The 72,089-nt window shown below is 40.0% G+C and overlaps 3 protein-coding genes and 1 long non-coding RNA gene across 4 annotated transcripts; 1 reads left to right on the top strand and 3 right to left on the bottom strand.

Moving 5' to 3' along the window:
- Positions 1-3,694: 3,694 nt before the first annotated feature.
- LOC145451501 (ficolin-1-like) lies at positions 3,695-15,116 on the bottom strand. Its single transcript, XM_080329716.1, has 8 exons — positions 14,075-15,116; positions 12,589-12,651; positions 9,275-9,337; positions 7,069-7,131; positions 6,340-6,485; positions 6,185-6,281; positions 4,442-4,538; positions 3,695-4,260 (listed from the first exon to the last, which is right to left on the bottom strand). Exons 4-8 carry the CDS (start codon positions 7,118-7,120, stop codon positions 3,948-3,950), a joined length of 705 nt encoding a protein of 234 aa, XP_080185842.1. The 5' UTR covers positions 7,121-7,131; positions 9,275-9,337; positions 12,589-12,651; positions 14,075-15,116; the 3' UTR covers positions 3,695-3,947.
- Positions 15,117-21,448: 6,332 nt separating this feature from the next.
- Positions 21,449-46,048, bottom strand: LOC145451500 (dual specificity testis-specific protein kinase 2-like). Its single transcript, XM_080329715.1, has 8 exons — positions 42,821-46,048; positions 42,079-42,212; positions 38,948-39,078; positions 36,672-36,720; positions 36,463-36,612; positions 35,814-35,984; positions 34,398-34,568; positions 21,449-23,238 (listed from the first exon to the last, which is right to left on the bottom strand). The coding sequence occupies exons 1-8, from the start codon at positions 42,831-42,833 to the stop codon at positions 22,984-22,986; spliced, it is 1,074 nt and encodes a 357-aa protein (XP_080185841.1). The 5' UTR covers positions 42,834-46,048; the 3' UTR covers positions 21,449-22,983.
- Positions 46,049-55,371: 9,323 nt separating this feature from the next.
- LOC145452413 (uncharacterized) lies at positions 55,372-58,690 on the top strand. Its single transcript, XR_013919349.1, has 2 exons — positions 55,372-57,153; positions 57,521-58,690. It is a non-coding gene; the product is annotated as an uncharacterized LOC145452413 (long non-coding RNA).
- A 3,902-nt stretch (positions 58,691-62,592) lies between these two features.
- Positions 62,593-71,876, bottom strand: LOC145452640 (microfibril-associated glycoprotein 4-like). Its single transcript, XM_080330822.1, has 7 exons — positions 71,276-71,876; positions 70,048-70,110; positions 68,687-68,749; positions 68,262-68,416; positions 68,105-68,201; positions 65,613-65,709; positions 62,593-64,503 (listed from the first exon to the last, which is right to left on the bottom strand). Exons 1-7 carry the CDS (start codon positions 71,517-71,519, stop codon positions 64,194-64,196), a joined length of 1,029 nt encoding a protein of 342 aa, XP_080186948.1. The 5' UTR covers positions 71,520-71,876; the 3' UTR covers positions 62,593-64,193.
- Positions 71,877-72,089: the final 213 nt, after the last annotated feature.

Below are 72,089 nucleotides of genomic sequence, written 5' to 3'. Positions count from 1 at the left end.
CTCAAATTGTTCAAGTCCGCTCCACCCATCCCCTTGGCCTTGACTATGACCAGCATTTCAACAATCTGATGATCAATCTTTTACACACTGTCAGAATTGGCCCATGTCATTATGGAATCAAAAATATTCGTATGAATTATTGGCTCTACTCCCTTTTTGCTTGATTTTCTTGCACTCTATGCCCGTATAATTCCTTATCATGGAGGCCCCTCAGTAAGATGACTCCATACATTACTGGTATTTTTCGCTTTGTTGGTACCGAGCCTTGGCTTGTGAGCTTCCCACACAGACACCAACAGCACTATCTACAGGTAAATGTTTACACGTGACCTTTTTCTTTGTCATCACGACGGTCAGTCCAGCTTGAATGAAGTTTTCATTTCTCAAGTGAATCGATTGAAATCTTCTGCATATAACTTTCCATTCACTCGATGTCTGCTCTCTGTCTCTAGTGTTCGATCACCGCAGGGGGATTCCCACTGAAGTCACTGGGGCATAACGGTGAAAGTATATTTTTCACATAGGGCTACTTGGCCTGTGTGCATTGCAGCTTGGCCATTTATCTTTATAATTTACTGACATTCAGTGAAGACTTCGCGTCTTCTCTGACTCCCTACGACCATGTTGTGACGTCACGAAAATGGCCGATATTTTTTTACCTCCGGTGGCCGATACCGATATTTATTTCCAAGTGTGATATCGACTCGATATTATCGGCGAGCTGATAATCGGTCGGGCTCCAATCACAATCATTTGATCAATTATGATTATCGAGAAACAGACAAAACCTGAGTAATCTGAAAAATGCTGTAAAGTTTTGGAAATGAGCCGTCAGCTGGACATTAGGGTGGTCCTTAAAAAACGAATTTTGGAAAGTTGTTGGTCTGACCTTACCAAAATGTGACGTTTGGTTAAAAAACACCGTGTGTAAAATTTTATTGATATTTGTTTATGTTTGGAGGTGGCTCAATGGATCCGATATTTTGCCCATAGCGGGTAGGCCTATAGGACACATTTTGTAGTCACTTCGATAGTTGGTATTGGACAAACGCTAAAAAGCCTGGGATACCTCGTCTGGTTATTAGCTGATAATCCCAGAAAAATTAAATATTAGTTTCCACGCATTGTGCCCGGTGATGGCAAACTAATCCCAGATGTCACTGGAATCGACAATATTGACGGACTTCCTGTGGTAGTGACATCGTGGCATGTAATGGCCAATCACAGCTACTTGCAGTCCCAAAGTTACCATCTGGGAAATGAAAACACAAACTGAGGTTTTATTTTCTAATCTGAATACTGGGATTTAAGGGAAAAGTTCCGGGGGCTGTGCTTCGATCTGGCCGGCACTAAGGAACCGCCTTTTTTCATAGCAGATGCTTGGCCGGAATCGGTGTTTTTTGAAGCCATGGTGACTTCATCTGCTCCTTATGTTCTTAAGTTCAAGAGCTGCAGAAAGATGGCATCAAATTGACCACACTACATTTGTGGACTCGTCAACTGATCCTTATGCATCCAATGCTGTAGCTGACATGACAAATGAGATCCCGATGGGATTGGAGACAGCTGTGAAAGTCACTCAGCAAAGAGATGATTACAGAGAACTACTGCGGAGCTGACCTTTACTTTCCTTGGATCTGTACCCAGTGTTGGGATCAAGTCACTCCCTTCGAGTCACGAGTCATTTCGAGTCATTGCACATTTTGACTCGAGTCAAGTCAAGTCAATCGATTTTCGAAAGTGACTCGAGTCAAGTCAAGGCACTAGATTTTTGGAGATGACTCGAGTCAAGTCAAGTCAAGTCACGAGTCAAGTCACAATTCAAGTCAAGTTGCCTTTTCGAAGTATGAGGCATGATTAAGTCATTGCATTTGAAATACAGATTGGGTGGTCATTGATTCTGAACCTATGAACGAATATAGAGTTAAATATACACGCAAGAAGGTGCTTTATCGCTCACAGAACTGGGAAACTACGTAAGTAATTGTATAGACCTAGTTTATAGTTACCAGCCAAAATATAGAGAATAGAAAAACGAATTGATAAGATGCAATACATTAACCAATGCCATATTGATATTATACAATTCGAGCCTGCGCCAATGGTTGAGAAGTATATAAACTATATTCGAATGCAATTTCAATGAACAAAAAAGGTTTAGCCAACGTAAGAACAGAGAACATAAAGAGATATTCTGCTATTAAATTACTTTACTACTACTTTACGACAGAGTTCGTGGCAATTTAATTTTGAGAAAACAATGGGGGCTAAGTAAAGCACGATCATTGAATGGTAGGTCGCTCTCACGGATTAAACCAGCGTTTCGCGAACATATGCAAGATACATTGATTTTCATCGACACCGATTACTTGATGACTTTAAATTGACTCGTGAATTTAGCTCCGAGTCAGGAGTCAATCCACATTTTTGATACGCCGAGTCAAGTCAAGTCATTTTAGCAAAGTGACTCGAGTCAAGTCAAGTCATACGAAAAAGGTGACTCGAGTCTGACTCGAGTCAATTCATGACTCGAGTCATCCCAACACTGCCTGTACCTCGTCGAGACATCCACTTTGTAACTCCCGGAGCCATGCACCAAGGCCTATAGATGGCGAAAATAATATCAACTTTAAAGGTATGGATGTTTCGTTCAGAGTTTGAATAGGTATCGAGCTAGCATCGAGGATTGCGGGAACTCTACATATTCTATTCCCGTATCCACGTTGAAGCATGGGCAATAGCCAATAATACTGTAAAGGCTTTAAGCTGCTGAAGCAACTTCAGCAGTAGCCTATCATGCGAATAATGTCGACATATCTAAAGCTACAGTGAGGAAGATGACAGGGCAATTGTATGTCCGTCTGAGGGGCTTGGCATTGTTTGATGACGAACCGGACAAGAGCACTAAGGACAAGATAGTTGTGACAATAAAAGAACGGGAGAATAACCATTGAAGCATGTAATTATTAACTTGAAACTCATTACAGGGGAGACTTTTATCGACAAAGGATACAACAATTATTTTAAAAAGAACTTGCGTCATTCCGATGGTTTTGTTGAATATCCCGCAGCTCAGTGGGAAGAGAAGTCTAGTTTTACAGCTAAAAAAAAGCTAAAGCTCCTACTCACATTGTATGTCTCCAACGACCACACAGAACGTTCCACTGCAATGATTGAGGATATTTATGCCTATCTATGCCTATAGCTACATGCAGTAGTTCGTATTTGGAGTTTTCGATGGCTTACGCAAAAATGTGCCCTAACACCGTCAAGCAGGCATTAGTTGGCAACATAAAATGCTATTAGTCATCATGACACCCCTGCCAATGATCAGGTAATAGCCAGACGAGGTAACCAAGGCTTTCTAGCGTTGGCCCAATAGCAACACTTGAAATGGCTATATGTATCCCATACCAAGTATGGGCAATATTTCGGATCCATTGAACCACCTTCAAACATTAATGAATATCAATAAAATTTTACACCGAGTGTAAAACGTCACATTTCGACAGGGTCAAGCCGACAACTTTCCAAAATTCACTTTTTTTGAGGACCACCCTACTGGAATGCTATATTTTTCAATTGGCTGAATATATCTGATTTATAGGTGAAAGTTCTTGATATCGGTTTTATCGGAATCGGCTCAACTCTCCGGTATCGGTCAGGTTCTATTCAGCATACCAGATCCAGTAAATTTTCATTCCACCCGGCATGTCTCGGCGTGCATTTATCTACAAGAAAATTTGTAATAATTTGCAAAAGATGCGACCTACTCAAAATAGTAATTCACAGGGATGAACGTCATCTTGGGAAAGATAAATTGACTGGTAATACTGATGCATGAAAGCAACGTTTTCATTGCAATGTCGCTTTCACTGACTTTCGGGCACCGCATCAATCAATCTTTGAGTTATATCTTTCGTCGTATGCTTCGAACTTCATCTTTCTTATTGGAGTCTTCTGCGAAACTTCATCTCAGTGTAGCGTAGGTAAGCACGAGGGCCATAATACGAACGCCACCAAACTCCTTTGACGTCCGCTTTCTTGAAATTTCCATTTAGATTGCTGTCGGCGCAGTTGTCATACCACCATCCTCCTTCGAAGGGTAATGCGCAATTAAACGACGCAGCATCGTGATCCGCGTCCTTCGTCGTGAATTGTCGATTGTCGTGTCTGATGAATGAATCGCGTTTTGCACTTTCAGAGAATCCGGATAAACGCAGTCTGTATTTTTCAGAGCCTGATCCGACTTTAAAAGAGCTGAATGAATAAAATTGCAATAAATGTAGTCAATCGTGATGTGAATATAGGTTTCAGAAATTTCCCCTATGCGCTGTTGTTGGTTGGTATTCATGATTCTTGTGACGTAAATAAATCATTATATATTAGCCTATATAATTTTCAAAACATACAAAAATGCAAATATACATTCATTACGCACCTGTACTTCGCGAAATAACGATCCCCGTTCAACAGAGTCATGATAATTTTCAGCTCATAGTTTCCTCCCCTAGTCATTCGATGCAATGCTTCTAGTCCTGAACGGAAGTATGTTGGAATTCATCACAACCTAACGTGAGATAGAGCAGGGCTAACCAACGCGGTGCCCGCGGATCGGAGCTCGAGTCGAAGTGGTGACCTTCTTCTAGTCAGCACCACAGACGTATGGTAAAAAGCGGGTAGTTCCGGACTCGGGTCAAAGTAATGACCTTTTTTAGTCAACATAAGTACTATTGATCGAAAACTTTTAAAATTAACCATTTTCTTTCCTGGTATCACAGCTGTCAGGGTTTTTAAAAAGGAGCCTCTTTTTCAGATCTCAAGAAATGGTACCACGAATTAACGGTTATCTGCACTAGGGGGGTGGGTGGGTATTTGTGTTGTATGGTGCTTAGCTGCACTAGGTAATGAAGAGCATAAATCACTTATACAAATGTGTCATTGGTGAGCAGTGGTTCCAGGTTTTCTTTGGAAGTGAAGGAAATACAAAGATCAGTTGAACGCAAAAAGGGGCTGTAATTTTGTTAAGGGGACTAGCAACCCAAAAAAATCAAAATTTTTGATTTTTTTTTGTAGTAAGAAATATTGACATGGTATCTCTGCTGTCACCTCATGGCCATTTTCACCCAAACAATAACTAAAAACTGCAAAATTTCGATTTTATTTTTCTTTGATAATTGGGGGGGGGGGGTGTTTTTTTCAAGTTCCAACCAAAAGATCGCATGTTTTGTCCGATGACTTTATAAAATGTATGGTTTGACAGTTATAAAATATACCTATCTATATTATCTCAGGGTACAAATTTGTTAGATTGTTGTCAGTTGGCATTCTAGCATTCTGGCACTCATTCTTATCATTACATCGGTAATACTTGTTCATTGACTTTTTACGGTTCAAGTGTTTGGTAGTCGTTTTCTCAATTGTAAAATTTTGTTACGTTGCATCACGGCAAACCAAAAATTTGTTTGAAATATTTGTCGTAAATGCGTCACTCAAGGTTTTTTGAAACGCCGAGATTCAGACCTGTGCTATGCTAAAAGATTTTAGTCATAGGTCTACCATGTCAAGAGGTACAGAACGTCACAGAAAACTTACAGCAAATTTATGACAAAAATTGGGATTTTTTTGAATTTTTGAATTTCGAAATAAAATTTCTCCGAGGTGGGTTGCATGTAATCCTTGAAATTTTAGCATAGCTCAGCACTGCCTTAGTACTTCCTAAAGAAGGCCTTAGATCGGAAAAAGGGCTTCACAATATCGAGATTTTGCATTCCGCGTGTCGGTGCACTTTCTGCCCTTGGAATAGAAAAAACAATCCACAATCTGCAGGGTAGAACGATAATTTTTGGTTTTTTGTTTACAGCATCTAGCAACTGTGCAAATTTCATGGTGATGGGGGTAGCCATCCGAAATTTAGGTTTTGGGGTTGCTAGTCCATTAAAATACGCATCAGAATGGCATGTCCCAAGTGAGAAAAAAGCAAGGAAGGAGATAAATTGAAATTATCGATATTACGAAAAAATAATTTGATTTTGGAACTTAGCGCCCTATTTAAAATGGACAAGTGGCAGAGAATGAGTAAAATACGCAATGTAGTATGCGCAATTCATGAGAAGGAACAGACATGAAAGTGGTTGAATGGCAGCGAACAATGTCGTATTCATACAGTATAGCCGTTTAATACCCAACCAGAAATCTCCTTGCAAATCGCCAAATCCTTTCACGTAATCATCCCAACCTCTGAAGAAATCAATATCTCCATTGACTCTTCGCTGGAAAACCTATTATCGAACCGTAAGTTAGTCTTATTCAACTACAAATATCGCGATTTCAACTTACGGTCCAGTTCCCACCTTCGTCAGTGACGTCACAGAAAACACCTCTGATACCAATTGTCGGTATGCACAAGTCGAAGACCCCACCAGAATCATTTCGTGCTAATGCTGATTCTAATTTGGCGCCATGACAACTTCTCCCGAAGAACGCTTGAGAGTTTAAAAAAAAACATAATAAGTGTTTATATGAAAGTCACTCGAAGAATCGGCAACTGGTATTGATAGGAAATGACACCAATTTAATTTTTTCTATTGAACACTTACGACAAAATGTTCCTTATTCTCAAGTTTGTTCTTGACTGAATTGTGATTTGAGGATTACTTCCAATACAATAGCCATTGCGGTAATACATTATTATAACTCAAAGACTTTTCGGGGTCTCTGTCAATATGGCACAGTACGATGAAACAGTGAAATTCGCATTGAGACAACGACAACAACAAACCGTACTACATTCGCAACGCAAAATGTAAACTTTTTGAGTGGCTCGCCTGACGCGGTGACAGTCGCCTGCTTTGTTTGGTCCTGGTTGATTTTGTTCATTTATTGCATATTATATCCTTTTTGTATATCTTTAACACGAGATTACCGCCGAATTTTCAACGGTAGTTATAAAACAAGACATCTATTCGGTCATTTGGAAAAGAATATTCGGAGTCAACCAACTTCAATCAACTCGCTTGCTTGTGGTTCTTGGAGATGATACCTATTCAGATAATATTTAGTGCTTACCTCTTGATAACTCGTTGCTTATGTTTCTCAATTCAGATGCTTCACTTTTCATAAGTTTGTTCTCTGAAATCAATCAACAAATGATGGAAGACGTTACAAAATGTGGATCGTGATAGAATAGTTATATTGCTCTGGCGTCGCAGTTGTGTACCGACACACTCTTCATCTTTGTCGTCATGCTGATGTCCACATTGTATTTCAATCCCAAACTTTCATCCTGACCCTTACAAGCCTAATCAATCCGTAATATCATTCGTGTATTGATTCCAACAAATCTATACATACACTCGAAAAAACATTTGGCTGATGACTTTATCAGAACGTAGGCATAATATGTAGCGAATGTCTGAGTAGGTATATGACCACGACAATACATGATTACGGTGGATTTGGTACCATAGGCCAGTGCTTTTCAACCAGTGGCCTTCAACCTTAGGATAATAAAAATGCACTGCAGATGACAGACGTGGTGCGGATAAGTGTGGATGAAAATCCGGATCGGTGCTTTTCTTTTTCTAACGTGGTACATTTCTAATAAACCAAATAGGAAGTTCGAATGCAGTGGCATGTACAACGAGGATGATAAAGTTTTAATTTCATATCGTACCAAAACGAAGTAAGATGATTTGGCGGGGAAATTGCCTTTTGCAAATGTTTCCATAATTGCGTCTGTTCCAGAGTCCGTGGAAAATGGGACTCTTACATATCGCACATAACGAATATCGGGATGCCAAAAAAGTCACGCGACAATGTAAGGACTTTTCAATGAACCGAACAAATCGGAGTAGGAGAGGGTTAGTGGCGTTCGATATCTGGTTTGCGGCAAATTGGGCGTTATATAACAAAAGCTTGGGAAACACGAATTAATGACACATAACTTTTATCCGATTATCCTGATTCAAATACATGTCGCCATCTGATTTTAGTCAAAGGACGAATCGTGCTTCCTATAAGGCTTCAAAATCCGAAACTGTTGAGAGTTGTTGTTTGTCGTATTTAATGTGTTTTTCGGCCGCAATAGTCATTTGCACCAGGCCTTTATCATTATTCAGTATGACTTTATCATTATTCAGTATCTGCCGACTCGTAGCATACTTATGCGCTAACAGTTGTTAGTTTCTTCTACGATCGATTACCAACTGTATATAACTTACCTATCACCTGATTCAGCAAATATAAAGCTACGAGTCACTGGTTTTCAAACTAATTGTAATTTCTTTCGACGAGGAACCAGTCATCAGTGACGCATCTTCCCACTATGGCTGCGCTACATATTTATTGAATGATTTTCAGTCTGGGTGTATTGCATTTATGCCTTCGGCTGTTCCTCAAGACAATGTTAAGCTGCAACGTCCCGAGATCGGACACGAATCGAAACCCATTTTTGATATTGCCATCGATTTGGACGGAACTACGAAGCTACTGCTCACGAAACTTCATCTAATGCGGAGGTAAAACGACTTCATTTCGAATTACATTTTGCAACCGGAACCCAATCGTAATCATTTCAATACATTGCATAAGACATAGCATCGTCTTCCAATAGCCAGAAATCGCAGTCAGACTAACTATAAGTCATCTCAGAAATAATGAAAAACATAATATCTTTCTGCTGTAAAATGACAATGTGGTCAAAATTCCGTGATTTCTTTGACCACGAACCCTCATAAGCGTTTGAAGTATGCTAATGTGAGATGAGAATCAAGAACTAACGTCAAACGTGATTAATTCCCCAATATCCTGACGCGTTGCCCGACAGGGGTCTTAAACTAAAATGTGCTCTCGGGTCAATCTACTAGTTGTAATGAAGCCGCGGGCCGCAGCATCAATAAAATCGGTATCTAATATCTTTCGAGGTCGGCAAGTAGACCATATTTGACGCGACCTTGGAGGTTGACTTTCAACGCCCATCGAGAAAATGTCATTTGCAATTCTACCGATTTATGCCTGGCAGGAAGGAAATGATATTTTGAAATATTTGAATAAAATCGTTGCTGCACTTGACAGAGAATACAGGCACAATTTGTCGAAATTGTGGGAAATAGACACCGTTTCAGAGAACGAATTACATTATAAACGCTGTCGAGTTTTAATTACGCAGCTTGTGGACATTTCACGCGAGACAAAGTATTTAAAATTTAACAAATATTGATCTGATATCACAGCATTTGAGCAATGAATTCCTATCTGGGTATTTAGTTCTTACCTATTGATAACTCGCTGATCTTCTTCCTCCATTCCTATGCTTCACTTCTTATGATCTTATTTTCTGGAATCAATCAGCAAAAAACGGTAGACATCACAAGAAATGTGAATCGTGAGGGAGGATTAAATGGTAGAATTCTATTTCTCGTATTATTTACCAGACTAACAACTTTTCAGGTCTTACGTCATAGCTATGTAGGCTATCAGACACACTTTATTTTGGTGTCATGCTAATTTTGGCATTCTATTCCAATTCCATTCGAAAAATGCATTAAAGGTAACAGATTACTTATAACGCGAACGTACGAAATAATTTGTAACGCATATCAACGTAGATTACTATGAAAAAGTAGTTTCTGTACCTATGGGAATCGTGGTAACAGGTATAGGCTATTCGACACGCAGGGCATGTTATGGTATGGTATGGAAGTATGGAATGGCATGGAACGAAATTGTGGTATGGCGTATACAAATTTGTAGGTATGGTAGGCTATGGTATGGAATTTTCCAATACTTCCATACTTAAGCAGTTTCGCAAGAACCATGACGACGATACTTTCAATTGGTCAAATCGATTGCATACAGCAGAAATTTGTTCACTGACATGTCTATATTCATATCTCAAATTTCCACTCTGGCCCCACCCAGGTCAAGATCTATTTGAAGAGAAAAAAGTTATGCAATGGGCATATTGGAGAAAATAGGATTATTGCTAAATGTGTATTTCAATCTGAATATTATAAAAACGAATGGTATTCGACGACTGCCGCCTTATAGCTTACATTTTGCTTGTCGTAACTGCCCCTCCGTAAACTACGAAGAGGAGTATTTAATCGTAGACTCTGAGAACGTAGCAGTTAAATAAATATTTATATCAATTTGTTAATCTTGGAAATCATTTACTGCGCTTTGCTCGTATGATCGTCACGCACTCACGCACTATCTATTTGAGATAAGCATCAATGTAATTCGAAGATATGTAGCTTGTCTCGAAGCGTCGTTACGTCATGCCGTCCGCTAACACGCATTGTAACTTTGCTTGACCTGGTTATCTCTGATAAAAGAATGGACACATTTGTGTTTGATAATTAAGCTAATGAGTAGGGTATATGACCCACACATTGGCGGGAGATCGGACATTTGATGTGCTGTCGCAAAATCCCCATTGATTGTAGCGATGTAGAATTATATACTAATTTATATTGTAGTGAGACAATACCTTTGTTTCATGTTATTTTGTACATTGTATTATTGCTACAAGTGCGTTACCACACTAGTTTTACATAGCATGAGCTTATGTTGTGATTCCTAAATAACCGTGCGCATGTTTTTCGTCCCGTCTTCGATCATTAGGAAACCTATATCGCTGTTGTATGACGGAAATAAATTTGGCAGAGAATTGGTGCATGAGGGCTCTTTAAATGGATAACACTGGGCAACAATTTTAAACGAAAAATTTGTGGACTTTGATTTTGCACTTGACTTGGGCTACTTTTGGCGTGCTGATTCCGAAAAGTCCGCTGGTTTTCTTCTATCACGTCAACTTTTTGCTCTACGACATATTCCCAAAATATGCGAATTTTCACGAATTTAGCCATATTACTTTTCCATATCATATATAGAAATCCATACTTTTACCATATAATAAGTTATATACTCAAGAGCTCGATTGAATTATGCAGAAAAAGGGTACTGGTATCGATTTAGGCCGATGCTTTCACCAATTTTAGGTTAGAGGATAACATCATCCGAGGATATTCCCCAATGATATTTGATGCAAACTGCAGGATATGGCAAGAAAATTGAACATGACATTTACTATCAGCTATAGGTCCAACGCCCCATTCGGCTGATCCAGTGCAACCTGAAACTCCTATACGCTCGATATTTTGGATCAATATGAAGATCTTAGGGATAGCAGGCCTAATGATGAAGATTTTAAAATCGAAGTTGATTCAGAACGTAAAGTATCAACACGAAATATAGATCTGACATTAGCTTTGGGACTTGGATTAGAAATCTTCGGAACTTTTAACGTCATTATGAAGTGGGTAAAGATTACTTGTCAAGGTAGAGTAACAACTTTTTCTTAGTAGGCCTTAGTTCGATAGCTTTGTGTATTTCCGTGATACTGGCATAGGCATGATACCGTTACCATGGATTACTGGAGGAGTTAGGAATCCCGATGTACAAGTGAAGTGAATGGCAAAAGCCTATAGGTAGCTCAAAAAAGATTCTAAAGTGTGCCATTCTCCAAAATGGCAAAGCTTTAGGTGTAGTAACAATTGCACGCTCTGTTAGTCTTCGTGAATAATACAGAAACATTGAGAATAATGCAGAAAAATTGGATTGTTGCAATATCACGAGCACGACTGGATCATATGTGTCAGCTTTGAAATATTGTGTTTCTGTAGTGGTCAGACAATAGGGATGCACATGTAACACTGATACACACATGTCACTGCCAAATGTTTCTAAAATAATCCAAATTATCTAAATAATTTCCCTAAAAACCTTGACATAGTCAGAGATGAGCAAGGAGAAAATGTGTAAGATACCGGAGTAGATTGTTGCTTATATATGTTAGCTGACTATTGCTCAAGCATCAAACTAGACATTAGACAACCTACAGAATTGTAGGTTATTAGCGTAAATTTGGAACCTGAAACTCGCACTTTATGCGTCATGTAGAAGCAATATCAGTTGAAATCAACCAAATAAAGCAGTGCAAATGTTTATTTGAAGTGTATTGATTTACTGTCGACTGCTTGTGGTTTTTGAAACGTTTTATACCATAAATACAAAATATTAAAAATAGTGCTATTAGGTGGGTTATGAGACAATATGGTGGGTGCCTAACTCAGAAACTTGACGTGATAGAGAAAATCATTTTTGAATTCAGCGCCCAAAAGTTAGTCAAAATCAATTGTCTGATCAAATTCAACAAAAAATGTGTTAACCAGTGAAATTTCATCGAAAATAAATAAAATATAAACGCGGGAAAATTTCCACACATCTAAAATAGAATATTATCTCACAGATTGGACAACTTCAAAAGTATGGAAATTTTATCAAGTATGGTATGAAAGAATGTTGCTATGGTATGGAAAATTGTAAGTATGGTAAGGAGCGATTAAGTTGGGTATGGAGTATGGAAATTTACTATATCATACCATACCATTCCCTGCGTGACAGTATGAACTATATGTCAAATCAATACGTTTTACATATTTTCGTAAGTTGCAGGTTGAAATAAAAGATATCACTCCCTTGATATTAACATGCGAAGAAAAATGCCGAATTTATTCAGCGTACCTTCCACTAATTCCGCGTTGCTTTTCTGGAGCTTGCTTATTTCGGACTTGTGAACATCCATATCTGAATAGGGACGTTATTTCACTATTGTTGATGACAAGTCTTCACCAAGTACAAATAACTTCGTTCCAGCTATCCTGATTCAAATGCAGGCCACCCATGTTAAATTTAGTTATAGGTCAAATCTTCGTCATGCTGATCTACAAGGAAGACCATGGTATGAGTATGCGAACGACACACGTGAGAAACGAGGCAATACACAGCATCTTGACTCCATCAGCCCCCCAACGGAGGTCAGGCTGAAAAGGGGGAAACATCAACAATACTATTAGTGTATTGGAAGGGTTATATTCAACTTTGTGCGATTTAATGTCAATCGATTTCTAGACTCAAATGTAAGATCCCGTTCCTGTGAATAATTTAAAAAATAATACGGCGTAACTTAGGCTACAGATATAAGTTCGGTGGCGATGCTCAAGTTTAGGGGCGTTAAACATGCAGTTGCGGGACAATTGATAACCAACATCCCGGCGACAGTGATTGCAGGACAGACCAGGAAGAATAAAGTGCGCAACCAAAAAGTTCTGCGGCGATAGGCCCGTAGCGCGAAATGGCCGCCGCAGGTTCAGATCTTCGATACTGCTATGCAAAGGCGCCGAACCGACCTTGCAATCTGAGCATCGCAGGACAAAATGTGACGAGCCGAAGAAAATATGTCACCCAGTAAAGATGTGCATATTATGTATCGCAATTCCTGAATCATATTTTTCTATTAGTCAGATTAGGATGTGAACGATTTCGGTAAGTGTTTGCTCGCTAGCGGATTTCAGGAAATAACAATCTCCTTCAACTATATATTCAATAACGATAGGAGCCTGGAGCTAACATGCGAGTACCCCACGGATAGTTTTAACCTTGCAACATTAGCATTGAAAGGACTAAAGTTGAATAAATAAATTAATAATTAGGGACCCTACGTTATAGAAAATTTACTGAAACAGCGTAATCTCCATCAATTCTTCCGATAATTCTGAACGCGAGGGCTAAGAGAGAATCAAACATGGATATTAATATATGCGATTACTGACATTATTTAAAAAAATCGTTCATGGATTTGGATTGTTTTCGCGCTTGTCGCCACTACGCAGTGAATCCAGACTGACTTGTCAAACTATGAATACTCACTATCTCGTTGCGCAGTAGCCTGCACAGATATCAATAAATAGATAAGTAGCGTTCGCCGTTGGCTATTTCTAATCAATTGTGAATCGCGTAATAGAGAACGTATTCAGTTTGCTACTGATAGGTTGAGTGAGTCTGTGCAAGCAATAGAAGCGATGATAGTAGGAAGTAGTTTATGGGGCGAAACATTCCATATATTGGATTGATCTCCCGGAGAGGGGCACTACCAGTGATTTGGGGAGTTGATATAATATGTTCCTGTCCTGGATGCCATCACATTGAATACTAATAAATCGTAGCTTACCCGTCCGTAAACGTTCTAGCTGCCTTTTTAATTTATCGTATTCTGCTTTTACTGCTTGATCTTGAACCGATGTACCGAAGCAAGTAAGCGGGTACTCATTGGTGTTCAAAGTTTCCAAAGAGTTTGTCGGATCGCATTTAGTTAATAGGCATCCCGGTCTCGCTTTGCATAACATTTCTTTGCGTTGATTTGCTGAGACCAGAAAAACTATCGATGTCGCAAATACTACACGCTTCATATCCATTCCTCCGAAATGATTTCACTTTAATTGTTGTTATACGGAGAGCAGCGCTGGATCTACAATAGAAATGCAGCTGCAACATGGATTGGTGAATCAAATTTAGGTCATTCCATGAAATAAGCTGAATATGAACTATAGTCACAATACGAGACCATAAAAGTAAAAGGCGAACACAAAACTTTCAATTTTAATTTGACCAATGCTGAATTATTTTTTAAACGTCTGGAGGGACCGCAGCCGATCTCACTCTATACAGGGGTCACCAACCTTTTTGCAACCAAGAGCTACTTCTTAGGGTACTGATTTAAACGACGAGCTACGATTTACTCCCGCCGTTTACCCGTATCAGACTAAATTACCGCTTTGATATTCATGGCACTGGGTAGTCAAAACATCTCATTTCAACTTGCAAGCCACTAAGATTTTTCAAGAAATCATGGATTACTTCGCACCATGTATGCATAAATTTACAACAACAGTCAACTCAAATTGGAAGCATATCATGTCACACTTTAGACTGTACATCATGTTGTCTGTTGATAGCCTATATCAGTTAGTCATCAGGGGCGGGCAACATACGGCCCGCGACAGGATTTTGTGCGGCCCGCCGACAGTTTTCGGTCTTGCGTGATGACGAGGCCCGCGTCGCCGTCTACAGGCATTTAGGCGCAAACATTTTCGAGCATGAACATCAGCAAGACAAAGCGACGTTATGTTCACCGCATTGACGTAGCCAGGGGCGAATGGAGTCATGCCATTCACGAGTTTTTAGAGAATATTCGTAATATATATATAAATAGTGGAATGTTTTCGGGCAGATGGATTCAAACTCGAAATATTTCGCGCGATTTAGTGTCTACGTATGTGTCTTGATTATGAGAGAGAGATATGAAATTCTTTTTCGCCTGCACCATCGAGATGCTTTGACGACGGAGTTGCGATACGGCCGTGAGGTCATCTAGTCTGCGCCCCCGTTTTTTTTCTCGTCCATGCTATCCGTGATTGCTGAGCGCCTAGCGGGATAGCTGCAGATACCAATTTTTGAGTCTTTGGAGTCTTTGGCCGGACGCATGACCACTACACTATCTCGCGCAGTACTTAGATACACTAGAATAGCCCGAGGCCGTGGCATTGCAGGTGTTTTCAACAAAGTAACTAATAAAAATGAACCTGCCCGAAGTGAATAATCTGCGATAAGCTCATGATTGTATATTCTTATGCCATGATCAATGTTCAAAATTTTAATTATACGTGCTGTAAATTTTCGAAGAAACCACTTGCTCATACACTCACCAATATCATTGATCAATTTTATTTATTTATGGAAAAAATTTTCCCGCTTCGCGTTACTAGAAGCCAAATATACTCTGATTTTTTATCACATTCATATCACCGATTTGGGCTCGCCCGTGAATCGGTCGCCCAATCCCAACATAGTTCGCAACTGCAGGAATGTGTACGTCTCTGAATTGTATGTACAAAGGGTAGTGCAGGGTAGGATGGACGGATCTGTGGCGCGTTCCCCGGGGGACTTCCCCTAAACACATAAAAAATTTCAGGAATCCGGCCCGTCTCATGTTCATGTTAACTAATCCGGCCAGCCGGATGGAGAAGTTGCCCGCCCCTGAGTTAGTGGGAAGCCTGGCATTGCATGCTATGAACCAGTGCGCTGTACTGTGCTATGTAACGTGACACTGCAACTCTTAGTCAGTGTTCCAGATGTGCATTGGTGAGGCGTGTTCTGTGTTTGTTTCTGATGAAGCTCATGTCCGACAATGCTGACTCACAACGATAAGTTGAACCAAACACGCTTGGAACCTTCATAGCTGCTGCGCATACACCACTGTACCTTTTCGAGTCAAACTTTTGCTGCAGCTGGGCGGGCATTGAGGTGGTCATTTTGCAGGGGTAAAAATTTAATATTCAACTGTTTAGCATCCAGACATGACAGCTGTCATTATACCGGAGAGCAGCAACGACTACAGAAAGTCAGAAACATGGTACCAAACTGCGTTGAGTGTAAGAGAAACAAGCAGTATCAAAAGATGCAATACGTAATGGGCATGCAAATATTGAAAATCTGCTAGTACTTCGCGGCTATCTGCTACCGAATAGCGATGTAGTTTACTACGTTGGCATTGTCCTGGGCTTCAAGCTTCCATAACGGACCCTCCTCCCCACCATTTCAATGGGACCGTTGATGACATTCCGTCATGTGGCCAGTATAGGCAGTGCGCCGTATCCTACGTCTTCGATATCTTGTGCTTCTATGACATGTTGGTATATTACTGTTTGTAATTGAGGATATTTGATCATTTTAGGTGTTTATATATAGCCCCATTTATTGTCATTTGAAAATTACATGTTGGTGTGATTTAAACAAGAAAAGCTAAATCAATCAATCTATATATTTAAAATCTCACTGGTAATAATATGGCGAATATTGGTAAATGCTGCTTTTCGATCTATTTTTGGAACAGGCTCGCGGGCTACTCATTTGATCCTCGCGGGATACTTGGGACCCGCAGGCACAGCGTTGGTGACCCCTGCACTATAGGAATGAGCATGGTTTCGCACTGTGATATTGCGCACAGTTTTCCGCCAACCCAGGAAATAGGGTTACTATGTGGTATACATAGAAGCGCATCTCAGTTTGCATCCAAGTTTCTTTTTTCTCTACACTTGGTGCATCCAGCTGGCATAATAAGGCTTTGAGGGGGCGTCGGCGGCCACCGGTCACCTTGATTATGCTGGGATGAACTGATTCTTGCCAGCAATCCCGTGATTGCAGGAATGCTAGTGCAAGATAGGAATACCGCCATCCCTTGCTAGGACAATCTTTCGAAAGTCAAGGTGCAAGAGATTTTTTTTTAGGGGTAACCTGGAGGAACCGCAGTAAACCTCCACCTCGTTACGCTTGCGGCAGCCCATGTGGCACTACACCACCGGACTATTGCCACAAGCGCCTTAATAGGTCACTCTTGGGTCGAAAGGACCCAAGAGCTCCCAAAAGGTTGCTTCCTGTTTGCTTCTTTTTTTTCTCCAATAAGTTTCGTCACTTGTTGGTGCAAACAGTTGTCACAAGCAGGCTTTGGCTGGGGGCGTCTGCGGAGGCTTGTCCCGCCGCCACCATACTTGTGACTGGGATACTGCCCCGTCAAGCGGTTTCAGATCCCGGGTTCAGGAATATGAAGGCCAAGGGCCATACTCTTCCTGGGTGTGAGAGTGATTGGAAGTATCGGTTGGACCACGAGGGTTTCGCATCGGCCAGCGTCCAATACAACCAAGTACTTCAATCAATGTTCACCGGTACACGCTTTGACAACTAACACACAGAGGTAATCCCCGCGTCCGATATTCACAACATTGCCGGAGGCTCGATCATTGTCTTATAGTGGACTGGGTAGAGAAGCCAGTACGCCGTGCAACTTAAAACTGAATATCCGCTAGACTAGAGGCCCGTAACGGCATCAACGTATGTAATTAGAGCCAGTACCCAAACGGAAAAATAAATATACGGGCAATACATTTCAGGAAAAACCCATGCCATTGTCATGTTTCGTTACCAAGCGTGAGCATATACATCATTTACCTTCAACCATACAAGAAATGTTCGGATATAAGTGCAAGTATGTAACTGAAACTCGTTCCAATGTCGCATGAAAATTCTGAGTTATTATAGATTTCAAGTCAAGTCTTGCAAGTAGTAGGCCTACATTCATGCTCAGCCTAAATTTTCCAATCCGATTTTATTTCAAGTTAGAATTCGAGCTCTTCTCAGATTCAAATGAAGCGAGTGCGTTGAGGCTTTAAGTAGGCTCCCTTCAAGAACAACGAAACTACTTATGAAGAGAGCGACACAATTTTTTCAGTCTGGTTTGTAGATTCTCCGAGCCCCATTTATTGCTTCTGAACTAACTGTATAATAATAGGACATCGTCTTACTCGTCGGTCGTCCTGTCGATATTTTAAATATGTCGGTAGCTATACGCTCATTAGGCGATCTCATGTTTGTGGTCACATATCAAATGTTTCCCACATACTTTGACTGGCAATAGTGGTTGAACATACGGATCCCTCAAATATCAGCATGGATATTGCGTGGTAAGATATACGCTCGGAAAACGATTTTATTGACTCTTCACATTTTGCATCATGTCTTCGTAGAATGATCCTGCAACCCATATCAACATCAACTTGAAAGTATACGCGCCACTAAATATATGCTGTACAAAAAACTAAATTATGCGGCATTTTTTCAAGGGTTACATGATGATTTTATAGCCTCGGGTATATCAATGCCAGTGCAGTGCTAGCTAGAGCTCTTTGTCTCCAAATATAACGTGACGTAGTTAAATTCCGTGGTAGAGTTTTGCATTTGACGTAAATGCCCCTTTATTTGTGAGCCATGAAAGAACATTGTTTGTGGCTTTATTCATTGTACAATAAAGTTTTATTATGTTAATTGGTGCAACCCACAACCGGACGTATACATAATATAATATTGGTTGTTTCATTTGCAGTAGTGGACATTCCAAACCTGGACAACAAAAGTTGGAACCATCACATCCCCAAATCTTCTGCAATTTGGTACATGAATAGATGATTTAATTTTGAACACAATAAACTTCATTTGAGGAAAATTGAACTCCTTAGTAAAAAGTTACGTCATTTTAAAAATTGAACATTTTCTGCTCATCAAACTCTGCAGTTTCAGTTTGATCGATTTAATATTCGAAAAGGACTGGACTGGTCGATTTTTCGAAATTTTGAAATCTTTTCTGATGATCATCCACGGCTTTCTGTTTTCGTTCATCCAGTATGTAAGCTGCTTAATCGATATCTGATTTGATCATGAACTCTGCTGCGTAATTATCTAGGCTACTACACGAATTCCAGAGCAGTCATGAAATACAGATCACCATGCCATTCCGAAACTGCAAGACTTCGCCATTGGTGTTTTACATCAATAAGAACCACGATTCGGTCCCAATAAGTGAATAAATCAATGATCGAAACGGACTGTCGCTGATTAGGTGTATAGGTAGGGTTGAGTTAAAAACAAAATTCAATTTAAAAAAAGAATGTTTAAACCAAGCACTTGTTTCAACGTGTTTTTTACTGTTTTTTGTTCAAGACATGACATCACGCATATTCAATTGTGACGTCATATTGGATTTATATGCATTTTGCACCATTGAAAATATAGCGTAACTATAGCTCCTTTGACGAAATAAGCTTTCAACCCAGCGATTTCTGGAAATCCCTGTACCAACCCCTGTCATATACGGACCAAAAATATATTTTACCAGAACTACATAGTCTTGCAGCATTTTTTACGGTCGGCGGTCGTCATCATCATAACATTCAGTCCGCACCAATGATTTATATCTACGTACTATAGCTGTTGCATTTCAAGGGTTCAAATCATCCCATATGGTATACGTCGGCTATATCCAGGACCGTAACAGCACTTCGCCAGCCCTCCCAAAAAAACATTGGTATTGGGCCCCCATATGTTGATTAAGCGAACTTCTGGGGGGCTTCTCCCGCCAAACCACCCTCAGGATATTCGCTAATTACCGCTACTTACTTATCCTCTACATTGTTGGCCGTTTAGTGGGTCAGCTTTTCTCGCCTAAACGCGCGAAAATGTTCTATAGTTTATGATGCAATCAGTCAATATGATCGGAAATTGCATATATGTTGCTACCAATTTTCACCCTCTCTCTGCTCACGTAATCGGATTTACTGGTAGAGCTGAGTTAGGTGTATTTGGAAAGGTAGGACCCCTCAATATTGTAGTTAAACATATTCGGGCGTATACCCGTTGGCAGGAACGAAACAGCACTACGTCAGGCCCCGCAAAAATATTGGATCTTGGGCCCCCATAGGGTGACAAACCTACCCCATCACCTTGTTCGGTTTTGCCACGAAACGAGTTGTACTGCTTAGTGAGTCCGCGCGATGCGCGAAAATTATCGAAAATTCATGATAAAATCCGTCAATGAGATCGAGAATTGCATATATATTGCGATCAACTGCTTGTCGTCCCTGCTCAGCTAATCAACTAATCAGATTTACCGGTAGAGCTGAGTGAGGTGTCTTGGAAACTGTAGGGCCCGTTGGTATGACTCCTTAACAAGTTAACATGATGTTATTTCGTGACCTCCGTCTGCTATATAAAAAAATATAGAATCGCCATAACGTAGGCTACGAAACTAAAAGACGCACACGATTTCAAATTGGTATTTCTTCACTGGCATGTAATTTTTCCCTACAGGATGGTATCTGTCTTGTGAGGTTCAGATTGCCAAGACAGCATTTTGTATATATAATGAAGTTTTCGGTCAGCATTAGTGCGTCGTGGCGCGGTAATGCCCAACGCCGATATGCCCAGTTCTATAAATCTTGCGGATTTTTTCTTGGGGGAAGAGTACTCAAAAATCAAGATAATTGGCCACATTGGAATCGCACTCAACGCGGATTTTTTTTTTAAAGTTGCATAAATTTTCAAAAAATACTCTATAATTTATGCTAATTCACGAAATACTTTCGGGCCCCCTTCGAGCTCGGAACTGGAGGGTTTGGGTGCGGCAGTTACGGGCCTGTCTATATCGTGTGGTAATCGTCGTCTGTAAGCTCATACAACATGTTTTTGGAAAGTATTTACACAATTATGGTATAATTATACCACGAAAAAAATATATTTATTTCAAAGAAGATTTTGTTAAAAATGCAACCCTATTCACAGGAGCTTTTAGAGACACGAAATGAGATGAATAGGCTATGCATAATGAGATTGCGCCACTTCAAATCCATCACCGACGAAGCCGCGATATATTTTGGGAGCCTGAGATCGTCAGCCGGGTAAATATATTAATGCCCTTCAAATAACATCAGTCTTCGTTGACGTTTGTAGCTACGGAATTTATGTTGAATAGCAATATCCAGATTATGAATATTGTTAGTATATAAATCTCAAGTCGTCTGTTCACCCCGACTATTCGAATTATTCATGCTTCTGACGTCATATTAGTTGATACCACTGTCTTTTAAATTCTCAACTTGATGCTGACGGTTTACCCGTGTCCGCCGGAAATATTCCCGTTTAACTCAATATGAATATATGATTTAACTGTAGGCATATATATCTGGTTTTGTATTGTTTATGCGATGATGACGTCATGGAAGCAATAAAACGCGAAGAAACCCTGAAGTTCCATTTCTCATCAATTCGATTCAATACTCGCCGGGTTATCATCGGCGACAAGCTGAGAAATTGAATGCACTAACGCACAATGTCCTAAGAGTGATATCATTGATATCAGTGATGTTGCCTTGTACTCGTCAAAATATCAGACGGTATGATCATAGAGGGATCTTTCTCTCATACGTCCGTCCACGTCAGGGGTTACCAACGCGGTTCCCGCTAGTGTCAGTTCGCCCACCATGACCAAATGAGTCGCCCGCGGCTGCAATCGCAAATATTCAAATGAGAGCTTAAAAGGTCGAAGTGGAGAATGGCTCACTATGAACATTGAACATGGGTCAGGCAAACATGAATGCAGTTTTCGGTCGAGGCGTTGCTCGTCTTCGCCCTCGTGGAAGTTCCCGGCAGTCTAGGTAATATACCAGAGCGTTGGGATGGAGATTGGCGCTTCGACGCGAAGTACGGCAACACAACTGAACTTGGAGACTCATGTGTGAGTCCCGGAGAGCGTTATCCGTTCTTGGCAAGGAGCGGAAGCCATGCCCATTGCTACGAATGTCCAAGTGACGAAATCAAACATCGGACGGATTAACGGCGGGAGTAACTGCTAGGTGATAGCCATTCGCATTAATCAGTACCCAAGAAGTGGCCCTTGGTTTCAGAAAGGTTGGTGACCCCTGTTCCACGTATTTTCATGTCACGATAAGATAGCTGACTTCCTCAAAATTACAGCAAATTTATAGTAAAGTAGAAAATTACTAATGCAATTGATAAGACACATTCAGAGGTATTCAGCAACGAAGTAGGCTACTTCTACTTTTTTCGAGTTCTGAAATAAATTTTGTCAAAGTGCAATTCTAACTCTAATGGTTATGCTTTTTTATTGCATCCACATCTACTTTAAGCATTTTTCGGCAAGATAATTTACTTTCTACACTTTGGAGTGTAAAGTGGATATTAGTTTTAGGATTTATCTTGGATCAGATTCACTATTATATGCGAAGTTCCCTTGGCAGCTTATCAAAAGATCCCTGTATCAATGCCATTGGTCAATTTTCACTAGTAGAACCGATGATGCATCTTACGAGTAGTGTGAATGTAACCTCCTCAGGTTAATTGCGAGAAGACTAGTTACTTCATGTCTTCGAGTTTTACTTCTATTTGAAGAAATGATGATGAGACTTTCAAGTCGCTACTTCTACTTGTAATTGAGCAGAAATTTAGCGCGTTACTTCGACCTCTACTTGAGTGGCAACGCTGAATGCTTTGACACCACTTCAAATCCTACAGGTTTGAAACGTTCCGGATCCGAAGTCTTCCATATTTCAAGATTTCTGTCAGAATTATCCAGCATTCCCAGTCTTCTAGAGACCGCAATCTTGAGATCGTGATCCGGCGCCGATTACTATCCGTTCTCATTTCCACTCGGTTACGATTTCGAGGCATCCGGATCGATCAATGATTATTCGGTTCGAGGCAGCATTTTCCTTCCAAACCCGGCAAACTGTTGTTCCTTTTTAAAGACGCGACACTGGCCGGCAGGCATTTTCGACCACGACTCTTTTGTAGCGACGCCTGTGACACAATGGATGACGGAGGTATTTCGTTGACGGGATGACGTTCGTTCATGCATTTTCTGACGTCACAACCGAGGTTTTGAATCTTCTCCAATATGTCACCGAAAGATGGTCGTGAAAGAGGATTGTTCACCTGCGAATGAGTGTAGTTCAAGTGCAGAGCTGGTCAGTTACCGAGTACTTCTGATTTTACGGACTACTCAAGTCGGTTTCGCCAACTTTCGCTACGAAGGTAAGGTAAGTTGACTTTAAACTACTTTTACTTCTTCTTCTACTTTGACTCATCAGCTTTCAGTTTTTTTCTTTATCAAAACTAGACTTGTTAGGCTACTGTTCTACATTTCAGTAAATTACATACTTCGGATTTTATGCGAGTAGAAATCAGCGTTACCTCTACTTCACCCCTTTGGTCCCATGTACACCAGGGTTTTAATGACTCGAGTCCCACTCGAGTCGTGATTTTTGTATTGACCCGACTTGTACTCGAGTCATTGTGCATGATCCGAACCAAGTCATATGACTCGAGACTAGGACGGCCAAGACAAACCTTTCCTTTTAGCTTCGAAGAATAGTGGTTACCATATGATTGGTAGGCTACTTCGTCTATCAGTCCTGATACTTGGAAAATACGGCCAGAAGCTATTAGGACTGAGGAAAATTCCTATATTATTTATACGAGTCATTCTATAATCTATATCACTGGAGCAGGGTTGGAAAAAGTGGGTTGAACCAGATTGAACTATAAAACTGAACAGTAACTCAAATAAGTTTCACTTTACCTTTACAATTTACGCAACGACTTATGTTTTAAGACAATTTACACTTCTACATGAACTTAACATATTTCAGTTTTTGAGGCAAAAGAGGGCCTAGAACGCTAACGTAATTAAGACGTCTACTCGTGTTCGAGTGCACATTTAGCGTGTATGTATTACTTCTATCTTAGCCCTTCTGGTCTCCTGTACACTTCTACCTAACAATTACTTAGGCAAAAAGGCCCAGAGTTCTTACTTTCTCAGTTACTTAGAGATCGATCTTACCACTCATAGTTGCGAAGACATTTAGGACGATACATCTATTTCCTTTCATTGGTCCGATCCACAATTTTATTTAACAGTTTTTCGTGAAAAAGCAAGGCCCACGATAGTAGTATAGTAGATCGCTCGTGACCTGGCAGGGGCTCTTATGGGTGCGGTGGCGAGCGGCTGGGAAATCGGGGTGGCGAGCGGCTCTTATTTCTTATGGGTGCGGTGGCGAGCGGCTATTGCGTCTTATGGCGGGGGTGGCAAGCGGCTCTTATTTCTTACGGCGGGGGTCGCAAGCGGCTGGGAAACCCGGGGTGGCAAGCGGCTCTTTTGTTTTATGGCGGGGGTGGCAAGCGGCTATTGTGTCTTGTGGTCGCACGGTAACCCTTTTCAGTATAGGGATCGGTCGCATGCGGCTTCATTGTTGGTATGTCGTACTTCGTGTTGAATATGTATCAAGTAAATAGTCACGTGATTGATCCTTAGTTAATGTGTATAATCCAAATTATTAAATATGACCGATTCGAGTTAATCCCAACGTTTACGGTGATTACGACTTCAATATATCGTTATTCTTATGGTGGAGGTGGCATGCGGCTATTGCGTCTTATGGATGCGGCGGTGATTCGTACTTTCGGGTATAGACTGCGAGTGGCATGTCGTACTTTTAGCAAAAAAGGTGTGAAATAGTTTGCTAAATCTAGGAATCACTTGCTTGGTAATATTTTGGTAATTAGTTGGACACAGAGCCGGCGTAGACGGCGATTCGAATACCAACAATATCCGCGTTCACATTGTAACACTTCAAAAAGGTGTGAAATATTTGTAAAATCGTACGAGCGCTCACAAGATAACACGTCAGACATAGCCATCTCTCGCGGTTTGGTGTTACAGAGGTAGGAATCACGCGCAAGTAATATTTTGTCACAGAACTGGCGTAGACGGTGATTCCAATACCAGCAATAGCCGCGTTCTCAAACTAACACTTCAAAAAGGAGTGAAATAGGTTGCAAATCCCGCGATCGCTGACAAGATAACACCTCAGACATAGCGATCACTTGTGACTTGCTGTTACATACATTCCAATCGCCACAATGTAATATTTTGATAATCTGTATGTCACAGAACTGGATTTCACTGGTAAAATTTAATAACTAACGAATAACAGAACCGTCGCAGACGGTGATTCAAATACCGACAAATTTCCACTTATTTCTGACCCAACCCTAATCCTCTGTGAAGTTGACGCTTATTCAAAAAGGTGTGAAATAATTGTAAAATCCTACGTCGGTGACGCGATAATGCATCAGACATAGCGATCTAGGTATAGTACGGTGTCGGAATCCATTCGCGAGATGTTCTATAGCAGGGGTGGGCAACATACGGCCCGCGGGCCGGATCCGGCCCGCGAAGGGATTTTGTCCGGCCCGCGGACAGTTTTTCGTCTTACATGATAATGTGGCCCGCCGGCCCCAGTCTTCCGAGATTCCCCACTAGTTGCTCATATACATTTTAGTGATTGTATGTTTTTATACACATGTATGCACAGCGAGCGAGGGTGGAGCTTACGCGTAAGTTCGTCGAAGCGAGAAGACTTGCATTATCGGCATTTACGATGTACTGAACCCTAATGTCATTTGTGGTAATAATGGTGTTTGTCGACGACAATGGTCATTTACACCAGGCCGATATTTCTTATTTTTGATTCCGTAACCGTCGACTTGTAGCACGTCCCACACTTCTAGGCTTTTGTAAGACACCGATTATGCCAGGTGTCGCCAACTGAAAACGGGTCGCGGGCCAATTTTAAATATCGAGGCCGGGGCCCGCATGAATTCAATATCGATATAGACAGGCCGCACAGTTTAACAACCACGCTATCTCGTCACCTACTTAATCCTAATGCATTGATATCTAGGTAAATTTGGGGTACCGGGCTTATTGAACGCCTTGAAATCTTGATGAAGGATTGCACCGTGTATTGATTGATCAGAGAGTAGCAGACATGGTGGTACCTGTATGACAGGGGTGGCCAACCTGCGGCCGTAGAAGCAAATTTGTGCGGCCGTGGACATGTAATTCAATTAGTAGGTGTTGGCGGCTGTCGACGTGGAATTTGAATTTACGAACTGACTCCCGATTTCTTGAAATATTTTAATTATTCTTGAAAGTTTCTTCGCGCAGCACGCGATTTAATGCGACTGTATTTTTCGATTTTAATATAGTTGCGCACTTTGCAATCAGAGCCCCACAGTACAGTTGCGAACAGATGCGAAACATATAGAAATACCAACTAGGAATCGTGTTCTCCTCACTATACCGACAATCCTGATTGGAGGTCAAGACATGCAAAGAACAGCATGCAACAAAGTGACTAATAATAATTGGCCTGCCCTGACCGACCCTCCACCAACTCTACCGGTGAATTTGATCACATGGGATGAGAAATAATATGTTGAACTACTAATTTTCATTACGAAATTCATTAATGAATCTGAAAAAATTTTCGCGCTTTGCGCGACTATGAACAGCCTACATTATTTAATAGATTAGTACGGAGTTCGCCGGAAATGGACATAGACACTTTAACATGAGTATTTGGCGTCCTGCTAGTTCATTACGACTATTTCCTGGAATGCGGCCGTAGGCTACATGAGTAGTCGAAATGCAGCCGTGACTGGCAAAAAGATTGGCCACCTCTGCTGTATGAGAGTGCTGTTCTCAAATCCACATTGTCTTCGTCCTTATTGGCGAGAAATGGCTTTGAAGTTGCATTGCTGTCGTTAAAATACATTCATTAAATACGATTTCTTCCTTGTATACGTGGATAAATGGGCGAATAATGTATCGATTCAGCAATCCGGCCCGCCAAGTACTTAATTTTCCTATATCCGGCCCGCCGACTTGGAGAAGTTGCCCGCCCCTGTTCTATAGGTATATTGAGGTAATCCGAAATGAAATATTTTGACTTGGCGTAGTGTGAGTTGAAATAGGATTGACAAACATGACTACCATCTTTGCAAGTGCCATTTCGAAATTATACGCACAATGATTTGAAACAAATAATGAAACATTACAACTCTATTCACGATCCGGCTTTCCGTTTGTCAAAGATACATTTTAACACCTTACCATACTCAAAAGAATTATTCACAACATTAACCGATGTTAAAAATATAGTTTTAACTTACTTGATTATATCACTACAACTCGCAAACTTGAATTAATTCATCCTGGTTGTATTCATATGACCGATTATTTTTATTCAACTGTAAAGGTCGTTCCTATTCTGTAAGACAAAGTATTTACTAATCGGTACATATACGACTTGACATAACCTATTACATTTTGAGTATACGAGATTTGAATGTCTGAACAATATCTGAGAATTAAATGATCACAAGTGAATCCGTATATTACAGCGTAAAAGATGTTGGAATGTCAGCAACTCTGTACGGTCATAGTTACTACCACGAATTTACCCGGCTAACTCGTCATGATCATTCCTGAAATCAACACAAACATGACCACTGACTTGAGTTAACCACAAATATCATAAAGTTTTAAATCCACTTGTAGCTTACGTATCATTTGAATGCGGGTTATGTTTTATTGCAATTGAGTTAACGGAAATAGTATTAAGGCTCGATATTTTAACATTTTACCATACTCAGTCAATCAGTAAAACCTTGTCAAGTAAATCCGTTTGTAACTTACCCGACCAACTCAAACAGTATCAGTATGAAAAACAGCCAAGCATACACGAGTCCATACAATCACTAAAACCTAAAATCCATTACAAGTTCGGTTTTACTCATATCCCTACGACGCATCTTTTTTATACAACTTTAAAAGTCGTTACTATTCTGTAAGATAGAGGAATTACTACGCGGTATATTCTGCAAGACAAAGTAATTATTACTCGATATATTTTGTAAGACAAAAGTAATTACCACTCGGTGCAGGTGACTTGAGATTAACATAATATGTTTGAGTATACGAGATTTGAAAGTCTGATCAACGTATAGTTGCGACTTCATTTCTTACAATCGAACGCTGGTGTTATATCGAAAGTTACCATTCTGTAAACATAAGGATTGATACATTGATGTGCCATACGTAATAGTTGATCATGACTTAATTAATAAATTATTTGTGTTAATTAGACCCGGCGTTGTGGTAAAGGTTATTATGACAACAACAATCTTTTCAGTACCGTTGTTATTAACATATCGAGTTGTAAAACTATGCGGGTCTGAAATGTTCATGATTGAAAAATTATTCCACCTTGGTACATATCACTCTGCGTATCGCGGATATCAGAAAATATTTTACAAATGTAATTGTTTCCAGTAACCAAGACTCAAGATGAAACAACGATTTCGTTTGCTGATTAACAACCGGTGCAATACTTTATTGTCGGAATCTGCGACATCGAATTGAAACATACGCACATTACGCAGTACGAAAATATCACTTTGGGCTCCGGGGGGGGGGGTGTCATTTAATCTGTGTTAAACTCTGTTCACACTCTCTGTCGAAAATGCGTGAAATGTAAAAACATTACGAGGTCACACTCTAAGATCGAAGTATGTGCTACACTGAAATCTACAAAAATGTGTTTGTATTGCTGTTCATAGTAGCGATATCGATTTGAACCTCCAGAATAATTGTCATCATGTAACCAAACTAAGGAAAGTTGTTGTCAATTTGTATGATGTTCACTGAATGCGTACTAGAACTAATTGTGTAACGCACACGATCAGAGAAATTGGAAATTTTCCCATTGTCATTCGTCACAATACTCCGCTACTAAAATACGTTACTTGGATGTGATTGAATCGCTGGTAGTTAACTCGATAAATCAAACCCCTAAGAAATTTCACTCACTCATTGGATGTTAAACAGTGTCGCCTAATCGGCGTGGGTCGCTTTTTCTAACTACAAATCATACCTGACCATCGCTGATAATTAACTCGGTAAATCAAAACCCTAAGAAATTTCACTCACTCGTTGGATATTGAACAGTTTCATCTAATCGGTGTAGATCCTTTTACTAAATGTAAATCATATTGGGTCCAGCAGAAAAAATTTTCACCCACTCGGAAATGAAACCAATGTGTTGGTCTCCATTCGATATTTTGTTTGGGTCAAATTGCAATGAACACATTTGAGTGGTTGAGCTTTACATCATCAAGCTGTCATTTGTAAATCAAGATTTCGGTAAACTTGTAAATGTATCGTTCAACTAACCGACATTTAGTGATTGGTGAACATACCAAACGATACACATCCACCTCGAAATACTCCGTTGATCGTAATTTCCATCATCGTAATAATCGAAGTACATTTGTGTCGAATTCGTAACAACCGACTTTTCTATGACATGATAAATTTTTGACAAGTTATACTTAGATGGTTGGTACATATCGCAAAAAATAATATACCATTCATATTGATACTGTTACTCCATTGATCGGTATTTCAAACGAGTCGATTTTCAAACGAGTAAAATTTATTACTTGAGCTACTAGGCTTACTACATTTAGACGTAAACTCACCCGTCTTTCAAAACCGCAACAAACAATGATAAAAAAGTATGCAATCAAACACAACAAGTTTTACTGTAGGACACTAATTATTATCCCACATAACTCATTTCTTACCGAAGGCATATGAAATATATTCATGTTACACGAAAATACTCGATATTCCCATGCTACAATCCTGTACAATGATTGGCGGTGCTTTCACACTGTTTCAATGTCACAAGAACTTTATTGTCTGAATGGTTGTTCATGTATCTTAATAATCAAATAGTTCAACACAGAACGAGTACTAACAGAAACATCAGAGTTGTTTACACAAAAGTTTGTATGTGCGCAGTATGCGAATACCACGTGTAAGTCCAGCACAATTGCAGTATCCCGCCGAGATTAGTTAACACCAATTTATTACAACGGAGCCACGTAAACTTTCGTGAATGTAAGGCATACTCACTTCTCGAGATTCTGTCAATGTCATAACAATAAACCAGCTACTCCAACAACAGAGTACATACGTTTTCTAGTAACGACTCTCGAATCTTACACACATATCAATCTACTTTGCTAACGAAAAGTGCTGAGTCATCACATGATTATCCTCACAACAACCAGTAGATGGAGCTGTATTAAAATGTTCCTAACCCTCTGCACACCAGTGAAAAATTGTTTTGTGAATCGAGTTGTTGTTCAGCATCAAGTCTCCACGTTGAAGCATACATTAAAACAGTGCAATCCAATTAAAACCACGAATCTATTTTCATTTCCTCACAAACTGCCACATACAGAAAAATAAATTTTATTTTCCCAAACCATACTTGTAACCAATCGCTTTCATTAAACATACAACACCATAATGGTATTTACTTTCTACAACATAGACATTCCGATGTAGTCAAGAAATATTTTTAATAATCAAAATCATCGACTTCTGTTTACGGCGTTAGTGTGTGCATGTCATACATGTGGGGACCGTATTAAAATGGAAACGAAACGACTGAATGTAAGGAGATGGAAGTCTATCGCATAGATTTACATGTGGTCTTCGCTACGGTTTCAAAAAACGAATCATCTCTTTTGCATTGATCGAGACCGAGCAAGTTGGTTAATGGCCATGATTGTGTTTGTCATATGCGAATGATAGGGTTACTGTCAAATCTACATAGAACAACCTTCTGGCACTCATAATAGCAATTTCATTCTATCCCTTCATAATTGTATACTCACGACAAGTATATTGTACAACTCGACAGTTACGTTTAACAAGACCAACGACACTGAACCCACGACGTTTACCTATGTAAAATTATCCCTTTCACTTGGCAGTCCATCGTTTACCTGACTAAACATATCATTTTCCTTTGGAGATCTGACGTTTACCCAGAGTAAGAAACCATTTTCACTTAGAAATTAATTTTATCCCGAGTAACAAACCTTTTTCACTTGGAAATATATTTTTTCCCTGAGTAACAAACAATTTTCACTTGGAGATATATTTTTTTCCCGGGTAACAAACCTTTTTCGCTTGGAAATATATTTTTCCCTGGGTTACAAACCTTTTTCACTTGGAAATATATTTTTTCTCTGAGCAACAAACCATTTTCACTTGGTAGTCCGTCGTTTACGTGAGTAAAATATCATTTTCACTTGGAAAAATACTTTTGTTACAGTTGAATAGAATCCATCCAGTAAAGATACCTCTATTTACTTTTTTGAAGATCAAAGTCTTAGAGTGTGACCTTGTAATGTTTTTACATTTCACGCATTTTCGACAGAGAGTGTGAACAGAGTTTAACACAGATTAAATGACACCGCCCCGGAGCCCAAAGTGATATTTTCGTACTGCGTAATGTGCGAATGTTTCAATTCGATGTCGCAGATTCCGACAATAAAGTATTGCACCGGTTGTTAATCAGCAAACGAAATCGTTGTTTCATCTTGAGTCTTGGTTACTGGAAACAATTACATTTGTAAAATATTTTCTGATATCCGCGATACGCAGAGTGATATGTACCAAGGTGGAATAATTTTTCAATCATGAACATTTCAGACACGCATAGTTTTACAACTCGATATGTTAATAACAACGGTACAGAAAAGATTGTTGTTGTCATAATAACCTTTACCACAACGCCGGGTCTAATTAACACGAATAATTTAATAATCAAGTCATGATCAACTATTACGTATGGCACATCAATGTATCAATCCTTATGTTTACAGAATGGTAACTTTCGATATAACACCAGCGTTCGATTGTAAGAAATGAAGTCGCAACTATACGTTGATCAGACTTTCAAATCTCGTATACTCAAACATATTATGTTAATCTCAAGTCACCTGCACCGAGTGGTAATTACTTTTGTCTTACACAATATATCGAGTAATAATTACTTTGTCTTGCAGAATATACCGCGTAGTAATTCCTCTATCTTACAGAATAGTAACGACTTTTAAAGTTGTATAAAAAAGATGCGTCGTAGGGATATGAGTAAAACCGAACTTGTTATGGATTTTAGGTTTTAGTGATTGTATGGACTCGTGTATGCTTGGCTGTTTTTCATACTGATACTGTTTGAGTTGGTCGGGTAAGTTACAAACGGATTTACTTGACAAGGTTTTCCTGATTGACTGAGTATGGTAAAATGTTAAAATATCGAGCCTTAATACTATTTCCGTTAACTCAATTGCAATAAAACATAACCCGCATTCAAATGATACGTAAGCTACAAGTGGATTTAAAACTTTATGATGTTTGTGGTTAACTCAAGTCAGTGGTCATGTTTGTGTTGATTTCAGGAATGATCATGACGAGTTGGCCGGGTAAATTCGTGGTAGTAACTATAACCGTACAGAGTTGCTGACATTCCAACATCTTTTACGCTGTAATATACGGATTCACTTGTGATCATTTAATTCTCAGATATTGTTCAGACATTCAAATCTCGTATACTCAAAATGTAATAGGTTATGTCAAGTCGTATATGTACCGATTAGTAAATACTTTGTCTTACAGAATAGGAACGACCTTTACAGTTGAATAAAAATTATCGGTCATATGAATACAACCAGGATTTAATTCAAGTTTGCGAGTTGTAGTGATATAATCAAGTAAGTTAAAACTATATTTTTACCATCGGTTAATGTTGTGAATAATTCTTTTGAGTATGGTAAGGTGTTAAAATGTATCTTTGACAAACGGAAAGCCGGATCGTGAATAGAGTTGTAATGTTTCATTATTTGTTTCAAATCATTGCGCGTATAATTTCGAAATGGCACTTGCAAAGATGGTAGTCATGTTTGTCAATCCTATTTCAACTCACATTACGCCAAGTCAAAATATTTCGTTTCGGATTACCTCAATATACCTATAGAACATCTCGCGAATGGATTCCGACACCGTACTATACCTAGATCGCTATGTCTGATGCATTATCGCGTCACCGACGTAGGATTTTACAATTATTTCACACCTTTTTGAATAAGCGTCAACTTCACAGAGGATTAGGGTTGGGTCAGAAATAAGTGGAAATTTGTCGGTATTTGAATCACCGTCTGCGACGGTTCTGTTATTCGTTAGTTATTAAATTTTACCAGTGAAATCCAGTTCTGTGACATACAGATTATCAAAATATTACATTGTGGCGATTGGAATGTATGTAACAGCAAGTCACAAGTGATCGCTATGTCTGAGGTGTTATCTTGTCAGCGATCGCGGGATTTGCAACCTATTTCACTCCTTTTTGAAGTGTTAGTTTGAGAACGCGGCTATTGCTGGTATTGGAATCACCGTCTACGCCAGTTCTGTGACAAAATATTACTTGCGCGTGATTCCTACCTCTGTAACACCAAACCGCGAGAGATGGCTATGTCTGACGTGTTATCTTGTGAGCGCTCGTACGATTTTACAAATATTTCACACCTTTTTGAAGTGTTACAATGTGAACGCGGATATTGTTGGTATTCGAATCGCCGTCTACGCCGGCTCTGTGTCCAACTAATTACCAAAATATTACCAAGCAAGTGATTCCTAGATTTAGCAAACTATTTCACACCTTTTTTTGCTAAAAGTACGTCATGCCACTCGCAGTCTATACCCGAAAGTACGAATCACCGCCGCATCCATAAGACGCAATAGCCGCATGCCACCTCCACCATAAGAATAACGATATATTGAAGTCGTAATCACCGTAAACGTTGGGATTAACTCGAATCGGTCATATTTAATAATTTGGATTATACACATTAACTAAGGATCAATCACGTGACTATTTACTTGATACATATTCAACACGAAGTACGACATACCAACAATGAAGCCGCATGCGACCGATCCCTATACTGAAAAGGGTTACCGTGCGACCACAAGACACAATAGCCGCTTGCCACCCCCGCCATAAGACAAAAGAGCCGCTTGCCACCCCGGGTTTCCCAGCCGCTTGCGACCCCCGCCGTAAGAAATAAGAGCCGCTTGCCACCCCCGCCATAAGACGCAATAGCCGCTCGCCACCGCACCCATAAGAAATAAGAGCCGCTCGCCACCCCGATTTCCCAGCCGCTCGCCACCGCACCCATAAGAGCCCCTGCCAGGTCACGAGCGATCTACTATACTACTCACGATACCTACTTCTTTGCTTACCTGAAAACCCGATACTGCTACTTGAACGATTACTCTCACAGTATCTCCACATCGGTAGGTGGTTCAAACAAATAATTATACATACCTCTGTGCATTTCTGCACCAACTCAACGAGGTCGACCGGGCAGTCCGGACAGATCAGTGAAAACTTGTTCAAATCCAACCCGAAATTGTCCGTGCGCGGGAGTTCGTCTGGATCGGCGTCAACGCGTGCCATAATTTCGCAAACCAAGATGCCGAACGAGAACACGTCCACCTGGAAGAAAGCCTTGCCTTGATTAGATGCGAAACAAGATTGGTCAAACTAGACAGCGTTGCTACTCAACTACCAGTAAAGGGAACGCGGAGTAATTTACTACTCAGGTAAAAGCATCGGTAGTCCAAGACATGCCGGTCTACTTCAAGGGTACGTGGAAAATAAAATTTTCAAACGTAATCAATTAACTAGTCCTGAAAAGTACATTTGGTTCAGGGGTCGCAACCTTTTGTCATTTAATTGAAGGAGGCTGCTTGGTGAATTCTAAAATGGTTCTCCGAGACTAACGCAAAATGACTAGTGACACTACAAATAGGTAGAATCTTCTCCTCGCTCGATTTAGTGTCATTATAAATATTGATCTTATTATGGGTACCCTCTCCTTCGCAAAATAAAATTAAGAAATATGCATGATTTCCTGAAATAAGTCTAATGGTATCTGCGATGATGGGAGGACAATATATTCCTACTCTCGCGTAAGGTCGTTTTGGAAGCTTCAGTCAAAGGCAGCGGTTTTCAAATTGAGAGGGGGTGATCTGCCATTTTTCTGGGGATGGCGAAGGTGCTGAGCGCAATTATCTTCCAAAATAGGCCGTGAGTATGGGCGAGGTGCTGACCTTGTTTTAATAATCAGCATGTCATATTTTAAGATTGACCACGAAACAATTTCGAATTGCAAATAGAGTTTCGACCATATAAAGGTGGGATTCACTGGATTTAATTTATTCCTATTATATGGAAAAACCAATATCATTGACAGAATGCCCTAGTCAACAGATAAAATAAATAGATATATCGTTCCTCCACTTCATTCCGGTTCGTTTGTGAATTGCCAAATACTAGACGTGTTTTGCAACCGAAAGAGTCCCTTTTTGAGGATGTTATTTTCAAAGTGCTGTTATAAAATGCACCGCGGTAGAAATGCGTAACTTGGGAGGGTCTCTTGCAGATGAAATGAGAATACGAACCCTAGCCTATAACCAAAGATGAAATCAGAAATGCAAAATGGTCTAGTATATTCAAGACAGTGCGTTCAAAACTCCACTCCGATATACAATGGATGGACAAGGTATTTCTAGTGTGACGTCACATGGAGACACTAGTGGACTCTAAGGAGTGTCTGAAAATATGGTAATGAAGTAATCATAAAGTAGTGCAAGTAGCCAACACCTACTTCAGTACTGCGGAAAAGTAGAAGTACTTATTTACTGATCACCTCGCCGGAACTGCGATATAAATACTCACTTTGCTGTTATACAGCTCGCCGTTCAGAAGTTCCGGCGCCATCGAGAAAGCAGAACCGACCACCGACATTTTCCGAGGCGTCATCGTATCTCCTGCCACTTCTCGTGCGAGGCCGAAGTCAGCGACCACGATTTTCCGGCCACTCATCTCGCTCATGTGAATCAAGCAGTTCTGCGAAAATCACTAACTGTTAGTGAGGCAGATTCATCCGTGCCTCAACAGGTTATAATTTCTCTGTGTTGCCATTGCCCGTAGCAAAGCTAAATTTCACATTTCTTGACTATTTCCGGGATTTTCCGCTGCCTAGTATCATAAATATTTAGATGTTCGGAATCAGTGTGACAATATCATCGATTGAAAACAGTTAAAAATTATGAGCATCATACGATGGATTGCGCTAACAGGTCCGGCTTGGCCCGTCTGTGATTCGCCTCTCTTGTCTCCCTATTTATTTGAAAAATAAATATGATAATTATTTCATTTTGGCTTTAAAATTTCCTTAGTATAGTCATTCATGACCATGACCATCGATAGAAAAGATCAATAATTATTGGTATTATAATTATTGAAGGCACTCACAATTGGAATTTACTCATTCTTGCGACGTCTTGCGTCCCATGACCGCCAGTCACCAAATTAAACCACTCACCCTTGACTTCAAATCTCGATGGAAAACGCTGTTAGAATGCAGGTAGTGCATTCCTTTCGCAATGTCACGGCAGAATTGGATTTTTTCCGGCCATGAAAGCGTGATGGAGTGGTCTGTGAGCAAACCGTTCAGTGAGCCGCCGTTGATCAACTGAAATGTTTGCGATGGAAATTATACTTTGCATCCAATACGATTGTGAAATGACCCACTTCGAGCACCGGATGGAAAGCTCCGTCCTTCGCGCAGAGACCCAGATACCTGTAAAACACGGACAGGGATGGCCAAAGGTTTGATGATCGGTACTTCAGTAGAAGTAGAAATAACGACCTATAATGGCCGGATATTTATTTCAAAGTGCAATATGGATTCGATGTTATCGGTGAACCGACAAATCATCTGTGAACTCAATACCGACATACATTTCTACTCAGGTAAATGAGTAGGTAGCGATATCCAAGAAGGTAAACCGTAAGTAATGTAAAACTAGTTCTGTCTTTAAAATTAGTGGGTCAAAGTGGTCATCGTTTGTACTCACAAAGCATGAAAGTAACGTCGTAAATATCTACTCAATTACAAGTAGAAGTATCGTTCTCCAGGAAATGTAAAACTAAGTATGTTAGATCTAGTTCCTGACTAAGGCTTATGTTTTTCTGTTAGACCTGGTTATGGCTTTTACCCAAAAAATTAGATTTTACAGACAGGCCTGCATTCACTTTGGGTTCGCAATCGTTGGACATGGGTTCTCATACTGGGCAGCGCGCCGTCCTTGGAGTGTGTGAAAGCATACCAGGGACGACGCAAAGTCACCAGGGACAAATGATGTTTCTTCAACTAGAAATGAGTTCAATTTGTGTTGAAACTTCCTCGTTTCGAAAATGGAATATTCCCAATGATATTGCGATTTTACATGCCATAATTGCACCGTACCACCCAAACACCGATGCTACATTTTGACTCATGCCGAACCTTGCATTAATCAGAAGATGTTCCTGACTGAGATGTAACTGTTGAATCCCCATAGCTGTCCCATTGGTTCTTGATTTAGCTTCTGGTCAGCAATGTTTGAGCTAAGCTCATTCGGGGGGATTAGGCTCCAAAATAGGTGAAATATCTATGTGATATACGTGGTACCATTGCACATGATTATGTTCCAACAAAATACTCATTTGTTCGCACAGCTCATGACTAATACTCTGTGTATAGGCTACTCCAGGATTGAGAAGTTAATTTTTCCCACGGACCAGATGAAAAGCAGAAAATCTGTTGGCGGGGCGAGTAAAATTTCCTTACTATATTCTGCAGCGCATTAATTTTATTTCTAAATTGTAAGGAGTGAATTACATTGTTACTGCCTGCTGCTCAGTGGATGTGTTGATATTACGTAATGGCAAAATGACGGTCAATTACCAAAAACTAATATTTATTTGCCGTCATAAATCATAATTCAAATATTCGTAACACGTGATACATTTCAAACCGCTTTAATCCCCAAACACGTTTTCCCTCCAAATTTCGCCTCCACCCCACTGGCCAAGTGTCTGTACTTGTGATTTTTTTCATAAGACCTGCTTAAATTATAGTCCTTAAACTGCTTGGTACAAAGGGCGGGTATTCATATAAATCCATAGTCCACTAATATTCAGTGCTCCAAATCTTATTTGAATTTCGGCGTTCAGCGTTCACCTTTCTTGCTGTGACATGCCCGTTCATTTATTATGGTGATGTTGACTCATGGTAATCTTGAGCACTGGTTGATTTGTTTTACGAATTAGGGATTTGGACACTTATTACGTACCAATTTGAAACACAGACCCGTGCAATGCGTAGTAAGGCAATGGCAACAAAGAAGGTTTGGACTAATTTCTATGGAAACAATAACTTATTGTGACTTTAATCGTTAAGTCGTACTTTGAACATCGACTTTCTTTTGAAGCTATACATTGCCAATGTGACGTAAGTAGACAGCGTGCTCGCGGCACATCGATAAACAGGTTCCAAAGAAAACGAATTTCCGGTTCAGTTAACACAGTCCATGGTTTTAGTCGACGCATTATCATTCAAAAGTGAATTTTGTATTTTGAATTCCAAGCAGCTATTCGCGGGCCGCTCATATTCGCGTTGCAGGCCGCACATTGCCCTGGTCCACCATAGTACGAATTCCATATTTGAGAAATGTCTCAACAGCCAGAACATCTTCCATGCCACCAAGCAAAACGTTGGATTGCAACTATTATGATTGCTCTTATTAATATTTTTTTGATATCACGATAAGAGGAGCGCAACATTTTTCACTGTCATCGAAGGAGGTTTGTCGAAAGAAGTTTGAGAACCACTGGTTTAAGGGGTGCGCCATGCATGCATGTAAATAAAAAATTATGGGGTTACAAAAAGCTCGAGATCCTATTATCTAAAGTATCAGATATTCCAGTGGTTAAATTCGCTCCCTCAGTGTCGATGTGGAGACATCGTGTCCATAGGTTCTTACCTGATGATGTTCGGATGGCTGAGCTTCTTCAGTAATGCTACCTCTCGCAGCAGGATCTCCCGCTCCTCCTGGTGGTCAATATTTCCCGCCACTTTCACGGCCACGATTTCGTCGCTTGGACGATGATGGAACTGAATGGAAGAAGATGCTGTCTGTACTTGCGATCAGATTCGTACGGACTACCAATCCAGCTGGTTAACTGTGTAATGCAACTGCATTTAGTATTTATAGTTTGCCAGCTCAAAGTCATAATTATTGCCAGTAAAGCAGCCAGGGTGGGTTTGGTGCGGTCGTAAACCGTCCCATTCCGAACTCGATACCTCTTTCTTTTGAAATAAAGAACCTATCCCCGATATTTATTTGCTTATTTGCAATTCTGAGATTTGTATTATTAGTTATATTAGTTAGTTTTGCTTTAGAAAGTTCGTTGCACATTTTTAAAGATAGTTAGTTCTAGCTAGGGTTGCATTTAAAACAAAAAATGAATTTAAAACAAGCATGTTTAAAACAAGGCCCTTGTTTAAGACATGTTATTTTTTCAGCCATAACGTCACATATATTTGATTGTGGCGTCATAGTGGATTGGCATTGACAATTAAAAATATATGGTAAATATGGCTCCTTCGACGAAAAGGGCTCCCGATCACTGTCATAAAACTGCACTGCATCTTTATGCTGCATTTTTGCGGTCGGCAGTCACCATCATCAGAAAACCCATCCCGTACCATATGTTCTATATCTACATGCAAAAACTGTTGAACCGACGACGATTCCGAGGGTTCTAACCACCACACATCGTATTGGTCGATTATTCTAGATGCAAAGCGTCCGTATGCTCATACTACATGGTTTGTCACAATTATGGCATAATTTGACGTTTGAAAAAAAAAAACGACTTTGTTTTTTCATAAAGGCATTTGTTTAAAACGCTGTTTAAACATGTTTTAAACCAGGGGTCGCCAACTCAAAACGGGTCGCGGGCCACTTTTCAAATTTCGCAGCGGCCGCGGGCCGCATTAATTCAATATCGATATAAACTAAGCAACCATCGTTTTGAGACTCTACGTCAGTACGACTCCGTGCTACTTAATTTAGGCAATGGGCGCAGTGCCTACGAAAGAAGTAATATTTTATCAATGGAATACAAATACAACAAAAATCATTATCATTAATCTCATTTTATTTTGAAGTCTGAGCTGTGCACGATACTGGAAACGCTTTTCAGCGAATAAGGACTCGATATTGGGGCTATCGAGATACGTTACTAGCTAAAATACCATCTTCACGTATAGCTTGATCTTTGGGGAAGCCCTAAGCCAGTGGTTCTCAAGCATTTTCAGACACGCCCCCCTTAATGATACTGAAAACTTTCGCTCCCCCCTCATCGTCATATCACAAAATGCAACCAGAATGCTAGCAATCTCGACGGATAGTTGGATGGCATTGAAGGTTATGACTGTTGATATACACAAAATTCACGGACCATACACAAAATTTAAACTAGATGTAAATCGCGCAGAGCGCAAAATTTTTTTCAGTGGACCGCAGCTCTGCGTCCTCTTCAGATGCTTTCACGCCCCCACAAGATGGGCACACCCCCCAGTGAACCACTGCAGTATGCCGTTTCATAGGCGTCTCGATCTTGGCAGTGTTTTGGCCATTGCACTTCAAGGCAATATGCCCAGCCCATTCATTTCAGCAGATTATTCTTCCTCGATGGAATGCTGTAGGGATGGTGTGAACCTCTTAAAGGTTCAGGTTCGTGTGAACGCGAACCTTTTTGAAAGGTTCTGTGTGAACACGAACGTGAACCTCGTGACGTCACGTGACGTCATATTGCTGATTCCAACCCTTTCTTTCAATGAAGTGATAGCCTATGCCCTACATTAATGTACACGATACCTAGCGAAGATTCGGCCCACATAATGCCACAATGATGAAGTACATATCGGCGTTTTAAACGTTGTATCAATTGCGGTAATCAAAGGATGTAATAATTGCATAAAATCAGTACCTTCCGTCGCTTTGCCAACAATTTCGACGAGGACTTACCAAGGAATCTAAGCTTACGCCTTAACGGTCCTATAGCCAGACCGGACAATGTGTTCGGAGTCTGAGTATTGATTCATTGATATTGAGCAGAGTGTACAACTGTTTTCTATACTCGCTACCGATACCACAAACAACAAGTTATGCAGCAGTAGCAAGCACCTTAATCGCACGAATTTGGTTTTAATGATACAGTAAAGATATGAAGTCAAGATTGACCCAGCACGACCGTTCGATTTTTTACATCAGAAGACGATATCAATGTCATTGATTGGTTGAATAAGCATCATTCGCTGACTACGTATATCGATTGCGGGTCAAGCTCACAGCAGAGAGTCACTAAATATTCACAAACGGAAAGCTGGATTTTCCGAGAAAATTTTTGCAACAAAGCAAGTAAAACTTTTAAGGTTGTCGAGGTAAATGGTGCATGCTCGTTTAGTGTTGATTTTCTATGCTGCCAGCACCATGCATGGAGTGGCCCGCAGTTGAAATGCAATAAATTTGAGCCAAATATCTTATAATGGAGTGAAAATTACAATTTACGAAAAGGTTCACAGTGCAGAACCTACCAAGGTTCTGTTGTGAACGCGAACCTCTAAATTTCCGAGGTTCACACACAGAACGCGAACGTGAACCTCATGTTCACACCATCCCTAGAATGCTGTTGCCATCCCCAAAGTCGTTTAAGCTAGTGACGAATAGTGATGTTGGGCACAGGAGAATAGCTTATTTCGAAACAGTAACAACAACAATACTTGAAACTGCATTTCAAAATGGTTTTCTCAGCTTTATTCTGAAATCTCTAATCACGTCGCGGGCCGCAAAATATGACCTCGAGGGCCGCATGCGGCCCGCGGGCCGCGTGTTGGGGACCCCTGTTTTAAACAAAGTGTTTCGAAACACCGTTTGTTTTAAATGCAACCCTAGTACCAGCTATAGTTCTAGTTGCTAGTTTTGAACAGTGTGTAGTTATAGTTGTAACCCAGTAGTTTTAATCCAGTAGTTTTATTCCAGTAGTTTAAACAATAGATGATATCCGGTAGTTTGTGCACTCGCGATATCTCCTGAAAACCCCGCACCTTGAAAACGGTCGAGAAGAATCCCTCTCCGATCTTCTCCGCGTCTCCGTCCTCCCAGAATATGACGTCGCCGATTACTGGGGCGAGTTTTGGCCACGTTGTTCGTCTGTGGGCCAAACGCGGCTTGATCGATTCTGTTGAAATTACGTCAGTTTTCTTGAGGCGGGATTTCAGAAGTGGTCATTGATAAAGAATCTCCGTTTTTCGAAGTACTCGAGAATGTTCTGCCGTCCCTGATTACTCAAGCGGTGATGATTTTAGACCGCTTCTAATTCTTCACAATTTTCAGTTTTTCATGCAAAATATCACTTAAAGAGATAACTTTTCTATTCATTTGGAAACCGTCACCTGTACTCAAATGGGTATTACGTATACTTGGCCGACTTGATGAAGTCGTCGTCTACAGCTACTTCCACTTCGCCGTTTTCAGTTTTCAGGCAGCAGGCCTGAAATATATTTACCTTTTACTCCAACTTGTACTTGCGAAGAATCTCAATCGCCACTTCTACTTGTTCTTGAGTACCAACTGCCACAACTATGACCGAATATGTTGATGTGAGACTACGTCCACATACACTTGACGGTTTTCGCTTGTTACTGTAAACATTAACACTAGAATTTGTGATTTAACTTACTTGCAAATCGCTAATTCTGCTTGTATTTTAGCAGAAATTTACATCGGTACTTTTGCTTAAACTTGAGTACCAACTATGACAGCTCTAACGACATCTCCCGTATTTACCTTCAGCTGTCATTTCGTCGAACGGATCGCATTCCGGTTAATTACAGATACAGCCTCGCATTGCACTGAGAAATCGACTAGGAATTAGTGACCTGATTGCCTATGATCTGTAATAAAATTGAATGTTGAGGGCGGGTATGAGGAGAAAACAGACTGCCGGCGTCTGATGATGGATATCGAAGAATGTAGAAACGATTGTTTGATGCTCATCGACGTAGAATCCGCTTCTGAATAGCGGAAACGGATATTTTGGACAAGCAATGATATTGAAGGCTCATGTGACACGAAGAGAAGGAATTGAAGCGACTTGGAGTAGTCAGCTTCTCTAATCAGGTCTGCGTGGAATTACTGGCAATATTCGTAGTGATAAGCTATCAGTTTTATAGATACATTGAATGCTACACTGTTAGCGAGTCACAACATTTTAATCTAACTGGAATATATACAAATTGAATACCAAGGAACATATGGACGTATAGGGACGTTGGATGGTATGCGTGTAGACACGTAGAGTTTATAAAAATGCTTTACACCATGAACCAATCAGTTCTTTTCCCTCGCAAAGTAACCAAAAGGACTAAGCTAGCGATTAAATATTAAATTGAAACACACGCGAATAAGAAAATGAATTTCTAGTCGCTAACAGGTCCGATGAAGTATTCTATCGACACCACCTGATTTCAGAATTCTTAAGTATGTTATCTTTTCGTGTACCACCACATGTTGGATGGGTAAGTCTGAACGACTTTGAGGGTTCACGCGAAATAAGATGAAGATGGCTGGTCTGGAACAAATAGATTAGAAGCATGTACTATACGCATCTATAGTATCGGAAGATTGACGGGAAATGATACTCGATGAAAAAGAGGGGACATGTGCTATGTGATGAAATTATTAATATGAGCATACTGAACTGATCTTTGATTGGAAAGGATTACTGTTGATACGACGACTGTTCAGAGCACAATTAAATTCATTCTCAATATGTCTCCTATATTGGAATAAAGGATCTACTTTAATCTTTTTGTCCGATTACCAGCAATGTTAATAATTATTTGAAGTCATGTATATATATAAGCATTGACAATTTGGCATATTCTCTTGAATTCGAATCCGATGCTTATCCGATCCTATATTCCAGAAGTATCTGTGGAAGACACATGCTGTAAAGAACTAATCTAATCTTTTTACTATGATCTTTATTGCGAGTGGCTACACGACTGAAGCTAACAAGAGATAATCCTAGAGGCGTAAGAATCTTCAGTGAAGCGGAAACTGAACAATCGGTAAACTTGCTGACCTAATTTATAATTTCGTCCGACACGAAATCTGATGCAAGCTTCTGAACAAGCTAATTAGGATTCCAGGACTCGGTAAGATGTCTTATCAATCAGTGTGATCTCGCGCAGAAGACAGTCAAACCCGACTTCCAGCCCTAATTGACAACAGTATACGGAATACAATACATGGAATCGACTATTTGGAACAGTCAGTCTAATTGTCTTCCGGAACAATGACTTAAATTTCATATCATAATTGGTTCCTTTCTAAGTACAGTATCTGCGAGCACTGAATTATGATTACTGTCTGATGATCCATTCATTGTCTCTCTGAATATTGTTTCCATACCTTCATGTTTTAATTGTTAATGCATTGTTATTTTATTTTGTTGATGTTTATTCTTCGTTGTTATGTCATATGGATTGCATACTATCCGCTGTTATAATTCCACTGTCAATGTGTTACTTCCCTGACATGGTATGGCATGGACTAATAAGACCGATACATGTCATATCATGGCTCTTAACTTGCAGTCCATGCACCCCTTGGGAGTCAGCGAACTACTTTTAAGGGTTCATGAAAAGTCAATTTGTCATATTTTCAGAGCTCATCATTAGGCCATTAACGAAACTCATGACATTAGGTAGTCGTTAGGTTCCCAAATTACCCAGATACGGGGCCCACGCATTACCCCAACAACAATGAGGTCGCCCACGCTACACATGTTGAGAACACTGACTAAACTGGCAATCAGTAGCTACGCTAGATTATCACTGCTGAGTGCAATGCTGATTCTCAAACATTACTGGCTTAGAGATATCGCTATCTTCGCAATGGCCCATAATTATGATCCGACAACGCAAATAGAATTAACCTTTGACCTACGCCCGCAGCCGCTGAAGTTAAACGACCGCCGACCAGACTGCGAAGCAACGGCGTAAACTCAAGTGCTTCTGAAGCACTTTAACAATAATTTCCACCAGCGTAATCTCAATGGTTGAACGACGTTTCAGCATGCTGCAGTTGAGTATGTGACTGTATAACCCTATCCCTACGATTAACCGCTACAAAAATCGTAATTTAACCTAAGTTATAACGCGCAGCAAACTCCAACAGTAAACTAGATTTAATTGTAAACATAAACGAACCGTTAATATGATCCTAAGCTAACTTAACATAAGCTAACCGCTAACCTAACTTTAACAACAAAACAAACCTAAATGCAATCCTCACCTAAATCTAACCCCACGTTAACCATAAATATAACCCTAAGTTTAAGCCACATCCGTAAGTTTCACATGTCCCAGTTTCGCATACTCGTATAACCATTGTCCACAGACCATATCAATATCAAAATATTGATTTTCCGTGCTAGTCTGCTGAAGTGTGAGCTACGTAGTAGAGACCCCGACACCGACATACACAAACAATACAGACATCAGTCGCACCCTGCTTGACGCTCAGAACCACAACGGACATATTCTCAATTCTCAGCCTGTGGAATCCCACGCAATTTCGAAAATTGCTAGCGAATATCGAGTGACTTTTCCCTTTCGTCGCCCGACAAGTCTTTGTTTTGATTTCAAAACAAACCGAGAAGAGCTTCGAACGCAACCCTCATTCTCGCTGCGATGAAATCTCTGAAGTCAACAGTTTTACTGCTCTTTTAGCCGTACAGCATGAAATGCGCGCAATATTTGTCAAACAAAATTACTGTCTGCTACTACTACTACTACTACTATTACTACTAATAATAAATAATAGTATGCACAAAAGATTAACTACCAAGGGTCTGAAATATCTAATTCACCAATACCGACACAAGCCACTTCATTTTTTATCGCTTTCCCGTTTTATGTGATATTCCGTTACTTCTAATGCAATGCAGAGGTGTTACTGTACTGTACTGAAACTGCATAATCGACGTTACTTCTTATTTAGTGTGCATGCTTTCTATTCACACGTTCCATGCTAAGGTAAATGTCTGATTTCAAAGATATGTTCTTTTGGAATCCTTCCTATCTTTTTATTGTATCGCAATCGATATGGTGTTTTGAGTTGATGAGATTATTGATAAACTGAACTGAACTGAGCTTCGAACACAAACGAGACTATCACTCGTAAGTCAAATGTCAAGTTTTACTACACTCTCGTAAAGCAGATAACGCGTAAATATTTACGCAAGTATGTTCGCCGCTCAACGAAAAGTGGAACACCCACAAGAGCTTCAGCACTAAACGAATCTGACGTCACGCGAAGACAAAACAAGTGATGGCCTCAGGATTTCGAATTGTCCGATTGACTCGCTCGAATGACAAAGCTCTCCCAATTCTGAGCATTTACTATCATAATCCCATCGCGGGCGGTCTGTTTTCAAACCATTTTGAGACCTCCGAATGAACAGAGCTGTGTATCTAACGAAGTCGATCGTAAGAAACTCGCGTTAAGAAGGAGCCCAAAACGATTTTGTGCCTCTGGCATTTTTACGAACTCATCAAATCGATGTATGTATGAATGTGTAATGTGTACATAGCGGTATCACGACTTGTAGACATGTTTCAACGGCACAAGCGCATAAATTTTGCATCAAGCATCGTTTGACAAAGTAGATGGGATGTATACAAATGGAACTTCCGTAATTCAAAGGGCAAACATATATAGAGACAGAGGCAGTCTAAATATACGCAGCGTCCTCATTCAAGTAAAAGTACAAACAATTTCCACTGAATAAATAGCTCTCTAATTTACCGGACCGCGACCTGACATATCAATCTCTGCTTCCGTCACATGTCACCTTTTTGTTACCTATCCTTTTATTTTACCTTATTTTACTTTTCATTCAGTGAGGCATGTCTTCTTTTTTGCATCGCCTAGACCAGGTGGGTGTCTAATTTCCAAGACTACTCGAAGTCGTTGCGACACATTCCTATCTTGCATTGTATCGCAGTCTTCTAGTGTATTGAAATGATAAAATCTTTAGCAATAAATCGAATTGAATTGCTGTAAATCAGTGGTTCCCAACGTGAGCGATATCGCCCCCCAGGGGGCGATTTGTCGGTCCAGGGGGGCGAAAATAGCCAAGGGGGCGATAGGGGGGCGAAAACAGACGAAGGGGGCGATAAGGGGGCGATGGCGCGTTGAAATGGCTACATTGGCGTCCATGACCATAACTGCCACACCCAAGCCCTCAATTGAGATTGGGGGCCCAAACTCGAATGGAGCCCACAATTTTTCGTGAATTAACATTAATTATAGAGCATTAGTTTGAAAAATTAGGTCACGGTCACTTTTTCAAAAAAAAATCGCGCTGCGCGCCATTTCGTGGTCGCATTTTTCTTGCTTATTGGATACCATCCCTCCAAGAAATAATGCGCATGAGGTATAGAAATGGGCATCTCGGCGTCAGCCATTATCACACCATGACACACCAAGACATACGAAGTTTAAGGCCATGTAACATGCGACTCCGAGAAGTGTGACAGAACGAGACAACCTTGGCGGAAAAGGACTGCCTTTATGCTGACCGACTTCGATATATATATACGATATGCATATATATTTAATTGTCCATAGGCGCACAAATGGCTGGCTCGAAATGTTCCTGTCCTGTCCAATCAGAACCCCACAAAAAATGCCATCTCGCAGGGATTAATTGCCAGTGCTGAAATACCAATTTGAAATCGTGGGCGTCTTTTAGTTTAGTACGTATGGGCGATTTGAATATTTTTTGACCTAGCAGACAGGCAACGAAATGTCATTACGTAGCGAAGTCATTATACCCACGGGTGCGCCCGAATATGTTCAATTATTATTTACGGGCCCTACATTTTCCAAGACACGTCACTCAGCTTTACCGGTAAATCTGAATACATGAGCAGAGAGAGGATGAAAAATTGACAGCAATATTTATGCAATTCTCCATCATATTGATCGATTTAATCATGAATATTAAAAATTTGTCGCGCTTCGCGCGAATTAAGCTGGCTAACTAAAGGGTCCAACAATTTGTGCTGAGACGTAGCGGTAAAGAGTTATCGGGAGAGTTGGGTCTGAGGGGTGCAGAAGTTTGATTTATCGCTCTATAGAGGGGGTCAAGACCAACGTATTGGGGGGGGGGGACTGACGAAGGGTTGTTACGGTCCTTTGGCAATCAAGTCGGAGAAATCACCTTTTTTGTCAGTCAACTCACCAAAATTTAGCTAGAAAAGTGTAATTTCTAGGTCGAGCCGAAAGTTGACCTTTTTTCTTAGTCCCTCGCCGGTGATTTCAGTCTGTATGCCCATTTTTTTGTTTCCAATATTTGGGGGGCGATGATCGGAGTGGAGTTTGAAAAGGGGGCGATGAGTCGAAAAAGGTTGGGAACCACTGCTGTAAATCATTAGCTTAGTTTAGTAGTAGACTACTTAACGCACTCCAACACATTATAGCAATTGCGATCACGGCATGATTATGACCAATCGCAATACACACCCGTTGCTACTCAAGTATAAATACCACCATAATCTTTCAATATTACAAGTACAGGTTTTGAAAGACTTGTCAAAAGGAAGTAGATAATGAAAAATCCAGCATAAATACTCAGTAGTAGGTAAGTAGGTTCAAAGTATATTTGATGGGGGGTCGCTTTCTTTTAGCAATTATTGGAGTAGGCTACTTTCGAGGCGCAAACCCAATCTTTGCGACTTACGCAAAATGTCAAATCGCGCTACAGAGGTGATCAATGGTTAGTAACGACGTTCTCCTACTTTTTTGAAGTACTTGAGGAGATTTCTCCTACTTACACTACGTAGACCACGTCATGTTAACAGTTTTCAATTTTTTTAAGGAAACCAAGTGTAGAATATTACCTTGGTTGCTTACTTGGAGATCACTACATCTACTTGCTCTCGAGTACAATTTACGACGTTACTTCTACTTCTACTTCTACTTAATAATGGTTATGTTCGTGCACTTTACGTTGGTATCGTTTGTCTTCTATTTGTCTAGCATTAGTAATTACCGTCAATCATTATTTCCTGGTGTGTCGTGCTTTGTATTTATATACCCTGTGTTCTGTTGTCTACTGGGTCTTTCGTTTAATTGCACTCTGGATCGTGTCGCCTGTTCTAAAGTTATTCTGCTGTAAAATATACTGATTTCATATTGTAACCTCGTCGTATGAGTTATTGTTCAAACAAGATCAAGAACAAAACAATTTCCTCGATTTCTACAGAATAAAAGCCCCGTTCACTAAACGCGGAAGGTCATCTCCTCTGTCAGTCAGCCACAAAACAGACGAACAGTATTTCGATTCATTATGTATTTCATGTAAAAATAGGCATATCATATTAAAAAGAAAATGAATCACCGACCCTTCTAGATCAAAGATGATCACTTCTTGTGAATATAAATACCCTTCCCCTTTTTATCCCCACCTTCCTCTCTGTGACATGGTGTCGTGCAGAGAACTGGGGTAAAGATTGGATTAGTGGAGTTCGTTTCGTGTCACCCTGCAATAACAAACGTGGACGTGTCAGGACCCACGTAATTCTGGAGTTGGATGAGCCCACCCGGCATGCAGCCTCTCGTTTCATGTGGTTGTCGATATCCTCCTTGTCCAATGCCTTCCGTTGTCTCATTCATCCGTTCGTAGCCTACTAGAGAACGGTTTGTAATAGGTGTGGAGCCATTCGAGTGTTGACTTGAAACTCGGGCATGTCCAATTGTCCATGAAAGATATCTCAGTCTTGCAAAGCTGAAATGAGAAAAGGGTTTTGTCTGTAGACTACATATTGAAACCCTCTCGGAATCGGATTTTGAGCAGCTACCTATGAAACCGATAACCCGATATATCTAACCGCAATTTGAATAAAATATGGCATCTAGCTTCAATAGGATTACCATATTTTTGTGACTCGGAATCCGGTGATTCTTTAGCGCTTGCTAGCGGATTTTAAGGCAAGGGCTCAGTCGCATAAACACATTTTTTGTCAATAGAGAGAGAGAGAGAGAGAGAGAGATATGGTATTCTTTTTCGCCTGCACCATCGAGATGCTTTGACGACGGAGTTGCGATACAGCCCCATGAGGTCATCTAGTCTGCTCCCCGTTTTTTTTCTCCTCCATGCTATTCGTGATTGCTGAGCGCCTAGCAGGATAGCTGCGGATAGCTGCGGATAGCTGCGGATAGTCTTTGGTATGACCCGGCCGGGGATCGAACTCACGACCTACCACTCGTGAAGCCGGACGCATAACCATTACACTATCTCGCTCGGTTTATGACGTCACACTAGCAATACTTTTCCTATCGATTGTATACTGGGGTGGATTTTTTAACATTGATCGTGAGTTAACTATGAGCTATTGGGTCATCTCTAGTTTGAGGTCTGGTGATCGCAAGGTTAGGCATTCTCACAGACTTCTGCACGGGCCAAATGAAATCGTATGGCGACCTGTATGTTTGAAACCTCCGCTCCAAAAAGTGTTAGTTCGGTTCAGTTCTGCGGTTGTGTGTTATAACTAGGGCTGGGCAAAATCGAGTACCTGAGTGATTCGATTCTGAATCACGTAATATTCGTCGAGTCGAGTCGAGTTATCGAGTATCACCCATTATGACGCCATGACATAATATAATACGTCAAAGTTCAAATATCTAAATCTTATGTCATCACAAATAATTTAATGCCTGTTATCCGTCTCATAAATGATACTTTGCTATTTTTTTCGACCATACGGATTTCATTTCACTTGGTGATGATGTTGTGGGATAATCATGACTTCGGAAATGTGCTACATCCAGTAACCTTCGTAGCTTTATAGCCTACCATATGTTTCGTATGCTACGATACAGCCAATCAAGGTTCCAAGGCTTCTACGGTGAAAACGAGTATCGAAACTATTATTCTCGTTGATAAATTAACATTCAGTGGCGAGAAGAGTGCAATTTCAGCACTCGAAAAAATCGTCCTTTACTACTCGACTCGAATCATTAAAATTAATACTCGATTCTGATTCGAGTACTCGAATCATTGTGCCCAGCCCTAGTTATAACCAGGACCATAACAACACTTTGCTGCTGGTATGCTGACAACCATCGATTGATCGATGCAACTTATGGGGGCTTACTTTATGCATTTTAATTTTAGCCGAGCCAGGCGCGAAGAATTGTTAAATTTCGTGAATGAATTCTGTCAATTGAAATTGGTTCCTCCATATATCACTATTGCATTTTTATCCTCTCTTCTCCCACGTGATCTGAGTTATCAGTAGATCTTGTGGAAGTGATGCCTTCGAAAATGCAGGGCCCGTGATTCGCTGTCATTGAGTCATGTTCATGTCACACGGAAAGGACTTTTTTATGGGTCGAAATGCTGCCGGCAGCACTAGCAAATTGCATATCCGGAGGTTCTCGACCTTTTATGGTCGCGACTCAATTTCCAATTTGAGAATGTTCCGTGACCCATATCAAACTTTGGCAAAATGATTATTAAAAACAGATCAGCAACTTCGCCCAAACTTCGAAGGATCCTTACTGCTTGTTTTGGAACCTGAATACGTTTAACGTGTTGGCGTTGTATATACAAATACAGACGACCTTCAAGTTGAGTACCACCGTGTTTGACTAAAGGAAAGCACCCAAACGGACTTAACTAAAACTAGTAATATACCGTTCTCCTGTATTTGGGAATACACTTACGCATTTGAAAACTAAGTGATGGTTAGTAGTAAGGGTATCTGGGTTATAGACCGCCCCTCAGGCTATTTAGAATGTAAACACTCTCATAATATAATTAACGTCGGACTATGCCCGGTCCATGCTTCCGAGAAATAAATAACATTCATTATACGTTAGATCAGTGCTTTTCAACCTTTTTGAGCTTAATTCGCACTTTTTATGGAAAATAAATTTCATTCGCACAAGCCAACAGAAAATTGATATACAATAAGAAGATGAAGATACATATGAACATTCTGTTCAGATGTGCAACAAATTGGCTACTATATAGTTTTAGGCCGTGAAGTGTCTCATTAACAAGGCAACTCTTTTCCCTCGTTTTGATTTCAACTATTTCACTAAAACGCTTCTCCGCCAAACAAGTTGTTGGGTTTTATACAATAACGCATACAATAGTGCTTGAATGGCCAGGTCTTAAGAATGGTTCTGCACGCATATCCAAAATACAGCGTATTTTCCCCGAGTGAAAAACGCTTTCTGGTAGAAATCGTTTTTGAGAGATGACACAAAGGTCCCGCAGGATGAAACGGTGAAACAGTGAAAAATCCACATGCTTGTGTTGAAGATTGTGCTTGATGTCTTGGAAAATAAGGTTCAACATCATGAAGCAGAGTAGACACATTAGAGCTCGCTACCTTATAATACGTTGTTCCAACCTTGAGTTCTGTTTTTGTTTCGATTTCCCATTTTCTGTCTCGCGAGTATATGAGAAGAGCAAATAAAGTCAAGATACTGTTTGTTCGTCTCTTTAGCTCAATTTAACTTGAAAGTTAATAACAGTTTAATAACCTCTAAGCAGCATTTTAGACTACCACCAAAATCTGAATTTCTGTGGTATCTCGCGACGCGAGCAGCACCCATGAAAAGGTATTCATTTTTAGTATTACAGTATTATGCTACGATTTTACGGACATGTATTACATACAGAACGCGCACACTACGATTCTACCAAACACAGCTCTATGAAATATGTCTGACTCACGCGATTTCAAATTAGGGTGAAGTAAATTTCTCTGCGTGTCGAATTTGTGCTACTGTCTACTCAGATTGCAAGAACGGGACCATTTCGTGCCAGCATATAGAAATGTTTGGCCATCCAGCGACGGTCATTTTTGCCAAGGTTTTGTCGCTGCTACTGTTTTGGGCACCGTATTTTATCAGCGGCACCGCATTTTATCAGCAGTATGTCAGCCAAAACGCAGAAGGGGTTGGCCTCGAAATGAATGAGTCTCATATGGGCCTGAGCTCACTCGTCGCACATCCATCCCAACGGTCTTCGCCCATGTTTTCCAGAAAAAAAAACATTCGTACAAATCTTATCGTGAATTCTAGCCAAAGGTCGGCTGATTCGCATGATCAAGCCATATTTTCTGCGTGTCTCGCTTATTAACTACACTACCCAACACCTTGGTGACCTTGGATATATAAATATTATCGCAGGATATTTTGCAATCAATTCAACAAATATTACATACTGACAGATAGCTCTCGCACCGTGTCGACCCTAAATTATACCCATGCGGTTCATACTTAATATCCCTTAAAGGGGTAAAATTTGCGTACAGTAACTTGCAAATGTAAGTGTAATGTTGTAATGCAATGCAATGTAATGTAATGCTGGTGACGTCATATTTTGTGATACGATTGTTGATATACAATGTTCTTTCCAATTCTCTACTATAGTTGCTGACGATTATACCCCTGACAAGTGTCAGCCGAAAATATTTGGGTTTATTTCAATATGAATATACTATTCAAATGCAAGTCTGTAATCATGGCAATTACTACTATCCCCGTGCCTCGCGCTAATCAAACATCTATTACGAAAATATTACGATTGTTTTGCGAAAGAAAGCAGAGAATCAATTTGACGTCATTTTTCCAGCCTGTCGCAGGCTCAGACGGGCTGATAAACACTGTATGCAACTACAACAGCTTCCAAACCAGGCTTTTGATTACGTAGAGCGCGAAAACATTAATGCACTACGGCGTGTGAGAGAGCTACGATTAGTGGTGCGTCAAGTTAAACAATTTTTTACAATTGCGTCTCAACTACAACAGTTACACTGCCCTTGAATTTCCTGTTAGGTTTATTTGAATTATTATACGTCAAAAAATAAACAATTATTCACGATTTTCATTCGCACTCGTCCAGATTTTTCATTCGCACTATTCGCACCGCCTCCGCCATTCGCACTGCAATTTTTTTCATTCGCACCAGTGCGAACCGTCACACAGGTTGAAAAGCACTGCGTTAGATGATACTTTCCTTAGATATTCTATTATATGTATTTAGGACTAATATTCTAATATGTGTATTTAGGACTAATGCGACTACTTCGAAAACGCGTACTGAGCTGTTTTAGGAATATGAATTCTCGCTTATTCTTATGTGAATTTAGAACTTTGTATTTTCGCGGATCAATAATTAATTAATGTTCATTTATTTCAGATTTCACGCAAAAGTCGATATTCGTAAGTAAACTGGTATATCCTTAGATAATGAATTTGATTCTGCTGCATTTGGTTATTTTTATGAATGTTTGCTGGTAAAATTCCACTAAAATGATTAACAATCCAGGAAAGTATGCTACTCGTGCTGTAGTAAAATTGGTGGTACGGTCACATGCAACTTTCCATTACAATAATTATTTGTTCTATGAAGACACCCTTTTGTCACATACAAATGTATCCAGTGTGATATCTGCGTAATACTGAATGCGGGTGACGTGATATTTTGTGATACGATTGTTGATGTACAACGTTCTTTCGAGTTCTGTACTAGTTACTGACGATTACTCCTGACGAGTCTCAGCCGAAAATATTCGGGCTCATTTCAATATGCATATACTATTCAATTTTATATTGAAGTTTTGCACCTCGGAGAAGCTGTTCGAATATTGAATAGTTCCCTTGTATTGCAAATTTTTGAAACAAGTATTTTCTTTTCAACAGTCTTGAATTGATCTTCAAATTCATCCAACTGGTGTCGACTCTTCGAAGAGACCCCCTGGTTCTACCGTGCGTGTGCTAACAGACAATGTTGGTAGTGACGTGAGGAGTCATCTGAACGGATTTTGTGCCGGTGCAGTCATCTTTTGCGATAATACTTTTGCCTCAAGAACCCATGGAAACATGTGATCATGTAAGTCTATTTACTCATTTCATATATCACCATTGATCATATAATGTGCTGGTTTTTGCAGTCCTAATTTTCTTAATAACTATCTATATATGCGATATGAGCTGAAGAGAGGCTTGATCTGTGTACATTAAACAGAGGCAGGGCTGTGGAGTCGGAGTCGGGGTAATTTTCGCTTGATGGAGTCGGAGTCGTGAAAACTATAATAGCTGGAGTCGGAGTCGGTGGGAAAATACTGACTGGAGTCGGAGTCGAAGTTTGTGAGAATGACTGTGACTTCGACTCCGACTCCAACTTCTCTATCATGAAAACATTTGCTTTCAAAGAATTTTCAATAGAATTTTTATGTACCACCAACCACTGTTATTATTAACCATACATGCAGATCAGGTGCGGTCAGCCCGTGGCACGAAGGCCAAATTTGGCACACGAGAAGGTTATGTGTGGCCTGCGAGGTAATTCTCGAAATTATTTATGACATCAGGTACAATCGCAAGGCCAACCAAAATTTGATTAGCATGACCGCGAAATTTGATGATGACTAAAACAACAGTTCTGACGCATTGACGTATCCAGGGGCCAGCTACATTTATCCCAGATCTTCGTATATGACCATGAAGTAGAATATTTCATAGCAGATTTATTGGACTTGAAATTTTTCTCGGTACTTCGCATGATTCATTGTCACTAGATTTCTTGCATTCAGTATTTGAGCCCACTTCTGAAAATTATAAATACGTATTATTCACAGAATTGAGTCTAACTGTATTCGCAATTAGGAGATACGGCTTCGCTTGTGCACTCGCAGCGAGATCGTCGACAAAACATTTGCACAAAATGATAGAGGCATGTTCACTGATACCATCGATTTTGCTATGTCTAAACGTCGAATAATCCTGTCCTTGCCAAATGAGCCCAGTGATATACAGATGCGACCCCCAATGTATGATAGCGACATATTTATTGATATAGCTATAGCCTAATTCAGTCGTTATCTTGCAAAAAATTTTCGCGCGAGTGCTCCCCACTTGACAAAGTTAAAAATATTTGTAGTGTAGCTTAGCTGTTTGGGTCGAACACATGATTAAGAAAGACTGCAAGTCCCAATCCTTGAATACTTGATTAAGTACATGCAGACTAGACATAGGCTATGGTCTTTGACTACTTAACTAAATTCCATTTCTGACCAATGTCTATTGTTAGCAGTAAGACTGTATGTGCTTGTAATCAGGATAGTGACAATGACAAAATTATTAAGTTCAATTTCTTTATTAGTTGCTGAGTCATACGTAAGAGCTACACTTGGATTTTTTATCTACATTTTTATCAAACAGGATTGGATATCTGCCATATTTGAATGATTCATACATTTCAGGATATTAGAGAGTCCATGTTATAAAAACTTGAATAAGGAAGGATATTTAGCAAATCTTTATTTCATGTTAATTGCAAGTGGATAATTCGAGTTGTGCCACAATGAAACAATTTAGCATGCCACAGTTAATCATATGTTTGCATATGTTTAATGGTTGTATGATAGTCATTCAACCGACAATGTGGCATATGATTTTCGAAGTAAATTGGTAATAATGCTGGAGTCGGAGTCGGTACGTTTAAAGACCCAGGAGTCGGAGTCGGTACGTTTAAGAACTCAGGAGTCGGAGTCGGTATATTGAAAATGTGTGGAGTCGGAGTCGGAGCCGGAGCCGGTGGTAAAATTTACCGACTCCACAGCCCTGAACAGAGGTGTTGTTGAATGTAAAGAGCTGGGGTAACTTGTATTTAAACTACTGCTTACTGATCTATACTTGGAACATCAAATTGAGATCATTTCCCATGTCGTGCTAATTCCAAATAATTTCGTTAATTAAATTTAATCTGGAAGGAAGTATTTTGAAAGATTGAGAACAATTACAATTACTGCAATGAAGGAAAAGTATTCAACACCTTCGATAAGATGTCACAAAGTTTTTTGTACTAAAGACAATCAATGTGTCCTTTGTCTGGTCAATTATTGTAATGGAAATCCAAACCCATAGGAATAACGATTCTACTATATTTATTTTCGGATCTTGTTTGCAATCAATTACATTTTCAGCAAAACGAGGTTGATGAAGTCAACTGTCTTCTTCTCCAAGCCAAATTGAGAGACAAGCAAATACAATCCAAGACCCAAGCGCATGTCTTATTGAAACAGGTATCGTACTCTTTCTGTTTTGTGGACCATACAAATATACATAGACCGTTCGTAGACGTACATAGACGTTCTGCTATAAATTGCATCCTGAGTTACAGTTCTGCATTCTCACTGTGACCTGTGCGCCTGAATGTCAATGTAAATGTCAAAATGGCCGAATTGAAAAAAGCGCGGACCTAATTCAAGATATTTTTATTAGTCGTTATGCGAATTTTAGTTCTTCTCAGTGATAGCATTTCACATGTACCCGAGCGCCTTTCCTGCGCTTGTGTAACCTGCATGTGTGAAATATTTATATTTATTTCTGCATAAAATTTAGAATTTTCATTGACATATTCAAAACTTTGGAATTTAATCACATTTTCAGGGAGCACAACTTGGAGTCGACCAGTAGAAAAGAAGCAAACATCATGGCACGCCACGAATCAGAGATTGACCGATCCTGGATTGTAGCTGATGCCAAGAATATAAAACTGCTTCAGTGAAAATGAAGTATTCAGAAACATTGTTGACGTTTTGAGCTACTATGCATTGGATTGTCATACCCTGAAGGAGTGGTTCTCAAACAGGAGAAAGCATTTGAAGGGGCGTGAACCCGCTGTCAACTAAAATCTTTTTCGCACATGGCAGCTTCTACTTATTTCTCTGTGTATGGTCAGAATTTAATATTTGAATATTCTCTCATCAACAACTATTACCGTCACTGCCATCCAACTATCAGTTGGGATTTTTAGCGTTCTGGTTGCTTTTTTTAATTTCATGATACGACGATAAGGGGTGTGTGAATTTTTTTTGCTATCATAATGGGGCGTGTCCAAATATGTTCATGAACCAGTGCCCTAATGACTTCCAGATTTCATATTTTGCAGCAGATTGGCAAATAACAACAAAATCTTTTCTGTAAATCTGCAAAATTTGTATGGACTCAAAGAAACGATTTCTTTGTTATTTAAACAAAAGTGATTGGCATTAACCTGATATAAATCCTTGTAATGCAAGCCCAAGAATATTTTTGATGCCTGGTTAGCAGGCCCAATTTCATTAAGAGTAAAAAAATACTTTGTTACTTGTTTATCGTGGTAGTGGTAGTTAAACTGATATATTCATTGTTTGTTTTTTTACAATAAAATTAGAAATTTACAAGCCATAATTTGATCAATTATAAATATATTTTAATGATTTGTGTTGATCATGTTTTCCGTTAACGGACGTAACCAATGAATTTGATTCCATGCCATTGTCACGAAAGTTAAAGATACTAAATGATATTTTGTTATCACTATCCCTAATTCCCTATGCATTCATTTTCATGATTGAACGAGTTGCATGATATTTGTAGTGAGTTTGCTCTTGATCATTTGTGATGTTCGTGATTTCATGGACTATTCCGGAAACGGTTTATACTGCTGATCTGAATTTATGAAACCCTGTCACAGCAGCTATTGGAAATTTCAATGTTTGCACGTATTTAATCACCCAGGTTGGGTATTATAAGCGTCATCTATTCATGAATCAATAAAATCTGATTTTATTTTGAGCCCTGCGTTCCGGTGACTAGTCAACCAGCCACTTTGAGGCTGAACACTTCTTAGGTAAACACTTTTAATTTAAACACTTCGCAACACTTCTAGGCGTTCAATTTTTGGATCACGTTTCGTGTTCAATTTTCCGGGTTGAGCAACACTTCAGAATTTACAGTGTAGGCTACGTTGCCAGGGATTATGTAGTTAGTTAGGAAATTAGGAGTCCTATCTTCCCAATCGGTATGGAACAACATCAAAATCATCACAAAGCAATATAGACTTTTGCATGAATTCTGTTATGCGTTTACTACGGTAGTATGCGCACCTGCTTACAGGTGTCCAGACGTCGACTTTCTACTATATTCGCTCCTAACATTATAGCAGCACCCGACGCAGCTTACATTATCACGTTATAAGACGCCGGCGGCGTTTCACTGTCGGTTTAATTACCCTTATTCTAGTGACATGAAAAGGACTGAATCGTATGAAATGTGGTCACTACAAGAATCGAGCGAAAGCGCTGTTTCAAGCCGTCTTGCATCGGTCACGATTAGTTTTACTTTTCAACTAGCTTGTTGTCCGTCGATATATTCATGAGACTCGCTTTCATGCGGCTAATTTTCCCCTATCATTAAAACGTCGGGGATCGCGTACCTGCGGCGAAGGTGTTCGTTTAATTATAGCGACGAGAACCAGACCCATGCGGCTAGTCCGTAGGCATTTTAGTACTGAGTTAAATACCCTTATACTCGACTTGCAAACATTATACAGGTAGCGGTTGTACTGCGAGCTGATAATAAGGCTTAAAATGCGGAGACCTCGGAAATCGAAACCGCGATCTGTTTGCACTCAAAATCGCATTTTATTTTATTCTAGGGATTACTATTATCAAGTCGCATTTAAATAATTAATTAGTGATGATGCATTTATCCGTGCGATATCGCAGTCTTCGTGAATATACATACTCTAACAACATCAAAATCATCACAAAGCAATATCGACTTTTGCGTGAAATCTGAAATAAATGAACATTAATTAATTAGTGATCCGCGAAAATACAAAGTTCTAAATTCACATAAGAATAAGCGAGAATTCATATTCCTAAAACAGCTCAGTACGCGTTTTCGAAGTAGTCGCATTAGTCCTAAATACACATATTAGAATATTAGTCCTAAATACATATAATAGAATATCTAAGGAAAGTATCATCTAACGTATAATGAATGTTATTTATTTCTCGGAAGCATGGACCGGGCATAGTCCGACGTTAATTATATTATGAGAGTGTTTACATTCTAAATAGCCTGAGGGGCGGTCTATAACCCAGATACCCTTACTACTATGGTTATTATCTACTTTTGATTGTATTTTTTGAGAGGGCGGAGGTGAAGAAAACTCGAAAGTAGCATAAATATGCCACCAAATAAGCTATGTTTAATGTTTATGTTGATTCACGAATAAATTTGAGCTCCATTCAAGCCTTTAAAATTCCGGACATTTACGCGTATTTTTTCATATCCTCCCGGACGCAGTTTGAACACTGAAGTTCCGGACATGCCCGGAAAATCTGAACGTATGGCAAACCTACGCTTAAGGCGCATTCCCAAAGCATTGGAGCAAATATTTGAACATCCCTAAAGCATGTACACTATGCTAAACTAGAAGTAAGCGGAAAGCTGTAGGAAGAGGTGGTCAATAACGACGTATTTCTACGTATTGCTACCATCTAAGACAGTGGTGCTCAACCTTTTTGCCTTCGTGAACCCTCTTCAGACCGTCATGAACCCCTTCGGACCCCCATGTTTTTAGCTTTATTGCCGTGCAACCGTAATCTGTCTTGTGAAAATATTAATTGTAGGCTTGTGATGAACAGCAATGAAATGACCTGTCATAAATTTAACACCATACTATTTATGTAGAAATTGGGAAGACGTTTATTAATTCAATTAATTCTGTGACTGCATTTCTTGGAATACACGGTCGTGCCTCGAAAATCTGCGCCGTCGATGTTAAATGAGCGAGTGTCGAATATCCATTAATTCCCACAAAGATAGGCGGTGGCGAATGTAATAATAACGCGTAACGCTTCCAACGACACTTCTGGGTCTGACCGCAACATAGCCTACATCGCACGAATATCCCTGTCATCACTTCAATAATATAACGTCCAACCTAGTCGTTTCTATGTAGCAGCTCATCTTGCAGTTATTCGGAAATAGCGGTCATGTATCACAGCAGAAAATGGAATTTTTAGCAAGCGAATTTCTTCCGAAACCCAAACAAAACATCTCGAAACAGCAGCATATTTGTATCAGTAGGCTGTTGGCAATTTAGCGATTAAAATGAGTTTGCACAGTTGAATATTTCATCTCCGACGGCTGTTCTGTTTACGTGAGAGTTTAAGCAGCTATGAAGCGAAATTGCTTCGTGATTTCTCTACTTGAAAATATAGAAATTGGGTTATCACACATTTTGCAAATTTGGCGGTTTCGCGGACCCCCTGAAACTGCTTCGCTGACCCCTAGGGATTTGCGGACCCCCGGTTAAGAACTACTGATCCAAGGTGAATCGTCGTTTGCCTCGAATCGTACTACCGGTGTGTTGCTGTATGATGATCTTGGAGCCATTGCTGGCTCACAGTCATCACTGATAACAGCGGTGTAGTCAGCGGGCGGATTTGTGTTATCCAAAGCTCTGCTATTTCAAATTCGAAACCCCGTCTTTTTGAATGCCGATTCTATGTATAATATTTACGATAGAATACAAATTGATACGTTGCCTCGCTGAATTATAATTGGTTGGCAGGAGGGTCGTAACCTTTGATGACCTAAGAACCTTCACGTTATTCTGGTAGATTTCGAGGAAACCCTAATTTTCAATGAGTCACAAAAACAAAACTCTATCACACAATCACACATTTTTACACATCTAACTATACCCAGGGCTCACGAACCTTTTTTAAATCAAGAGATACTCCTTGGGTTCTGAATAATGCGACGGGCTACCACGTCATTTACCCGTTATTGGTTACATGACTTCACTTTGTCATTCAGACCCGTGGTCACGGTCTCCGCTCCTTACCAAAAAAGGCTGTTTCTTCCCGAGACTTGTGCCAGTGTCTCAGAGTTCAGTTGCGTTGACGTACTGGGCGCCGAAGCGCCAATGTTCGTTTCGAGGCGAGTATTTGCCAGATTGCCTTTCTAAATCCGTGGGTGCGAAGGCGAGCAACGTTCCACATTCAATACTTCATTAATCTTTAGCATCCAGCCAATTTATATATTATGCTGTGGAACGTAATTTTGTTGCCTTGGATACAACAATAGTTTGCGCTCAACTTTTGGGCGCTGAATCCAAAAATCAAGGCTCTCAGTCACAGATTTTAAAATATGCTGATTATTATTTACGAAGACCCTACTTCTGAGGTAAAGAATCATCTACATCCTAATCACTGGATATCATGTAATTGCAATAATCGATGGATTGATCAATCCACAGATTTACCGACCTTGTGATTTCTAGTCGCCTTTCATAGACCCATTGGAAGGTAGTCCGCAGACCCACGAAGGGTTCACGAACCCCAATTTGAGAACTTTGCCTTACAAACTTGCTTTGTCGCTTAATAGAAACTCCTTTCAATTCGTGTTGACATTTTTATCAATAGCTTTCATTAAAAATCCATACTTAAAAAACGTCTTATTTTTATATATTCAAAATATTATTTGAATATCTAGTTCCCGGAATGTCCAACATAAATATGCCTGTGTCTGTAACAGTCCGATCTAATTACCAGCTTTAACTGGTAGCCTAAAATATGGCAGCTCCCCAACTACCGAAAAGACACCTGCAAGATTTTTCCCGTTGCTACATTCATATACAGTGAATGTTCATTAACGAACGATTCAATTTCGCAACAAGATTACACTCGAAAACGACGCGATTATACTAAAAACGGAAATTTAGAACTGAAAGCAGAAAGGATAGGAGTGACCAAGGTGATATACCCGAAACGGCAAATATGACCACATAACAACTGCATTGGGCGTATTTGTTCGCTATGAGAAGGATAAAATTGTCCTTCGAAAAGTATGCTGTAATGGGGGAAAGTTGCAGGTTGCGCTTGAGATGATCTCGCATCGTGAACGCTGCTAATAATACCAATGAATATTGTGGCAAATTCAGAATAGAATATTGATTATATTGGCTGCGCTTTCTCGCTTCAAATTTCATCACAAATAGAGATGCAATGCTTTCCAGAGAAACCACATCCAGACTTGGGTTAATACGGGGGTGAAAAAAATCATGATTAAACAGTGGTAACAAGACAAATTTTCTGCTAATGATATACGTATTGGCTATAGTACCCAATGCAACGGACTTCAGATCTTTTCACGCGCTGGATGTACCTACCGCACGCTGCAGAATGTGTCGACACGACAAAACGACATACGTCAGAATTTATAGATTTTAGTTGTTGGTCCGCTACCTTATATATAGGCTACACATGTCATGGAAGCAAAATAGGAATCGGATAGGCTGAAAAATAAACTTTTTGTAATGACCGAACAAACATATTCCACAACAAGTCCCAAGGCAATTTGTATATGCCCTGGGAGAAAATACTAGGTTACCGAAATAACTCATGACTTGTCATGTCAGTTTTGAAATGGCATTGCACCCAGCTTTACACGGTCAAACGCTGGCTTATTTCCATGCTCATTTGCGTCAGCATATCAACTCAATCGAATTTAAATAGTGCGCGACTTGAAATTGAATCAAATCGGAAGATTTAAAATCGTTAGAGCCGACTCAAGTAAAAAATCTCATTGACTCGAAAGTAGTGACTTGATCTAAAATCTACACAGCATATTTAGGTTTTGTTGGCAGCTTTATTTTGTAAGACGAAATTCAAGTTCAGATTACTTGGAAAACGATGTTAGATAGACTGAAAAACATGTCTAATGGGAGTATAACATACATCTGCACTATGTGCTGAAGTTTCAGCGATGGCATATTACGGTTAAGGTTCTGAGCGTGACCGTGCTAAGCCTCGTGCCAGCAAAATTGGATATTGTTGTTTGAGAATTATATAACTTTCTGATCCATCACATCACCAGGCACCAGCCTAATTTTAGCACCGTCTATTACGGCATCGAGCATACCTGAGCTGATTTACACAGACAACTAAGTATATAGATCTACATGTGCTACAGGTTCGATTGAAAGTTTGCTACAATTAAGGTGTAACGCACCCTTCGCGGACCGCCAAGGTATCGCGTCAGGCCATGGGTTTAGTAGACCAGGTATTGGTCAATTTGAAAGAAAATGCCTTAAATATAGACTACGTAAAACAAGTCTTTATTTGCAGTAAATAAATAGGCGGCAAATGCCTATTATATGGAGCGTATGCGCATTCCTGCGGAGCAACGCGGAAATGTAATCAGAGTTATTATTGATGTGTTCCATTTCACTGAGTTGCTCACATTGCCGGCATCGCGTACTTGAACTGGACAATTCTTTTTAAAATCTTCTTCGAAACTTCATCTCAGTGTAGCGTAGGAAAGCGAGTGGACCGCCAGGAGCACGCCACCACATTCTCTTGTTGCCTGCTTTCTTGAAATTTCCATTCAAATTGCTGTCGGCACAATCGTTGTACCACCATCCCCCTTCTAAGGCATAAGCGCAACTATAAGGAGCACCATCGTGATCCGCGTCTTTCGTTGTGAATTGTCGATTGTTGTGCCAGTAGAGAGAATTGCGTTTTGCATTTCCCGAGTATCCGGATATGGTCAGTCTGTATTTGTCGGAGCTGGGTCCGATTTGAAAATTGCTGAATGAATAGAATTGTCACCGCTGTGAGATAAAGATAAACTAAACTGCGTGAATGAAATTCTGAATATATATTTACGATGCCATGGAATTCCTGGTTTATTATGAAATAACATTATACAGACTAGGGTTGGGACTTCGGGATCAAATTTTGATCGGGATTTCCCGGGATTTTCGCTCCTCAATCCCGGGATTCCCCGGGATTAGAAAAGTAGTAAAATACACATACAAGTTACACAGATAACATTTAGTCCTTGTGATATTGAATTGACGCAAACATATGAGCATCAAGAGTATCATCGTTTAGATCAGGGGTCCCAAACTCCAATTCGCTCGCGGACGGCTTGCTGAAGGCGGGCAGCAGCATCAAATAGGGGTATAATATGTATTTCCCAGTACGCCTTTTTTGTCGGACCTTGCAGATTGGCATTCCATACACATTGTAAAAATGTAATACACTATTGTAATATTCACGGTTGCCACGAAAAGTCATATTTTTCAATATTTTCTAAAACTATTGTTGTGCTTGGCATAATTTGGCGACATCGGAGTTATATAGACAGTTAGAAGCCATGCGATACGACAAATGCATCGTGTCATCTTAAAAGCTGTCGCATTATAATTTAGCATCTAGTGGACGTTTGATGTGTGATAGCGATTCAGGTTTTTGGAGTGGTTTCAGAATGAAATTTCACGGACTCAAATCCGAAATCTGATATTTTCGAGTTTAATATTGTCGAATGCTTGAAAAGTCAAAACGCTGACGTGGGCCGCAAAAACAGTTCTGGCGGGCCGCGTGTTTGACGCCACTGTTCTAGACAATCAGCCGAGTTCGTGACACTGCTTTATTACCAAAATAAGATATATGGCGCTACATAAGCCTTGGTAGATGCTGTTCACAAATCCCGGGATTTCATCGGGACCAATCCCGGGATCGGGATTGCTTCAAATCCAGGGATCCCGGGATCGGGATTTCCCGGGGTCCTAACGCTAATACAGACATGGGTGTATCTGAAATGAAAACTAGTAAACACAAACAGCATATAAAACAGTATATATTTTATGTAATTTATGAATCACAACAAAATGGAAATAAAATTTAATATTCACCTGTACTTTACGAAATACCGATCACCATCATTGTCAATCATGCTAATTTTTAACTCATAGTTCCCTTCCCATGTCATTTGATGCAATGCTTCGAGTCCTGAATGAAAGTGCCTTGTCAGTTCTAACAAACTAGCATGAGATAGAGCCTTCTTTCTGAAATTTCGCATGATGATTGATGGCGCGTCTTCATCGACAACCTAATAACCTTGATATCTCGTATCCAGTTTAGTGCACCGTGTTACGATTGTTTCAAATTACAAACTAGTCTTCATAGATAAGTTGTAACTGATGTAACACTTTGTACCTTGTATGAACGCCCAGTATTTTCGAAGAACTAATGTTTCTGTTTTTGTGTATATCTGTCAGTCTTTGCAATCTTTTATTCTAGCTGTACTCCCTATCTCATTTTGATTTGTGATCGAATTCCATGCCCTACATTGATATATGGCCAAAGTACGATCACTACTATTTCTTTTACAATTACTACAACTATCCCACCACTTTTCCTTTTAGGTCACGATATATCGGCATTGTTTTACTGCCAATGCCAGAAAAAATCAGGATTTGTAGTCGAATACAAAATATATGCGTTCTGCTTTTCACTTTATATATTGGTTTGAACAGCGTTTTACGAATCGGTTTTACCGCCAGACAGCTATCGGTAGTTACCCGTCTAAAATCACTCTGATTATACGGAGTAAGAAAATCCCCCTTCTATACTGGATGGTGTGTTATGCACAGAGGTGGTCAGTAACGAAGTACTTCTACTTTTTCGAAGTACTCAAGTAGTTTCCGTCTACTTCTGGTACTTACTCAAGTAGATCTGATTTTCGCTACTTCTACTTCGTAATTTTTTGTGATCTACTTACTTACTTTTCGCTCTTTTCAGTTTGTCAAGTAGAAGTAGTTCAATCTTCCAATCAGGAAGATGGCCTGAGGAATTTCGGGGCTGTTTTCACGGAGTATCAACATTAAATTTTCATAAAAGTATAGTAAAGCCCAGAATTTTCGTCGCGCTTCGCGCGCAGTGCTGGATACGGAGTGACCGGTATGATTCACGAAAGTATCGGTGAATATAATTTAGGTAGAGGCGGGGCCTACGATATTCGTATCGTAGGCCCCGGTAGAGGGTTGGCGTGGTTCCGTTCACACCACATTGTCGCCCTTCGTCCATATCAAATAATTCATCACCGTATTTATGGCTCATCATCATTGAAACTGATGTTTCGCAATCTAGCATTTACTTTTCATATCGTAATCTAGCATGTTCATGGCGTGTCCAAATCTGGAAAAGTGGACTCTGACTTTTTTTAGTTTTAGAGCTGTTTTGGCATACCACCTTTGAAACTTTCTGGACTAAAAACATGAAATACATGTTCTGCTTTTAGAAGTAGTGTATATATTTCACTTTCAATTCCCAGTATCATATACTTTGAGTTATAATTAGTATCAGTTCTTTTGTCTGGATAACATACACGTTGAAGTATAAAAGCAAGTGTAGTAATGCCTTTAATTTCTGGAAATAAAACTACACAATATGGCATTTTTACGGTCCACCATATTTTGTATTAACGTTTACTAATCGCGCAAAGTGTTTACACCGTATCCTATACAACTTCTCCGTATTGCTCTTCGACTAAACTACGGGCCCTATAATATGGAGAATGACGCCATACCATGCTATTTTCTAAAACGTGCTGTTCGAGAAAACAGAGGATTAGCATCGCATTTCCATATCAATACTATCATTTTCATCTCATGATGTGTACTAATACTAATGCTATCGAAAATTGGATACTTGCTGATATGCATCAATATGAATCAATCTCGTCACCTATCGCATGCTCAATTTGCACCTTTTAACAATCCATGTGAACGAATTAGGATCGTTTTCATAACTACTTACTTACTTGAGTACTTTTAAAGTCATTCAATTCTACTTCTACTTCAAGTAGTTTAAGGTTACTTATGGAAGAAGTACTTCTACTCGTACTTGAGTAGATATTTTCGTCGCCACTTCTACTTCTACTTGAGTAGATTTCTTGAATACTTTGACCACCTCTGGACTTATGCAACCGAAGCCTTAAGATTTGCTTCGCAACAGAAAATAGAAACTAGAAACTTGAGTATATTTTTTGCTTTTCTGTTTCAACTGGACTTTCCAGCATATTACAGTTAAGGATTCCAGCGCAATTAGCTCGATATAGGAGCTAGCCGTGGCAATAAATATCACAATATTAATTTATATATAGGCCTTTACTGTTCATCCATTTTATCATACCCCTAATTTTACACTTACAATGGTGACACTACTATGTGATTAAAAATTGAACTCGCCCAACGCCCACAGGCGTGAAAATTTACTCCCTTGCCTCTTTACCCGAAATTATGATGAGGCGCCAAAGGAATCATCAATCTTCGATATTGGGATGCTTCATATGAGCAAGCACACACAATTGCAAATGCAGTAGTATATATCAGTATAGTCCTACCAAACCAAAAATCTCCTCGCAAATCGCCAAATCCTTTCACGTAATCATTCCAGCCTCTGAAGAAATCAACATTTCCTTTCATTCGTCGCTGGAAAACCTTAAATGGAACCAAAAGTATATCTCCATTGTTCTACAAATATCGCACTTCTATTCTTACAGTCCAGTTTCCACCTTCGTCAGTTACGTCACAGAACATTGGCCTGAATCCAATTGTGGGTATGAAAAAGTCGAAGACACCACCAGAGTCGTTGCGAGATAATGCTGATTCTAATCTGGCGCCATGGCAACTTCTGCCGATGTAGGCTTGAAATGCTAGAAATCATTGAAATCGTTTATCTCAGTGATTCCTCAGTTGTCTCGCGAATAATTTTTAGAATTTTGAACAAAAAATGTGTAAATATTCAAAACAAAGTGTGCAGACAAGCAGATATGACTGAAAAGCGACATCAAAACTGCGATCATTGGGCAAAACGATGATGCTACGGAAAACAAGGTCTCGGAGAAAGCGTCAGAAACTATTGGATATCTTCAAGTCCATCGTATACTTCCCATTCACGCATGAAGATGAAATACATTGCTTACCCATTGATAACTCATTGTCCTTTTTTCTCCAGTCAGCTTCTGCGCTTTTCGTGAGCTTATTTTCTGTAATCAGTCAACGAATAAGGGGCGGCGGCACAAGAAATATGGGTCGTGAAGGATGTCCAATATAGGACAGTTCTATTTATGGTACCTTTCAATTTAAGTTCAGGCGTCACAACTACGTAGGGACACCGACTTTATTTTCGGCACCATGCCCATGATGACATCTCGTTTCGTTTCACCGAATTTCATCCTATAGCCATAGGCTAGCGCTATCAATTCGTTTTGTATCCGTGTCTTGATCCCATGGCATCCTTACACCCACACGAAATTAGCATTGTCGGTAACGAACTGATTAAAAAATTAATATACGACAGAACGAATTAGAAATAACAAAGTATATACGGCCATGAGAAAACGACATTCATGTGTCTATATCAGGGGTCACCAACCTTTTTGAAACTAAGAGCTACTTCTTGGTACTGAATCGTGCGCCGGGCTGTAAGTTACGCCCGCTGATTACCCGTACGGAGTTGGATTTGTGCTGTTTTTGTTGTTTGTGGTAATCATGGTGTTTGTCGACTACTATTATGGTCATTTACACCAGGCCAATTTTCATCAATTTATTCCGTCGCTGTCGACTTGTAGCACGGATCATTTGTAGGTTTTTATAAAACACCGCTTACACGGACGAGATGGCGAGGGGGAGCCTAGATAAGCCTCCAACACTTAGGTAGGAATTCTGTAGTTGACCTCGATCGGACTCGAAACCACAGCCCAACATTGGGGTGGCAGCTGTGGATTATACCACTACGCTTTCTCGCCACACACTGAGTTGGATTTCTTCAATTAGACATTCAGAGCATTGGGGCACTTGGGCAGGGTATCTGCCCTTTGCCAATAACAGAAACCTCCCACTTAACGGGACTTACACGTGCGTCTCCGGGCCCAGTTGCGTAGCCGCACTGCGCGCCGAAGCGCCAATCTCCGCGTCGAACTCGAAACTCCTGATTATTACCTAGATTACCATTGAACCTCAGCGTGGACGAGGACGACCAACGCCCGATCAAAAACTGCGTTCGTATGTTGCTTTGGTTCGACTGACCCATCTTGAACTGCTGCCCTTATGAAACCCTTCTCCGCTGCTACTTTGAATCTTTCTTTTGAATATTTGCTACTGCGACTGCGGGCTACACATTTGATCCTCACGGGCTACCGGTATCAAAGAGGATTAAACAGCATAGCTGACAGTATAATGTTACGTTTTCTACTATTTTGATTTTTGATGGATAAAATCACAGATATTGTTCTCTTGATCTTAACATGCGAAGAAGGATGCCTAATATATACACACATTGTACCTTCCACCAAATCGGCGTTGCTTTTCTTCAGCTTTTCTATTTCACACTTGTTAGCATCCATATCTGAATATAGAAATTATTAAACTAGGTCGATGCAAATAACTTCTTTCCGATTCGTTTATATTCGAATGCATTTCGCCTATTCTATGGTATCATTGGTTCTCGGACGATACGCTGAGACGCAAAACAATACCTAATATGGTAATTGCCGTAACCCGAACCCCAAACCCTAAAAGGTTGCAGAGCGTCAGTAACGAATGTGGATATGTCGTTTATATCAACTACGTAACAACTCATCTGAGTGATATAAATACGGTACATTTACATTGCGCATTCATAAGCGTCAAATTTATTGTACTAGTTACAGAGCTCGGTATTATTAGCGACATTTAGGAAATTGACTTTGATTGTTTGGGTGGAACGCCATTTGAGTGACACTCTGAAAAGTGCCGATGTGCTCGTTCGACTAACAACAGTAAAGTTATGTTTGGCGACGCATGGGCACGATTTACATGAACCATCAAGTCTAAAGCGTAGTATAACGGTTAACCTCAACCCCAAATGTAAACATTAAACTTAATCCAACCTTGTACACTAACCTATCGTGAATTATTATTTGCGACCCGAATCATTCTGTTTGGCGAAGTTACTCAAATTAAATTTATCCCAAGTTAACGTGATATGTTTGTAACCCACATGACCAATGTGGCCAGCATAGGCATTGTCATTCAAATGAACTTCCACTCAAATGAAATTGATCCAATACCTAAACTTGCAATATTTGTCATTCAAATGATCCTTATAATGGTAATTATTGGCATTGTCTCGCAAACGAAATTAACCCTACCTCATTTTGAATTAGTCATCACTCAATTCTCCATCATTGTTATTGTCACTAATGTGAACTGTCACTCGATCCCATCTGAACTTGAACTATTTTGTCAAGTAAATATATCATTGTCATTTCTCACCTAAAGGAGTTGTTACTTAAATGAGCTGTCACTCAAATCAGCGTCCATATTTGAAATGCCAATTGAAGGATATCGAGACTCGAAACCTCAATACTTGGTACCTTGAGCCATCATATCAATGTTTTTCGCTGTTTGTATATTGGACATTGACGGCACCATATAGAAACTTAGAATGACTAGTTGTAATTTCATGGCAAAAAGTGTGATGAAATGTAAATTTATCACAGGTATAGTGCAAGTAATATATTATTACTTACTTGTTCGTAAACGTTCCAACCGCTTTTTCAATTCATCGTATTGTGACGTTGATGCTTGGTCTTGACCCGATGTCCCGGTGCAAGTAAGCGGGTACTCATTGGTGTTCAAACTTTCCAAGGAATTACCCGGATCGCATTTAGTCAACAGGCACCCTGGTCGCGGTTTACATAGAATTTCTTTGCCTTGACTGGCTGAGACCAGAACAACTATTGATATCACAAATATGTGACGCTTTATCTTCATTTCAATGAAACACTTTCATGTAAATATCGTTGTTACAGAGAGTATCGGTAGGCCTACAATATACCTGCGACACGGGTGGGTGAAAAAAAAAACTAAGTCATTCCCAGATAGAAAGTTAGTATGATACGATTTTAGCAAGTTGGATTCATATTAATAAACTACAACAGTAGGAGGCGAACGCCGAACTTCGGGTATATGTCTTGGCCTCAATCCTGCGTGCAAAGACTTGACCGTAAAACAGGTATAACCTCGACATTGTGACGCTCACTGGATAACCTTATCCAAGGGCTGATCTAATATCCACCGTCCAAGCAACTCGATGGTGCAAACGAAGACAAAAGTGGTCCCTTTCGCTGATGGATGAAAAGGACCAACGAATATTTTTAACCAGGACTATTCATCTTCAATTTGCAGCTTTACATCATCACAACCTATATCTGGTTCAAGTGATAGGCTACATAATCGCCGTGTTATAATTGCTGAGCTGACGTTGATGTGGAGGTGCCCAATCATTCTATATCGTATCCGTCTACTGCTTCTTGTGCAAGTCGCACGAGGTTTCACACCACA

The sequence above is a fragment of the Botryllus schlosseri genome, chromosome 12 (assembly GCF_051294905.1).
Source record: "Botryllus schlosseri isolate E-star chromosome 12, Bs_hap1, whole genome shotgun sequence".
Classification (NCBI taxonomy): domain Eukaryota; kingdom Metazoa; phylum Chordata; class Ascidiacea; order Stolidobranchia; family Styelidae; genus Botryllus; species Botryllus schlosseri.
The sequence above is the reverse complement of the archived record's forward strand: the minus strand, read 5'-3'. Positions and strand labels throughout refer to the sequence as shown.

Coding starts and splice junctions, on each gene's coding strand:
- LOC145451501 (XM_080329716.1), bottom strand. CDS start 7,120: ATGAAAAGTGAAGCATCTGAATTGAGAAACATAAGCAACGAGTTATCA. Junction 6,282..6,339: donor ACGAAGGTGGGAACTGGACC/GTAAGTTGAAAT, acceptor GTTCGATAATAG/GTTTTCCAGCGAAGAGTCAA. Junction 4,539..6,184: donor GCAAGGAGATTTCTGGTTGG/GTATTAAACGGC, acceptor ACTTCCGTTCAG/GACTAGAAGCATTGCATCGA.
- LOC145451500 (XM_080329715.1), bottom strand. Junction 36,721..38,947: donor AGCCATCCGAACATCATCAG/GTAAGAACCTAT, acceptor CGTGTTTTACAG/GTATCTGGGTCTCTGCGCGA. Junction 23,239..34,397: donor TGGTGCAGAAATGCACAGAG/GTATGTATAATT, acceptor ACTCATTCGCAG/GTGAACAATCCTCTTTCACG.
- LOC145452640 (XM_080330822.1), bottom strand. CDS start 71,519: ATGAAGATAAAGCGTCACATATTTGTGATATCAATAGTTGTTCTGGTC. Junction 68,202..68,261: donor ACGAAGGTGGAAACTGGACT/GTAAGAATAGAA, acceptor GTTCCATTTAAG/GTTTTCCAGCGACGAATGAA. Junction 65,710..68,104: donor GCGAGGAGATTTTTGGTTTG/GTAGGACTATAC, acceptor ACTTTCATTCAG/GACTCGAAGCATTGCATCAA.